This window comes from Thamnophis elegans, chromosome 7, assembly GCF_009769535.1.
Source record: "Thamnophis elegans isolate rThaEle1 chromosome 7, rThaEle1.pri, whole genome shotgun sequence".
Lineage (NCBI taxonomy): Eukaryota > Metazoa > Chordata > Lepidosauria > Squamata > Colubridae > Thamnophis > Thamnophis elegans.
The window spans coordinates 401,133-452,119 of NC_045547.1; the positions used below are offsets into that span (position 1 = coordinate 401,133).

Here is a 50,987-nt window from a genome sequence, read left to right on the forward strand (position 1 = left end):
GAAACGACTAGATAGCCGACGCCCCCTGGGGACCCTCAGCTCCGCTTGACCCTCCCCCCTTCTCTCCCCAGATGCTTCCTGCCGGCGGCGAGACTCGCACCGAGGCCAATGTGGGGGTTCCTGCTGCTGCTGCTGTGCCTGTCCCCGCAGCCGGGATCTGCGATGCCCCCGGCCCCTGCCCAGCATGAGTTCGAGCCGGACCTGCAGAGCCCCGGCCCCTCCCCCGCCCCTTCTGCCACCCCCGCCCTGCCGCCCAGCCACAGCGAAGCCCCCGCCTTGCGCCTGAACCTGGGGCTCAACTTCCAGCTGAAGGTGCGCAGCCAGGGGAAGGAGAAGCCCCACGAAGGGCCCGGGAGAGCCGGCACCAGGCCGCCCCCGCCCCGCAGCCCGCCGGACGCCCCCGCCCACTCCCCAGCCGAAGTCGCGGGAGGTTCTGCGGGCGCCGGGCCAGCTGAAGAGCCGCCGGCTGGTCCCACGGCCGGGCCGAGCAATAGTTCCTCCTGGCCCCGCGCCTCTCCGGCTCCCCGGCCCTCCGCGACGCCCCTCCGGGAGCACAGCAGGGAGCTGGAGTTCCAGGTGGACATCGGCCTGAGCGCCGGACTGGGCCAGGAACGGGGCTCGGTGCTCGGCGGCGGCGGCGGCAGCCTCCTCCCTGCCCTGGCCGACGCCTTGGGGATGGCCGGCCAAGGAGGGGGTCCCGGTGAGTATTGCTGAAGACCTCGAGGAAGTGGGGGGGGGAGATGCGCAAATGCCGGTCCCCAAAAGGCCAGGGAAGAGAGAGTCCGAGGACCAGCGCTTTGGGGTTGCCGGTGAGGGTCCTTGCCGGAATGGCTGAACCTCCACCAGGTCCCGGCCCGTCTGGACTGGAGAGGGAGACGTGCTGTTGAGTCTCTGACCAAGTCCTGGGGGAGGGGGAGAACCCCAGACCCCTTCTGACCGCTTCCCTGCCTTGCTCCTTCAACAGGCCTCTTTGGCTTCACTCTGCCTCCGGAGCTGTGGAAGTCCCCTGAGTGGAATGGGACAGAAAGCCCCGTGGAAGAACCTGAGGACCCCCCCTCCACTGCAGAAGGGACCCTGGAGCCAGGTAAGAGCACAACTGGGGAGGCCAGGCTGCCCTAGCCCCCCTCCCCCCTTGGCTTCTTTTGTGGAGCTCCTCCTGGCTGCCAGTCTTGCTCCCCTCTGAGGAATAGGCTTTGGGTGGGGAGGGGGCTGCCATGCGCTGGTCAAGGAAGTTCTCCAGCAACACAGAAGGACCCCAGATGGGAGCGAGGTTGGTCTCCCCCTTGGAGGTTTCTCTGGATTTGGATGGTGGAGCAGTCAAGGGGCCTCTGGGACACCCCCAGGAGCCTCACCCTCCGGGGGCTCCCTGCAAACCTTCCTTGGTCAGGAAATCAGCCCTTGGGTGACTGGTTGCCTGCCCATCACAGAGATTTCCCAAGTGGTTTTCAGATTTGATGAGGTAGGTGGGTGGGTGGGTGGGTGGGTGGGTGGGTGGGTGGGAGGGAGGGAGGTAGGGAGGGAGGAAGGAAGGAAGGAAGGAAGGAAGGAAAGCAACCACTAAAGAGAGGACTTCTGGTCTTTATAGCAATTACAGACTGCTTAAAGCCACTTCCTTGGTTCTGAATTAATAATGTGTCTCCTTCTCCCCGTATTCAACTTTTATTAATCAGCAATTCCCTGAATGAATTGCCAGTTCATTTTTTAGGAAAGAGTCCATAAAGGGCTTCTGGTCTGTTATAAAAATAAAGAAAGGCGTGAATGTAACCATTTCTGCAAGTTCTTCACCCTCCATTCCTCCATTGCCACCTTCTGACTTTGCACATGGAATATCCTGGCTGCATCCAGTGGCCTCTTCTGACTTGGCTGTCCTAGTAAGAGGAATCCTGCTTGCCAGTTTGTAAAACTCTGGATCATCAAAGCTTTTTCGTAACTACATCACAAAATGTCCCTTCACGCTTTTTACATCTCCAAGAACAATTGTAAGAGGATTTTGCTGGTGAGCGAAGCAAATGCACCTTGATTTCTTACCCCTCAGTGGCTTTGCGCCTCTGTAGTTGGGGGAGGGGGTTGATGGGGGGGGCTGCTCACCATGCAGGAATTTCCCCAGGAAGAAATGTCCAGGCAGCACAGAATCCCTGGGAGGCTTCAGGTGGGAGCAGGATTTGAACGCTTCAGAATGCCAGACCTGAATTCTAGAGCATGGAGGCCCTGGGGGCCCTGGGGGCTCATGCCCCCGGATTGTTGCGGCCCTTCCATGCAACAGCATTGGAGTGGGGTGGGTTGTGCTTGTGTGTGCATGAAAGCAGGGGGTCCAATGCAGGGCAAGAGAAGAGGGGGAGGGGAGGGCCCTGCAGGAACTGCCATCCGCAGCCACTTCGGCATCAGCACCAGCAGCCTGGGCACCAGAAGGCCAGATGGGCAAGGCGTGCTCTTGGGCTTGTGTCCTTCCAGTGCTCGCATCTTCCTTTGCCCCAGTCGCCATCCAGCCTTCCTCCCTGGTTCCCTCATGGCGGGGGAGGGGGAACAATTTAAAAGAACCCCTAATTGAGCTCAGGAAGACGGGTGTTTGTTTATTTAGAATGTAAGTGCGGCTACCCATCTCAAGCGTATCTCATTAAGAACAATACATGTCAAGGCGATGTAAGAACCCACGACCCATGAAAGTAGCCCGGTCCAAGGAAATAGCAAGTGAGGCACCACCTGGCATGCAGCCTCCTGACAGACAGGCGGGCACATGCCCCCTTCTGGGCCTCGCCCACCGAAGGAAGCAGCTGCTGTTCTCCTCAGCTCCACCAGAGCCCTCCTCATCCTGGACGATGGGTGCCAAGGGACATCAACTTCAAAACAGGCAGCCGGTGCCACCTTAGGTGCCCAGAGCTGGCAGAGGAGTGCCACCTGCAACCCTGTCACTGCAGGTAGGAGCTGTCTGGAGAGCAGCCTGATGGAGGATGGCAGCCCCTACGTGGGGAGGGGAGCTTCCATGCAGCTGGGCCTTTGCCGCCTTCTGATCAGGGGCGTCTTGAGTGCCAGGGAGCAAAAGGGACAAATGTGGAAGGACGAGGCAAAGCGGAATATTTGCGGCTGAGCAGGATTGTCCTCGCTCTGGCCTCCTGGGCGACCGCCATCTCCCTCGGGTTCCCTGGGCTCTCTTGGTGGGGGCCACTCCCATGGGTGGGGAGGTTCTCTGAGTCAACTGGACAGAAGGTTCCACAGGCTGCTTCCATCACCAGAAGCGCCTGGCAACCTCGGAACACGAAGTCTGTTTAAGAACCCGCTTTACTGGGCACTCTTCAACCTTCAGAGATGGATGCTACCAGCAAGCCTCACCAGATCCCCCCCGAGATGGGGATCTATGCTGAAAAGCACAATATCTTCCAGATCATGCAGGGCCTGATGGAAGCTCTCCTCGTGTCCCGGCCAGCCAAGCCCATTGACTTCATGATAGAACATCTCAAGAAGAACAATGAAGAGGTGCCAAAGGTCTTCATTGTGGGGCCCCCGGCTTCTGGGAAGACCACCATCGCCCGCTGGATTTGTAAGCACCTCAGTGCAACATATCTTTACCCCAAGGACCTCGTGTTCAGCAAGATGCTGAAGAGGGCCAGGGAGGCCGCGGCGTGCCAAGCACGTGGGGAGAAGATCCCCGATGAGCTGTGGGCTTATCTCCTGCAGGAACGCATGAGCGACGTGGACTGCGAGGCCTTGGGGTGGGTGGTGGACGGCTTCCCCCAGACCAGGAAGCAGGCCCTGGAGCTCCAGACCCTGGGTGTCCTCCCCCGGCACGTCGTGGTCCTTTATGCCCCGGACTCCGTGCTGATCGAGAGGAACCTGGGCAAGCGTGTGGACCCCTTCACACAGGAGGTCTACCACACCACCTTTGATTGGCCGGTTGACTTCAACCTGCAGAAGCGCTTGGTGAAGCCAGAAGACACCTCGGAGCAAGCCACCGCTCGGGGGCTTCTGGAAAGCCACCGCAACATGCCCGGCGTTATCCAGACCTACCAGGATTGCCACAAGGCTATCAACGCAGACCAGCCCTGCGTTGACGTCTTTGCCCAAGCGCTCAATTTTGTGCAGAGCCGTTCACGCTCTAACGCCCCCTTCACTCCTCGCATCTTGCTCCTGGGGCCTCCGGGCAGCGGCAAAAGCCTGCAGGCAGCTCTGCTCTCCCAGAAATACGGGGTGGTCAACATCTCCTTCGGGGACCTCCTACGGGAGAAAGTGGCTGGGAACACGGGTGTGGGGGAATTCATCAAGCCCTTTTTCGAAAAGGGGTACCCCGTGAACGACAACATCGCCTTGCACGTCCTCCAGGAGCGGCTGGAGCAAGCCGACTGCCGCACCTACGGCTGGGTGCTCCATGGCTTCCCTCGGGATGTGGACCAGGCGCTGCTCTTCCGGCAGATCGGCATCGAGCCCAACCGAGTCTTCTTCCTCAACCTGCCCACCGAGGTGGGGCTGCAGCGCCTCTGCCAGCGTGCCACCGACCCCGTCAGCGGGGAAAGGTACCACACCATCTACAAGCCGCCTGTGGAAGAGGAGGTCCACCAGCGCCTGCGCCGGCACCCCAAGGACGACCCCCTCCAGGTGGAGCGCAAGACGGATATCTACAGCAACCAGCTTCCTGACCTGGAGGAGCACTACGAGGACTCCATCTGCCTCAACGCTGACCAGGACCCCTACACCGTCTTTGAGTACATCGAGAGCTGCCTGGTCAAGCCCCTGCCCATCTGTACGCTGTAAGGCCCGAGAGGTGCCCCCCCCCCACATCCCGTGGCTTTGCCAGCATCACCCGGGCACAAGCTAATGTGCTAATGAGAGAATAAAAATATTTTGTTTTCATGTGGAAGCCATCTCTAGTTCTTGCTTAAGAAATGCCTCGCCCTGGGTCAGCCACGATTCCCGACTCCTGCAAGGCGCTGCTCTTGGTGCGCATCTCTGTCAACTGGCAGGAGGCTGGAGGACAGGAGAGAGACTCATTCTGCCTACCTTCCTTAGGACTCTTAACTCTACCCGTGTTTTGGACACCTGCCCTAGCAATTAGTCACATCTTTCCCCCTGAAACCTCAAAGGGTGGGCCCAGGAAACGGGCACCTGACCCTGTCAGCAGAGGCCGGTCCAGCTGGGGCGGTTTCTGTCCAGTTGGCAGGGAAGGAATGGGGCTGAATCACAGCAGGGAGCATCGGGCTCTCCTTGCCATCCTCTCTGCCCCCCCCCAGCCCCCTTTCCTTCGTTTGTAGAGGGAGGGGCAGATAACCACAGAAAAGCTGGAGTCGTTTTCCAAATTTGCCATCTCCCCCCAGCTGGGCTCTGCTGATGCGGACACGGCACTCTGAGGGCTCCTGGCTGCTACCGAGATCAGCGTGGACTTGCCCTTGTGGGGGGAAGGGGGCAGCTGAGCTCCCCCCCATTTGGCCGGCTAGCGTGGAATTCTCAGGCCAACCTTCTTCTGCCCGTCCACTCCAGGGCATCTCTTCCAATAATGGAGGGTTTGCTCTACCCTCAAATCGGGGGGGGGGGAGGGGGGCTGTGGATGGTGCTTTTGAGAGCTTCTGCAAAGGCCCTGGGTGGACAGGCAGGAGAGGCCCCTTGCTCTGCTCCCCCCCATCTCCCAATAGACCGAACAAGACACCTTGAAGGGACCTTGGAGGTCTTCTGGTAGCCCAGCCCCCTGTTCAAACGGGAGACCCTGCACCTCTCTGGCCAAATGGCCGTCCAGTCTCTTCTTAGAAGCCTCCCGGCTCACCTTCCCCCTGAACGCAGCTGGGAAGATTCCTTGGCTTCAGCTCCTCCATCTTTCCGCGGCTTCCGTGCCAGAGGTTCTACTCGCCTGGATGGTCCCTGCTGGATCCCATCTCCCAACCGGCCGCTACCCAGGACGAGCGTCTTCTGAGAGCAGGAACCAGGCTGAGCCCTGGAAGGCCAGGCCGGCCCTCGGGAGATCTGAGCGTCCCAGCTGCCTTTCTCCTGAAACAGGGAAGGATGCTGCCCATGCGCTATTGCGACATTGGGACGAAGTGGAAGACGCGGCACCCGGGAGGGCAGAGAGGGGGCAGCCCTGGTGGCTCTCCTTCCCACCCCCCTGTTCACCTCCCTCTTCCAAAAGCCCCAAGGGGGGGGTCAGCTTTCTTGGGGTAGCAGCCTTGAGAAGAGGCCGTCCCTTCGTCAGGTTGACTCCCCTGTCCGTCCCCTGCAGTGACGGTAGAGCAGGTGGTTTCTGCCCAGAGATTGTAGATTCCCAGGACGGGAAGGAACCCAGAGGTCCTCTGGCCCACCCCTGTCACAGGCAGGAGGCCGCAAAGGAGACCGGCCCCACCAGGCCAATCAGACAGAGAAAGAGGCTCCAGGGGAGAGAAGCCTGCTAGTCCTTGACTTACGACATTTTAATGACCTTTCGACAAGAGTGTTGGGCAAAGAACTTCACACTTAACGACCGTTGCAGCATCCCCCTGGTCACATGATCAAATTCAGATGCTCGGCCCCTGACGGTTGCATTGTCCTGGGGTCTCGTGATCCCCGTTTGTGACCTTCTGACAAACAAATTCAATGGGGAAGCCGGACTCACTTAACAACACTGTTACTGACTTAAGCACTGCAGTGACTCACTTAACATCTCTGGGAAGAAAGGTCATAAAACGGAGCAAAACTCATTTACCTTAACAAAGGAAATTTGGGGCTCAATGTGGTCGTAGTCAAGGACTGCCTACATTTACGATTCAAGTTTGAAGTTGCAAAGGCCTGTCTCCCCCTCCCCCCCCCTGGGATCACCTGGCCACATTTGGGGCACGGGGCACCCGGTGGGTGTTTGTGGTGACCCAGAGTCACGTGACCACAATTTAAGCTGCTTTTCCCGGAAACCGCCATTCGCTTCCGGTCTCCGCCAGAGAAGGTCCCCGTAGGGCTGGCTTCACTCGGCCGCCTCGGCTCTCCGGCTCTGGCATCCCCTTAACCACCATTGCAAAAGGAAGTGGTAAAACTCAGCACGGTCGTATGATGACCTGCTTAACGACTGTCATGGCTTGCGACTGTAATTGCGGGCTCAATTATGATCGTACTTCAAGGACTGCCTGCAGGAACATCGTCTTGCAAGGGGGATCCGGCTTCTCCTCCTCCCTCCTTGATATTCATGTAGATTATTGGGGGGAGGGATGTCTAAGACATTTTTTAGTGTGTGTGGTGTGTGTGTGCGTGTGTGTGTGTGTGTGTGAAGCCTCCTTTTTCTGACCATGAAATGGGCCCCATTTTCCTCGGGAAGGTCCTCCATCCCCCCTGCCCTGCAACCGGGCCCTCGATGCCCAAAAGCCACGGTGTGTGAAGGCTGTGGCTGATGGGATTTGGGCAGCAGAATTCTTTCTGGGGAAAGGAAAAGGGAAATGAGGGGGGGGGGCTGCCTCTCCTCCTCCGCTTTTTTCTTACAATCTCTTAAATTGCAGGAGAAAAACACCAAGTGGGTTTTGTGGCATTCGCACAATACACTTAACTGAAGCCAGCCTTGCTCTGTCCAGGAGTTCAGTTCTGAGCAGCTCAAGGTTGACTCAGCCTTCTGTCCTTCCAAGGTCTGTAAAATGAGGACTTGGATTGTTGAGAGCAAGAGGCTGACTCTGTAAACTGCTTAGGGAGGGCTGGAAAGCACTGTGAAGCGGTATATAAGTCTTAAGTGCTATTGCTATCCTCTTATTTATTCTCTCCCCCCCCGTCTCTTTCTCTTTATCTATCTATCATCTATCTATCTATCTATCTATCTATCTATCTATCTATCTATCTATCTATCTATCTATCTATCTATCATCTATCTATCAATGACCTATCATCTATCTATCTATCTATCTATCTATCTATCTATCTATCTATCTATCTATCTATCTATCTATCTATCTATCTATCTATCTATCTATCATCCATTTATCTATCATCATTATTTATCATCATCCTCATCCAATTAATACAGCCCTGCATGGCAGGAAAAGGGACTCCTATCCCGCGGTGCCTTTTGCCTGCTCCTCTATGATTTACCTGCCCCACAGGCTATTTCTGGGTTACCAGCGGTGCAGCCTCCAAAGTGGATCTTACTCGGGGTGTTTCCTTCCTGCTCACCCTCCTCCCTCCCAGGTGCTTGTCAGCCCAGCTGATGGATCACAGCCCAGGAGGAGGGAGGGAGCAGGAGGAGAGCCCCCTCCCCAATCCTCCTCACTGGCGGTCTGTCAGTCTGGCTGCTTCTGGTCCTGGGGCTGGAGCGCTAGGGCACGACTGGGTTGGAGCCCCTCCCTGGGGGCTGCCTGTTCCTTGGGCAGCCCAAGCAGATTGTCCCAGCCTTGGGTCCCCCTCCCCACACTTCAGGAGAAGAAGGGTGGCTGCTGAGTGGCAGCCAGGCTAGGAGGCCCCAGAGGTCTGGGGGGGGTGGGGGGCGCGGAAGGGTGGCAACGGGCGCGTGGGGGTGTTGTGGGTGCAAAGAGCCAGGGCACTGGCATTGAAAGGTGCTGAGAATCAGGAAACCGTTTCCAATTAATTAATGTCTGAGTGAGGAGGGAAGAGAAGTCCCCTGCCAGCCTTGCCCATACCATGCAGTGGGTGCACAATCTCTGGCTGTGCCCCCAGAGGGCAGGCAGAGCTAGGAAGACAGCTGGAAGGTTTCTTCTCCGAGCGGCCTCCCCCTTCCTGGATTAACCCTCCCTCCCGTCTTCTCTCCCCAGGACCGGTGGAGTCCAGCGGCAGCCCCACCGCCCCGCCGGGCAGCGAGGAGGCCTTCGTGGCGCTGCCCGCTTGTCTGCCCGACCGGCCCGACGCCTGCGGCTCCCCCCGGCCGGAGCCAGGCACACCCCAGCTGATGCCGAGCGGGCCCCTCTTCGTGCAGCTACACTCGGAGTGGACGGCGGCGCTGGCCACCTGGGGCCCGGCTTGGGAAGGCCACCTCTACGGCGCCGGCGCCCTCTTCGCCCTGCTGGCAGCGTTGGCCCTTCTGGCCCTTCTGGCGCTGCCCTGCCGCCTCCGCCGCCTGGCCGCCCCCGAGGGCCGCCTGCTGGCCCTGCTGCTCCTCCTGCTGCTGGGGGCCGGCAGCGCCCGGGCCGGGCTGCTCTTCGGCCAGGCCGACGGGCGGCGGCGGGAGCGGCTCCCCGCGCTGGCCGTGCGGCTGCTGCGCGACCTGCCGCTGCCCTGCCTGACCTCGGCTCTGGCCGCCGCCCTGCTGCTGCTCTCGCGGCGCCCGCGGGCCAAGCTCTCGGCGCGCCCCGGCCTCCGCGCGCCCTGCCTTCTGGCCCTGCTGCTGCTGGGCCACTTCTCGGCCGCCGCCGGCGCCGTCCTGGCCGCCGAGCGGCTGCCGGTGCTGCTGCTGGCCTCGCGGGGGCTCTTCGCCCTGCTGGCCGCGCTGCTCTCGGCCGCCCTGCTGGGCTGCTCCTGCTTGGCACGGGGGGAGGCGGCCCAGATCTACGACCTGCGCCCCGCCCCGCCGCCCCCGGCCTGCCAGGGATCCTTCGCCAGCGGCCGCCGGTGGAGCCGCGCCGCCCGCGCCGCCTCGACCGCCGCCGCCTTCGGGCTGCTGAGCGCCGGCCTGCACGGCTACTCGGTGCTGCACGTGCTGGGCTACGGGCTGAGCCCGGCGCTCTTCGGGCCCTGGCCCTGGTGGGCGCTGCAGCTCTCGTGCCGGCTGTGCGAGGCGGGCGTGGGGCTGCCGCTGGCCGCCTTCGGCCTCTCCCTCACCTGCGGCTGCTCTGCCGCCGCCTGCTGCCGCCGCCTGGCCTCCCGCCCGGGCAGCTCCGCCGCCAAAGCCCCGGTGCTGCCCAGCAGCCTCCACTGGGCGCTGTCCCAGCACGAGAAACTGGTCGGGTGCGGCGACTCGGTGGTCCGTAGCCAGTCCGACTACCTCCCGCTGTGCGCTGGGCCTCTCGACGCCCCCCGCGCCGCGCCCGCCTGGTCGGTGCTCAGCCTGACCGCGGAGGCGGCGGATCCCACGGCCGACTTCCAGCCGCCCTCGCCCATCGACCTGCGCCGCAGCATCGACGAGGCGCTGTCGAGCGAGGGGCTCCTCGGGGGCAGCGGCGCCTTCTCCGCCTGCAGCATCCTCTCGCTGGCCTCGGCCCCCGAGCGCCCCCTGCCCCGCGCCGCTTCCTGCCTGGAACTGGCCCCGCTCCGGCCGCAGGACGACGGGGCGGCCGCTCTGCAGCCCCGCGGGTCCGCCACCCGGCCCTCCTCCACCGCCAGCCCCAGCAGGAGCGCCGCGGGGCCTTCCCCGAGCCGCGCAGGCTCGCTCCCGTCTTCTCCGGTTGCCGGAAACCCAGGCGGGAGCCCGCTCGAGCGCTCCAGGGAGTCCCTGGCCTCGCCGGGGCAGGCCGGAGGGGACGCGGCCCTCACTGGGGAGGAGCCGATGGCCGATGCTGTCAGTGTTGGCAGCGACACCATAGATTTATAACCCCCTGGATGGACCCCCGCCCCGAACCTCGGCTCTGCGGCTGCGGCGGGAGGATGCGCAGCCTGGTGACCCCTCCCGCCCAGGCGGCCGTGCAGGGGCAGAGGGCTCTGGCCTTCGGGAGCCGCGCTCTACCTCCCCCCCCCCCAGGGCGTTTGCCTCCGCGCCAAGCGCCAGATCAGCAAAGGACCCGGTTCCTAAAACCCGCCAGGCTCCCCGCAACTCACCCAGCTCCTCCCTGTGCAAACACGGCTGCTGGGTCTTCAGCGGACCCGATTAAACGTCTTGCGGGAAGAGAAGCGAGGAGTCGGCGTTCTGCCGTTGCACAGCCGCCCCCTCCCCTCCTGCTAGCTATTTGCCCCTCCCCCTCCCCTCCTTGCTGGGGACCCGGCCAAGGTGGCCCTGAAACGGCCCCCCCTTCAAAGCCAGCAAAAAGAGCGGCGACTGGTTTTTTTTTTTTTGGCTGGGGGGGAGAATCCAAATCCCCCACTGGATCCTCCCGAAGCTCTGGAATTTTAATAAAAGATTTTATGGAGAGGCTGCCTGTCTTTGTGCTTGGAGGGGGAGGGGCTCCTCTGCTTGTCCTGCCCCTTTTGGAGCTCAGAGCCTCCCCCACCCCAGGAATACCCACCTTTGGGGCCCTTCAAAGGAAGAGCTGCCCACCCTCCATTTCCCTCAGAGCCTCTGGGTCCTGAACACCCTTTGTCATGCCCCCCCCCCCCCAGTAATTTCTGGACAAGGCAGGCTAAAGTGAAGGTCGTGAGGTTGGTAGAAGCCATCTTTGCTTCCCCCCCAAAACGCCAATGGCTCCGGGATGGCTTCCCAAAATTCAGATTTAGTCCCAGCCACAACCAGGCCGAATACCCACAATCCTGAGTGCCAGCCAACACATCCGATTGAGGCAGAAGGAAAAAGCCCTGGGACAGAACTGGAGGGTGCTGGGCCCGGTTGGGGCAGCCCACCTGGGGGGCTGGCTGAGGACCAGGCCAGCGGCTGCCCCATCTCTGCTGCTCTCTGGCTTCCCTAGAAATGGGTGTTTGTGTGTGTGTGTGTGTGTGTGTGTGTGTATCTGCTTCCCTTGGCCAAAGGAAACCAAAGGACAGTGAGGCCGGACACACCAAAGCTGACCAGAGCACAGAACAACTCAAAGAGGCAGTAAAAGATGGGGAGAGGCAGAGACCCGGCCCACAGAACCCCCAAGAGTCGGACATGATGGAAGGGAGACCATCCCCCTCATCACCTTGCTAGCTTGGCCAGGGGGCGGGGGGGGGGCACAAGGGCTGTGCAGGCCGAGGATGCTGGATGCTGCAGTCCTGAAGGTGGAAAGTTGGGGGGTCTTACTGCCCTTCCATCTGGGAAGGAATCTGGGGAGGGGGCTGTCAGGTTCTGCAAGCAATCAGAGGGCTTCTCCTCCAAAGAGCCTCCCTGTGTCCTGACTGGGGGGGGGGAGTCCCAAGGTGTGGGAGGGTCATTATGATGTGGACTTACATTTCTCGAACCATCCAAATGGATTGAGGAGATTCTGAAAAGCCACCCCCTCCCTCAAATGCTGGGCCAGGGGAATGTCGGATGGGGGGGCTCGAGGGGACTCTCTAGCCTGACTCCTGGTCCCCCACCCCATTTCTTCTCCCCTCCCCACCCCAATTCCAGCGCAAGAACCAGCAGAGCCTCTGAAATGACACTCCGCTGCTTTTATTTACGAATAATACAGGAGGTGACTGTGGGGCCTGGCATGCATGAACATTACAGCATTGGGAGGGAATCCCGGGTTGGGGTGGGGGGAGGGCTGCCCCCCTTCACAGCCCAGATCCTCTTCCCCAGAGAAGCACGGAGGCGGCTGCAGTGGGGGCCGGAGAGCCAGCACTAGAGGGCCAGGGGCTGGGCAGAAGGGCTTGGACTGAGGCTGCCCCCACCCACACCGTTGCAGCTGGATTTGGTCCCTTGCAGCTCTGTCCACCTGGGCCCACCCCCTCCCTCCCCAGGCCAGCAGGAGGGCAGCAACTCCCCCTCAGCTGCCATCCAAGGGCCCCCCCTGAGGCCCTGGAGGCTGGCTCCAGCTGCACCTGCCGGGAGAGGCGCTGTGCCCAGGAGGGGGAGACCGGCCAAGGGCCCACCTGCAGGCTGGAGGCCAGGCGCTGGGGGAAAGCCCAAGAGGGGCATTCATCCCACCCACCCCCAATTCTGCCCACCAAGTGGAGTCAGGCACAGCACCGGGCGAGAGGCCTGATGTGCCGCCAGCAGGGCAGCCCGAAGGACAAGTCTTGGGCCGCAGCCAATCCAGGGGCGAGAGAAGAGGTGGGCACGCTGGTGGGCTTCAGCAGCGGCCCCTGGCAAGGGGGCCCGAGCGGTCACTGGCCACTGCTCTGGAAGTTGTCCTCAGTACAGCCGCTTCTCGTAACTGCAGGGGGGGCAGAAGGGAGAGGAGGAGGAGGAGGATCAGCCCCCATCCGGCAGCTGTAGGGGGAGACCTTTTCCCCTGAAATCAGTCTCCCAAAGGGGGGGGGAGAAGCAGGGAGGGGGGGGAGGAAAGCCCCAGGGTGCCATGCAATCCCCCAGCTCTCCTCCCGAAGGGCTTGCTGGGACTCCCAACCCTCACCAGGGAAGTTGGGGGGGAGGGGGAGACAGCAAACCAGGCGGGGAGCCAAAGGAGGGTGGGGGGCAGCAGAGACAGCTCACAAGGTCAGTATGAGAAGCTAGGGAAAAGGGCTCCTGTGGGTCTCGGACCCTCAGCCCATAAGAGAAAGGTCCCTTGGAAAGGAGCCACGAGCCCTCCCAAAAGAATTCGGGAGCCCCTCCCAACACCCCCCCCCCCATGACCACAAGGGACGAGGGGCACCAGGCATCACAAGGAGCAGAGCTTGGGCTGAGCCCCTGCCAAGGGAGCCCACCCCCGGCCAGGCAGGCTGGGGATAGAGGAGGCATCAGGTCTGGGCAAGGCAGCACCCACTTCGCTCCTTCTTCTCCCTCAATCTCCTGCCCCCTCCTCTTCCCCCCCCCCCAGGCAAAGCCACCCTGGCACTCCTGAAATCACCAGCCCCCACTGCAGATGGCACTCCCCCAGCTCCCCCAGCCACAGGAGGGGCTCCTGGCAGAGACCAGGGCTGTGGGGAAGGAGGGCAACTGGCCAAGCAGGGCAGGGGACGGGCTGTGCAAGGGGCCCAATCCACCATCCTGTGGTGATGGGCGGAGGGCAGCACTGACCCCCATCCAGAGTGGCTCGGAGTCAGTTACTTACATGGCAGAAACGTAAAGCTACAGGAAGGCAGTGGGGGGGGGGGGCGGGGGGAAGAGAGAGAGAAAGGGACAAGGTCAACGTGTTCTCCTCCTTCGAGGCCACCGTCACCACACCAGCCACCGGCCTGCTTGCTAGCTGCCTACAGCATGCCCAGGGGCCCCAGCGCTGCCCCACTAGCAGAAGCCCCTCGGCTTGGCCTTCAGCCCCCCCCCTCATCCTTCCTGCAGCCCTACGCCAGAACTCACAGCCACCAGCACATAGCAAGGAAGAGCCTGTGCCAGGCCAGCTCGGGTTGCCATGAAGGGCGGGTGAGGCCCCTGGGGCTCCCCTGCAGGGCTCTGGCGTGCCTCCAGAGGGTCCCTCAAGCCCCCCCCCCCCTGGAAGGACAGCCCCGAAGCTGCTCACCTTCAGTGGGCACTGAAACAGGGGCAGCTACTGGATGACCAGTCAGGGTTGGGAGAGCCAGGTTTGAGTTTAGGGGGGGGGGAGACTTTGGTCAGGGTCTTTCTCTCTCTCTCAAACCTCCCTCCTTTTACCCAACTGCCACACCCCTCAAAAAGGATCAATGAAAAAGACCCCCCCCCCCCGGTTTCCTGCTCCTTTGCACAAGGCACCCACAAGACAGGCTGCTTCACGGCTCTTCCTAGGCCCCCAAATCCTAGATCTAGGGACTTGGGGGGGGTGTCAGCCAAATAGAGGGAAGCTGGGGCACCAGGAGGAATAATTAAAGGGCTCCCCCCAAGGACGCAAAGGTTTTGGGGTTCTCGAGGTCTCTTCCTACAGGAAGCAGAAAAAGGAGGGGCAGAAAGACACCCCCAAAGAGCTTCCTTTTATAAATGGCAACCGTCCTCTGCCCCCCCTCCCCCAATTCCACTTGGGGAGGAGGAAAGTGGGACCAGGGCCAGCAAAGCCCTCCCTGCAAACCCCAATTTCTCTGCCCTGCCAGGACCTGCCGGCCCTCCTCGGCTCTCCGGGTGGCTTCTAGCAATCCCCCCTCCAAACGCCACAGCCCCGATCTTGAGCCTGGGGGCCAAAATGAGGCTGTCCGAGGAGGAGCCCGGAGCCCCCGGGGGGAGCCAAGCGGAAGGCGCAGGGCAGACCTCCTGCAACGGGAGCTCCCCCACCCCCAGCAGAAGCTCCTTGTGGGGCCTGATGGGCTTTGGGGTCCATGTGCTTCATGGTATGGGATATGTAGTGCCCATATGGAGAAAAGGCCTCGGGACAAAGTTCCCTAGATTTTTACTCTGCCCTTGGGGGGAAAAAACGTCACCAAAAGCCCCCCAGGTTCTCCAGGAAGGAAGGACAAAAGAGGAGGGGATGCAGTAACTGGCCCTGAAGACTTCCTTCTATCCACAGGGCTCTCCAGCCCCCACCCCCCAAGCAGTTTACAGAGTCAGCCTCTTGGCCCCCAGCAATCCGGCTCCTCATTGACTGAGCTCAGTCAACCTGGAGCCGGTCAGGATCGAACTCCTGGCAGTGGGCAAAGTCATCCTGCAATCCTGCCCTCTAACCACTGCGCCACCACAGCTCAGAACTCTCACGCTTTGATACCCTGTGCCGTTTTTTAAATTCTTCCCTTTCAGCCTAACCCCACACCGACCTCTGCCCCCTTCTGAGCACGGCTGGAGAAGAGACCGGGGGGTGGGTGGGGGTGCCACTCTAGCCGCCCCCTCTTCCTCCCTTTGGTGGGGTGAGGGGAGCCCACCCTCAGGGGGTCTCCCTCCCTGGAAGCTCTGCATGCAGGGGAAACGCCAGGGCCTCCTGGGGCCTTGCAGGGAATCGCCCTGGGGGTTCCTGAGCCCCAAAAGACGCTGCCTGAAGGGCCCCCTAAGGACGCCTGCTCAGCCAGATGCCCCTGCCCTGAATCGGGGAGCCCCGGGGGGGGGCAGGGGGGAGTGCCAGCTGTCTTCGAAAAGGACTGGCTGACGGGCAGCCGAAGGGAGGCTGAACTGATCTCTTCGGACACAGGAGGGGGGAAGACCGGAGACCCTAAACGGCTGGTATAGGGACAGGTGAAGTGCCTGGAGGAGGAAGGGGGGGGGGGAGGGCAGGTGTGCAGGTGCCCCCCCCACCTGCCCTTCCATCTTCTGAAAGAGACCCCCCCCTCTCCCCCTGGGCCTTTTCCTCTGGCCAGACTGAATCAGGCCCAAGGGGGACGGGAGGGGGCGCCTCTCTCTCCTTGGACCTCAGGCGCCCCGCAAGCGATGCTGCTCCAGCAGACCCACAATCCCTCTGCAGCTGGAGGGTGTGCCTTCCACACAACAAGCGCAAAGCAGCAGAGAGCCACCGGGGCCACTAGGCCCCCCCCCCTGGCCAGGGAAGGGAAAGGAGGGCGCCCCCTGCAGGCCCTTGTTCCAAGCGACACGGGAAGGCAGCAACTCTGAGCATCGGCCAAGGCAAAGCCCAGCGGGCACCTTTGCCTTCAGCCCCCCCCCCTTCTGGTGGTCAAGCAGCAGCCCCCCCCCGGCTATGTCCCAAAGTGGGGATCTGGGCGAGAGGCAAGGAGGCCCCGCCCACTCCCCTTCAAGCACCCAAGGGGGGGGGACAAGGGTTGTTTCTGGGGGAGGGGGCTATTCCCCCCCCCCGAGGCTGGCAAAGGCCTGGGCACCCTCCAAAAGCCAAAGGGAGCTTTTCCCCCTGGTCCTCCACTCACGAGCCCCCGGCCTGGAGGGGGGGCAGAGGAGGGCTGTGCACAATGGGGCCCATGCAGTGGGGGAAATCTAGTGCAGGCGCCCAGAGGCACCATCTGGGAACAGGTATTCTGGGTGGGGGACAGGACAGCCTTGGCAGCTACTGGGGGGGGGAGGGAGGGAGGGGGAGAACGAGGGGGGGGAGCAGAAGGGCACGGCGACCCATTGCAATGGACTGGTTTGGGCATGGGGGGGAGAAGGGGCAGGGGGGGGGACAGCTCCTTGGAAGCAGGGGAGGGGGGAAGGGGGTTCAGGGCAGCAAACCAGCAGAGAGACTTACGAGTGGAGGCCATGGACCCCCCCCTCAATCTGGGCTGACATCGTCCTCTTCTCAAACTTCAGTTCCCCTGAATACATCATGGAGCTGGGAAGAGAAAGGGGAGAGGGGCTTAGCGGGGCTTCCTTCTCCCCGAAGCCCACCAGGAGCTCTGGGCTTTGTGCAGAGGGGGCACGGGGGATACTTGAGGGGTCTGAGCTATAGCAGGCTCAAACTTCCCAGCCACCTTGGAGACACAGAGAGAGTGAAAGAGACAGACAGATAGAATGGGGGGGGGGAAATCAATGGACCCCTGTCTAAGGGGGAGCCCCCAGCCAAGGGCCCCAAGCCTTGGGGGGGGGGGCAGTGAGCTTTGGCAACATACGTATGGATGGAGGGGGCAACACAGGGTGCAAAGAAAGCTGACCCGTTTCATGCTGGGGAGGGGGGCAAGAAGGGGAGAGACAGCCTGGGAAGAAGAAGTGGGACTGCTCCCCGCAGGGGCCTTTGTGCCCCCCCTCCTTCCCAGGCCAGGCTCCTGCAGAGAGGCTCTGCCTGGGGCCTGAGAGAGGCTGCCTGGATTTCAGGCCACCCCGTTCTCCTTGCATTTCCATTGGGGACACTTCTACGCTGGGGCCCCTGCCACAAAGGGCCCCTCCCAGGACCTCCTGCTGCGGGAGGCTCCCCCTCCGCCTCCCTGGGTGCCCTGCCGTCCCCGACGCCTCCCTTCGTCTCCTCCCATCTGCGGCCGAAGGCGGCCGCCCCAGCCCCGGGGGTCCCAGAGGGGAGACCCCACCCCATGGACTCACCGCAGAACGGAGAGGCTTCTGGCGCCAATGTCCTGGCAGCCGTGCTGGATACCAGCAATCAGGTATGGCACAAACTTGTGGATGGAGCCCTTGTCCTGGATGGAGCCGGAAACCCCCTGTGCCACCTTCACCTTGTCCCCCTCGCTGCAAGGCAAGGCAGGGGGGGCGCTGGAGGGCAGTCTGGCCAGCCCCTCCCCTCCCCCCCCAGATGCGGTGGGGCTGATGGGCCAGCCATCCCAGGGCAGCAGCTCAGCTGTGGCACTGCTGGCAAGCTAGGAACCCTCCCTCCTGAGCTGGAGCCCCCAGGCCCTGGCAGAAGAGCCCCCCCCTTTCGCAGGGGCTCTCTTGGGGCAGCCCCTCCCTTTCCTCCTGCTGCTGTTGCCATGGGGGCCCTTCCCCCCTCCCCTCCCCCCCCACCTGAAGTAGCGTTTCTGGCTGCTGCGGTTCTTCTCCATGGCGTCCAGGGAGCCCATCCCCCGATACTTCTTCAGCCGCACTCCGTCGGAGAAGAAATACTCCCCGGGGGCCTCTGTGGTGGCCGCCAACAAGGAGCCCATCATGACTGGGGGGAGAGGAGAGGGCTGGAGGTAGGGCTGGGGGCCACAGCCAGGGGGCCCTGCCACTAGGGGGTGGGGGTGGGTGGGAGCCCCCTCAGGCCAAGCCTCCCTCCGGCCGGGGTCCTGGGGGCGCTCGGGGGCCAGGCCCAGCCACCCTCTCCCACGTCAGCCTCCAGGGACACGGAGGAAGAGGTGGGGAGAAGCCCCCCTGAGCTGCGCTGAGAATTGGGGGGGGGGCTTCAGGGCCCAGAGCGAGGCATCACGAGCTCAAGGGGAAAAAGCTCTTCCCATCCAGAGGTCATTTTCAAAGGACGGACATTCAAGGCCTTCACTCAAAGGAGGCCCGCCCTCTGCTGGCGGCCTGTATGCACGCAATGCCCGTTGGCAGAACAGGAGAGAGCATGCGAGCGCACGCATGTATTGTGGCAGCACTGATCCCCCTGTCCCGGAGCACCATGGCTCAGGCCTTTCTCCCCCTCCCCCTCCCAGGGGAATCCCCCTCACCTGTGGAGGCCCCCAACGAGAGGGCCTTGACCACGTGGCCCACCGTCTGGATCCCGCCATCCGCAATCACAGGCACCCCAAACCGGCGGGCATATTCTGCCACTTTGTAGACTGCGGTGCCCTGAGGCCGGCCGCACGCCATCACTGAGGGAGGGAGAGTCATAGGCAGGAAGGGCCCACCGAGGGTCCGGCCCAGCCCTCGGGCCCCCCGGCAGCTCCAGAGAGCCACCGGCTGCAGCCAGGGAAGCCCAGGCGGCTCTGAGCGGAGACCCAAGGAGGAAAAGAGGGTGATTGCGTTGCAGTCTCCGGGCACGGGAGCGCCAACCTTCCCAGCTCCTGGAACGCTGCAGCCGGTGCCCCTCCAGGCTCCGCCCTCAGGGCCCACTGCCAATGGCAAGAACGGCCTTCTGAGCATTTCACTCGGCCTCGCCCAGCCCTGCTGACCGGCAGACCAGTCGGGAGGTAAAGGCCAAGAAAGGGGCTCTCTGGCCTTTGCTGGCGGGCAGGGGATTTGGGGCAGCCTCTCTTTCGCCTGCTGGCTGGGCAAAGGCCGGCCCCAGAGGGTCACCAGGGCTGCCTGGGGGCTGCACGGAAGGCTGAGCCCAGGGGGGGCCGCCTCCAGGATCCCGGGGAGCACCTGAGGAATTCGGAAGCTGCTTCCTCCGAGGCACAGGGAGTGTCCACCCCAGACTCACCTTCCTGTGTGATGCAGATGGAGCCGCAGCCCATGCCCACACGCAGGGCGTCCACGCCAGCGTCGATCAGGTTCTTGGCCTGGGCAGCTGTCACCACTGTGCATCCCGTAGGACAGAAAGCAGAAGGGCCCGTAAGACCCCCCGAGCAACAAAGGGCCTCCCCCCCCCCTCAAGGGCCCCCGGAGGCCACTCTAAGGCTCCCTTCTGGTACAGAGGACAGACACCCCCCCACACACACACACTCTGCAGCCTCCCTGCCCCCCTTTGGGCACAATAAAGCCAGAAAATGTCAATGCAGGAATTTCTGCGAAGTCACTGAGTGCAGAGAGCCAAGAAGCTCTCAGGAGGCACTTCCAGAAACAGCTGTGCACAAAAGCCCCCCCCCCTTCTCTCTAGGCGGAACCCAACACTTTCTGCGCGTCCTTCTTGCACCAAAGGGACACAACGGCCAAAGGAGGCCACTCCGGTCCCTATCTAACCTGTCCGTCCATGCGTTCATCCATCCATCCTTCCGTCCATCCATCCATCCGTCCATCGGTCCATCCATCCATCCATCCATCCATCCAATCCATCCATCCATCCAATCCATCCATCCATCCAATCCATCCATCCAATCCATCCATCCAATCCATCCATCCATCCATCCATCCATCCATCCAATCCATCCATCCAATCCATCCATCCATCCATCCATCCATCCATCCATCCATCCATCCATCCATCCATCCATCCATCCATCCATCCATCCATCCATCCATCCATCCATCCATCCAATCCATCCATCCAATCCATCCATCCATCCATCCATCCATCCATCCAATCCATCCATCCATCCATCCATCCATCCATCCATCCATCCATCCATCCATCCAATCCATCCATCCAATCCATCCATCCAATCCATCCATCCATCCATCCATCCATCCAATCCATCCATCCATCCATCCAATCCATCCAATCCATCCATCCATCCATCCAATCCATCCATCCATCCATCCAATCCATCCATCCAATCCATCCATCCAATCCATCCATCCATCCATCCATCCATCCAATCCATCCATCCATCCATCCAATCCATCCAATCCATCCATCCATCCATCCAATCCATCCATCCAATCCATCCATCCATCCATCCAATCCATCCATCCATCCATCCATCCAATCCATCCATCCAATCCATCCATCCATCCATCCAATCCATCCATCCATCCATCCATCCATCCAATCCATCCATCCATCCATCCAATCCATCCATCCATCCATCCATCCAATCCATCCATCCAATCCATCCAATCCATCCATCCATCCATCCATCCATCCAATCCATCCATCCATCCATCCATCCAATCCATCCATCCATCCAATCCATCCATCCATCCATCCATCCATCCATCCATCCAATCCATCCATCCAATCCATCCATCCATCCAATCCATCCATCCATCCATCCATCCATCCATCCATCCATCCATCCAATCCATCCATCCATCCATCCAATCCATCCATCCATCCATCCATCCATCCAATCCATCCATCCATCCATCCATCCATCGGTCCATCCATCCATCCATCCATAGTTGCAGACGGAAAAAAGCCTGATGCCGAGAGTTTTTCCTCTGACCGTGAGAATTCCCACGGGGGATTTTCTAAACCAAGGGAGGTTCTGGGAGGAAACCCGGACTCTGCCAGGGGATCCAATGATACCTCCGCATATACTGGCACTTGTTTATAAGCCCATCGGGGGATCAGGTGACCCTTGAAGTTTCAGCCAAAACACGCTGTGAAAAACGTGGGCCCCCCCACGGACAAAGGCCACCCACATTTTTCATGGTACTTTGGTTAAAAATCCGAGGGTCGTTTCATCTGCCGAGAGGGCGATAGGTAAGCGGAGCTACTCCTGGACTTACAACAGTTTCTTTAGGGACTCTTCAAAGTTACAACACTGAAAAATATGACACGCGTTTTTACGACCGGCAGCCCCAGGGTGACGTGGTCACAGTTCAGACGCTCGGCGGCCGCTTCTTAGTTATGGGCCCCCTCAGCTGGGGAAGCAGCCTGGAAGCAAGGGGGGACCCCAAAGGCCATGTCCCCCCCAGGCGCTCACCATTGCCCCCCACGACCTGCAGCTCCGGGGCTTTGTGCTTGATGTAGTGAACCATGTCGATCTGGTAGACGGAGTTTCCCTGAGAGGAGTCCTGGGGGGGGGGGGAGGAAAAGAAAGGACCACTGGGCACCCCACAGAAGCACAAGGCAAGCGGGGCTGCCTGGCCGCACCTACCCACCAAGGGCAGAGAGCAGCAGCCCTTCTTCGGGTGCCAGGCCAGGGTGCCAGCAGACCATGCCAACGTAGCCTTGAGAGGGCCAGGACGGGAATCCCTCCCCCGGAACAGACCAGGCTCCTGGCTGCAGAGTTCTGCCTGCCTTAAATCCAGACAACCCAAGAAGCGGCTGGCGGGGGGGGGGATGCAGGAGGGGCTTCCAGGCCCTAGACTCGTCCACCTGAGCAGCGGAAGGGGACCTCCGTGAGCCTCACAGGCGGGAGCAGAGCTCAGCCTACATTCCGGGGGCTCCTGAGGGGACTCAGGGCAAGCTTTCAGCTGGGGGGGGGGGAGGCTTAGGCCTTCCAAAGGCTGCTTTTTGGGGAGATCTTCTGCTGCCAGGGATGCCAGATTCGCTTTTAAATGGCCTTTTGGCTTCCCTTGTTTTGGGGGTCCTGAGCAAAGGAGACGAGTCGCCCGGGGGGGGGGAGTTTCGAACCCACCAGCACCACCACGTCCACCCCGGCCTGCACCAGCAGGTCCAGCCGGTACTTGTCGTCCTCCCGGGTGCCGATGGCTGCCCCGCACAACAGCTGCTTGCGGGAGTCCTTGGAGGCCAGAGGGTAGTCGCGGTTCTTCTTCAGGTCCGTGCGGGCGATGATGGCCACCAGCTCATCCACCTCGTTGACGATGGGCAGCTTGCCTGCAGGGCAGGAGGGCCAGGCGCTCGGTCAGGCCACGCCCGGGAAGGGGGGCGGCCTCCCCTCCCCACATCTTCCAGGAGAGGGCGGGGCAGCCTCCGAGCCCCCCATACCTTTCTTGCTCCGCTGCAGGATCTCGTTGGCCTCCTTCAGGGTGACGCCTGCTGGGGCCACCACCAGCTCACTGCGCCTGGTCATGACCTGCGGAAGGGGAAGGGGGGCGGGGCTGCAGCCGGCCTACTCCGCCCCTGGATGGCAGGATGCCGGCGGCTGATTTAGGCAAGGGGAGGACCAGGCCAATCAGGCTGCTTTGCGATTGGGGGGCAGAGAGTGATGAGGACAGCGCCTCCTGAACTGGGCTCAGCAGGGGCACCAATCCAGCCGGGCAGCTGCCCCAGAGGAGGAGCTGGCTCTTGCTAGTCCCCCCGTCCCCCTACGCCAGAGGGCTTCTGACCCCTGGGAACCCTGGGGGGGGGGAGGGTCGCTGCCTGACCTCACTGAGAGGGGTGTTGTAGTCCTTCTCGGACAGGAAGTCGATGTCCCTGGAGGTCACCATCCCCACCAGCTGGCTCTCCATCTTGCCCGTCTCCGTGATGGGGATGCCCGAGAAGCCGTGCCGGATCTTGGCCTCGAAGACGTCCCCCACAGTGTGGTTGGGGCTCAGGACCACCGGGTCGGTGATGAAGCCTTGCTCAAACTTCTGTGGCCCGAGGAGGAAGAGGGGAGGCCTTTTCTGCAGAGCTGGCCCTCCCCCACTTGCCCTCTCGGCTCCCCTCCCCGCCCTTCCCACACGGGGCAGCCTGGCAGGCGGGTCTGGGGAGGGGGCTCCCGACGCAAGGCCAGCCCTCTGCCGCCAGCGTCCCTGGGCTTCTCCTGCAGCCCCAGCCCATCCCCCAGGCCGGACCCCACAGCGCCAAGGGCCCCCCTCACCTTGACTTTGCGGACTTCGTTGGCCTGGAACTCCGGGGTGCAGTTGTGGTGGATGATCCCAATGCCCCCCATCAGCTGCAGGGGGAGAGAGGTGGGAGCCCTGAAGCCCCAAGGCCAGCCCTGCCCTCTGGCCCCACATCCCCATGTGGGGGACGTCTTCGAGGCCAAGATCCGGCACGGATCCGGCCCCGGGAGGAGCCGACCCCTGGGCAGACCCACAGCAGGCGCCCCACCAGCCCCGCGAGAGGCTCACCGCCATGGCAGTGGCCATATCTGACTCGGTGACGGTGTCCATGGGGGAGGAGATGAGGGGGGTCTTCAGGGTGATCTTCCGGGTCAGGGCGGAGGTCAGGTCCTGCAAGCAAAGAGGGTCAGCCCAGCCTTCTGCCAGCCGGGGGCGTCCCGTTCCCCCCGGTCCTCTCCCAGGCCGAGCTGGGAGGCTCCCCCGGAGAGAGATGGACACAGATGGGTGAGCAAAGCCCGTTCCCACCCTGGGAGCCGTGCTGGAGCTCTCAAGGCAAGGGAGCCGAAGAGGACAGCCGGGGCCCCCTTGGACGGGCTCCCCAGAGGCCCCGCGGGAAGCCACCTCTGCCAGACTCACCACTTCGTCTGCCGTGAAGTCGATGAAGCCGGGAAGGATGAGAAAGTCACTGTGGGGAGAGACGGAGGGCTCACCCGGGGCCACAGGCAGCCCAAAGGGGAAGCGGGAGGGACACCAGAACAAGCAGCCGTGGTGCAGTTTACAAGGCCGTAAAGGGCTGGGGGCCGTTTCAGCTCATCTCCCCCCCCCCCAGCCTGTGCTTTGAACCAGGCCACAGCCGGCAGCTGCCCTGTGATTTCCCTGCTTCCCACGGCGTTTAACACACCCCCATGTTTTCTATCTACTGGGTGGTGTTCAAGGCGGCGTCCCCTCTGGACTGGGGATCCTCCAAAGGGCTTTGAACTTTTATTTAGCTTTCCAACAGAATTGTGCAACAGAGTCCATACACAGGAGAGGATGCCAGCAAGCCAGAACAGAGTGTAAATCCTCAGCTAGATCAAAACTGCGGAGGTTTCCGTTAGAAAACAAAGTGGATCCAAGCCAGGCTTTCAAACCCCGGAGGAAGCTTTCCCAAAGCCCCCCACCCCCCAATTCCAAGAACTCTGCATCGCCCCCTTCTCAATTTGACCACATGCTCAGCTTTAAGGCAGAAAAGCAGCCCACCTTCTCCCTGGGCAGCCCCGGCCCTCGCTGATGATGGGCAGACTTCCTTGGTGCAGGGACCAGGGGGCTGCTCCCCCATCCCTGCAGGCACACACACACACACACACACACACACACACACGCGCGTTTGATCAGCCTGGCTCAGCCCCCCCACAACCTCCGGAAGAGCCTTTGCCACAGCAGCTGACCCATGGGCACGCCCAGCACAAGCGAAGGCCTTTGGGGCAACACAGCCTGACCCAGATCAGGCCCTCCTTCCCACACACACACACCAGGATGACTGACGGACCCCCCAGGCTGGTGTGAGTGGGCAATTAAAAGCTCACCCGTCCCCCTCAACCCTCCAAGAAGCGGCTCTGGGGATGCCACCTGCCAAAAACTCCGTGCCCCGGAGGATGCCAGGCGGTGCTCAGTCATTAAGCATTAACCGAAGGCTGAGAAGAAGCCGGGGGGGGGGCAGCTCAGCAGGTTAAACAGCAGGTTGTTTAAACCTGCAATTAGGGAGGGGCTTAATGGGGAGGACTGAGCCAAGCAAGAAGAGGCTCTCAGAGAAATTGGGACTCTTTTCCTGAAGCAATTTAGGAGACTTAACCATGAAATAGGAGCCAAAATGTGGCTCCGCAGAGCAGGGAGGGGCTATGCAGCCCCCCCCCTCCTGGGTTCAGGATTTCAAGAGAGCAGGGGCCCAACTCTGCAGGGGGCGTGTCTGGGGAAGGGCCCCCCCCACTTCTCTGGTCCCTGCACCCAACCGCTCTTGCGGCTCAGAGGAAGCGAATTTTAACATTGGTTTGTCAGAAGCAAAACAAATTTCCGTTCCATTATGAACCTTGCTTGGCGGAGCAGAGAGCACCGAACTGAAAGTGAAAACAGAGGAGGAAGCCGCCACATAGTCGGCCTTCGGAGGGGCCCCCAAGCAGACGGAGGGCGAAGGCCAACCGGGGAAACAGATGTGAAAGGAGCCGCAAAATCAGCAACACAAGTTAGAAAACTCCGGTTGCTGGAAGATCCACCCCGCACTCCTGTGTGCCCCCCCCCCCGCATCTCATTCCCACCCTTGGGGAAACCCTTCCAGCTCCTCCACGCCTTCTCTGTCCCCAAAACCAGGGCCAAGGAAGGGAGGCCCCCCGTCAAAAGTTTGCACAATTCCCTGCAAAGCTAAGAGGACCCCCAGCCTGCCTCTCCTCCCCCCAACTGCTGTGGTTCTGTGGCTGACCCTGCAGGAGACCCGCCTTCCAAGATGCCGCAGACGTTCCAGCCAGACCCCCTTTGTGCCACTGCATCCTCCTGCAGGAAAGCAGCCCCTCGGGAGGAGGGCGGGGTCCCTCCTGCACCGCCAAGCAGGCTCAGGGCGCACCCCGACTCCCTCCACACACGAACCCTTAAGCAGACTAAGCGGGCGCTCAGGGCACCAGGCCCAAAGGGGGCACCACAAAGTTGAGAAAGAAAAGGAAAACCAGTGAAAATCTGTATAGGCTCTACAGGTGGGGGGGGGGGGCACCAAGATCTGTCAGTGCTTAGGACACCAGTGAGCCTTAACTCACATGGATGGGATGCCACAGAGGCAGGAGGACCTGGGTGCCTTTGCCAGCCTCTCCTGCCCACGCTTTGCAGGGCACCTACGGCTCACAACCCTTCCTGCACAGGCCCAGCATCTCAGGAAAAGGGGCCGGGTCAGCAGAGGACCCCCCCCCCCCCGCTGCCTGCCTGGATGGGGTCAGCCCAGAAACAGGAGACGGCCAGGGCTTAGCTAGAGGTCTGGGAGGGTTGGAGGGGTGAGATGTACCATCAGCTGAGCAAAGGGGGGGGGAGCTTCGGCCCACTCCAGCCAAGCGGTCCTTTCCAGGGGGAGAGCTGGGCTGCCCAGGCGGGTGGGCGACCGGTGGCTGCAGCGTCCCTTCCGCGCCCGGCCTCGTTCGCCCGCAGGCCCTTGCCCGGGCTCGCAAAGGAAGGCCAGCGCCCCCTCCCCCCCCAGCCCCGGGCCGGCCGGAGCGTCCGCGGAGCTTCCCTGGCTCCGCAGAGCCACGTGCGGCGCCATTTCCTCCCGGGCGGCCGCCGCTCCTGCGACCCCCGCCCGCCCCCCCCCCCGCTTACTTGTAGGTGAGCCCGTCGGCCACGGCGAAGAGCTGCTGCGCCGTCAGCCCATCCTCGGGGACGTAGCCGGTGCCGCCGCTGATCAGGTAATCGGCCATGCTGCGCAGGGAGGAGGGAGGGAGGGAGGGACTGTCAGTCTGCGCCCCCCCCCCAAGACACGCCGCCTCCCCGGGACTCCCCCCCCCCTCCCCGGGCGGCTCCCCGGGTGCTCCGACGCGCAGGAGGCGATGCTGGCTCCGCGGCTGCTGGGCGGGGCGGCTCCACCCGGCCGCCCCCGGAGGAGGACCCGGCGCTGCCTGGCTGGGAGCCCCCCCTGCCCCCCCCCCCGCGCCCCCTCACCCACCCGGCCGCCTGGGCTGCGCTCGGAAGGCGGGCGGTGGGAAGGCTGCCCCGCTGGCCCCGCCGCCCGCTCGCATCGCTGGGCTGAGTTCCTGCTGGCGCGTCAGTCCCGGCGTCCCTTGCAGCGCCCGCCCCCCCCCAGCGCCCCCCCCCACGCCGTACCTGAGCCTGGGCGCCCCCCGCCTCCGGGGAAGGAGGGGGCCGCTCCGGCCGGGAGGCGGTGGGGGCTCCGGGCAAGGCCGGCGGGGAAGCGACGCTAGTGCCCGGGTTTCCCTCTGCTCCCGCCGAGCTTCCTGGCCGGAACTGGGGCTCAGTCAGCGGACTCCGAATCAGCTGGGCGAAGGCGGCTCCCCCTTGCCTGGGCTGCCCCTCCCGGCCCTCCCCCGCTCTGCCCAGGCCTCTGCTGGGGCTCCCCGGGCTGCGGGAGGGGCTCTGCCCAGGGCAGGGGGGCTGGAGCTGCTCCCCTTCCTTTGGGGGGGGGGGGCTGCTCTTGCCGACCCTTCCCCAGGGGCCTTTCCCCACCACGCGGCTGCGGTGGGCCCATGCTTCCCAGGGAAAGGTGGGGGGGGGGAGGCAAGCCCTTCTGCCAGCCCTTTCCTGGCCAAATTCAGTTTTTGTGACTTTTGCCTTGATCAGGTTGTGGCGGCTGCTTTTCTCTCCTTCTGGGTCAACCCAAAAGAGAAATCCAGGAAGCCCCTTCCTCATTCCATCCTCCAGTGGCAAGGCCTGGGGGTTTTGCTTTGCCAGTACAGCCCAGCCCATCCACCGTCCGGCTGAGGGGGGCAGGGGAGGGGGGCAGGGCCTGGCATCTTCCCCTCTGTGTCCCAGCATGGCACTTGGTGCCAACCAGCTCCACCTCGGGGTTCATGATTCCCAGCTGACCTCCCCCCCTTCCTGATGGGCAATGGCCACCCACGAGCTCATCCGGACCTCCTGACCAGGGCATGAGAGAGAGCCAGGCTCAATTAAACGCCTGCCTTCCTGCCTCACCAGCCCCGTGACTCCCATCGGCTGAGAGTCCCTCCGGGAGGAACGCAAAGACTGGCACTGAGGCACCAGGACCACATGCCTGGGAGGGCTGAGCTGCCACAGGTTGGGGGGGGGGCTCCAGGAGGCAGGGGGGGGGGGTAGGAAGAAGCCTTGCTTCCCCAAAGGGCGACAGCTTTGATCTGGGTGCCAAGGCCCAGCGCACAGGGGAGCCAGGAGCGGCTGGGCTGGGGCCAGGGGCCGCTCTTCAGGGGGGCAGAAGGCTGCAAGCACTCCCCAGGGGGCACAGGCCTAGTCGGTGGCACAGAGCAGCAGCAAAGGGCCTTTTCCAAATCCTGGGCCAGGCAGGCCATTGCTGCCCTGTTGAATCCTGGGAACTGTAGTTCCAGGCAGAGTTGCTTGAAAGAACCCACCGCATTTCCCATCATGCTCTTGGGTGGCAAAACAGGAGACCACGCCATGCCACTCCCTCGGCCAAAGGAGCCGCTTTGGCATGAGACGCAAGGCCGGCTGGAGGGACATCCCAGCAGAGAAGCTTCAGCCCAGCCCTGATCTGCCTGGAACTGGGCTCCCCCTGAATGGGCCAGGAAGATGAGCCAGAGGTTTTCCATTCAATTCGGAACAGCTGGAGGGGACCTTGGAGGTCTTCTAGTCTCGGCTCTTTAGGGTGCCTTAAAATCCTCAGCAAGAAAAGGCAAGGCACTCTGGCGATGCTCAGAGACCCCTGTCCCTCTGCTGGCCTGGAGCCTAGTCCTACCGCTGGCAGCAATTTGGAGATCCAAGAACTGACAAGTGAGGAGCTGTGCCCCCCCCCCACGGAAGACACCAGGAGTTTGCCACCACGCAGTCCCCCTTGGTTGGCTGAAGCGAAGCCCCCGGGGTGGGCAGGTGGCAGCTGCTCTACTGTGGAGAGTGCGGAGCAAGTGGTCCAAGGGAGCCCTTGTTGCCCACAAACGCTGATGAGCTGCTGTGCCCAGGCAGAGCCTGTCCTGGTGCCCACCCCCAGCCGCTCCTCCCTCATTGAGTCCTGGCAGAAGAGGCAGCCCGGTGCCCAGGACCCCGGGATAATGGCCTCCCTGCAGCCTGAAGGACCTGGGGGTCATTGCGGATCTTCAAAATGAGGGGGGGGGAGGAATAGCTTCAGGACTGTTCAAAAGGTGCCCCACCCAGAAGGATCCCCCCATTTGTGCCCCAAGGCTGGAATTTACTGGGGCCTCCCCTCCCCCCCCCACGTGGTGTGTTGGGGCTGCTGCTCCATCTTGTGATTTGGCCTCCTGAAAAAGTAAATTGGGCTGAAAAATCCCGGTCAGCTGATGAGGTTTGGGACGTTTGGCTTCTCGCATGGGGAAAAATTAAGTGCGCCTCTTGATTCGGCCTTGAATTCGGCTCTTTGGTGGATGCCGAAGATTTAATCAGCTGATGGGATGGGAAGTAGCCCTTCGTGGTAGCCGGAACACGATTCGTCCCTGCCCTGCGCAGGTAGGCAGCGATGTGTGTGTAAGTGTGTCCATGTGTAGATAGAGGCTGGGCGGGTGTGTGTGTGTGTGGGGGGGGGGGAATCGGAGCTCCGCTCTTAAGCAGCCCGGACCTTCCAAGTGGCCCAACCGCTGAGCCTACTTCCTGCAGCAGATGGAAGCTGCTATGTCTGAAAAGATGGGGCTTCACCTGATTCGGGGCTACCCTACACCAGAGGACTCCAAACCTGTCAACCTGACTTGTGGACTTCAACTCCCAGCATTCCCCAGCCTTTCCTCTGCCATACATTCATCTGCTCAGGACTCTTAGCAGGGCTCTGGGCGCCTGCTGCCCCCTACTGGCCTAACCGAAAACCTGACTCCAACTCTCCCAGGACGCCTCTGAGCAGAGGCCAACTGGAGAAGAGTCCGTTTTGGGGGTAGGGGGCCTGGAGGGTCTTAGCTGGCCGTGGCTGGTCAAAAGGATCACAGATCTTGACCCTGTGTTCGGTGCAAGTCTACGCTCAGGATCACCTTTGGAAGAGGAGCAGGGAGGGGAGGGGGTGTCTCAGGCATTTCCCCCTCCCTTGGAAGAGGGCTCTAAGCCCCCTCCGCCCTCGGGGAAAGACATCCAGGGGAGTCCCTCTCTTCAGGCAACCTTAAACAGTTGGAGCCCTTGAGGTTTAACATGCCCTGTTTTCCATTGAGGGAGGGGCCGAAGCTGTTGCTGCCCTCAGCACTCCCTTGGGTGCAGCCCTGGACATCAGTTGAGAGGCTGCTGAAAACCGAAGGACCCCTGCAGGCCCTTCCTCTCCCCCAGCAGCCAGGAAAGCCCCGGGGAGCTTTGGGGCTCCTCCCTCCCCCCATCCAAAGGATCTACTTGATCTCCAGGCCACTCCCCTCCCTCCTGAACCTCTCCCACCAAAGCTTTTTGCCGGATTGACCTGCAGGGGATGGGGAGGCCCCGGCTGAAAGCCTGCAGATGGCAGCAGTTCATGTCCACAAACACACACACACAACCTGTTGCCTTGAACAACCTGCCTAGGTAATTACACCCCCAGGGACTCCCCAGAGCCAGCAAAACAGCCTTGGGGCCCAGCAACCACAGTGGCTGCTGTTTGCGTAGCTCCCTTGGAGGGGAGGGAGGTACCGGTGGCTGTGTAGCTCTCCAAGGCCTCCCTTCTCGGTTGGGGTGGAGGGCTGAGTTCGGGGAGGCATCCTGGGTCCTTCTAGCATCTCCTGGTCCAGCCCAGCCCAGCTCAGCCCTGGCTCCAGCTTTGGAGCCAAGCAGATGGGCTGTGGGGGGAGGGGGGTAATGGGGCAGGCTTCTGCCTCCCTCCCCGACTGCCCACGGGTGGCATCGGGCAGCTTAGGAAGAGAAATAAATAAGTGAAACTCTCTGGGAAGCTGGCAAAGCCCAGGAGGAGGAATTTTGGGTGGTTGAGACAACAGAGGCTTGTAAAATTTGGATGGCAAAAACCTCAAAGTCTGCTACATTTCAGCTAACGGGTGGGACCCCCACCGGCCTCCCCAGGGCAGCTGCAGACCCCCGGCAGGCAGAAGAGTGGGGCAGGGTGCCCCTCCCACTGCTGAGCCGCCGATTTCTGCCCTGGGCTTTTCTGCGGCTGAGCCGGTCCCTTCAGGCTTTAGGGATTAGCAGCCGCACGTCACTCCCTGTCCTGAGGCAGAAATAGCCCCAGGAGGAAGCCGCTTTGCAGGGGCAGGGCAGGGCCACCGGCCGCTCAGAGCCGATGCCCGTGGGAGGGTGCCCGGGGTGAGGCCAGGGCAGGCCTCGTGTGCCAGGGGCAGCGGGCACTCTGACCGGCAGGGGTGGGGATCTGCAATTGGGGGGCATTGTCAGGTCAGGGCATCTGCAACACCCCTCAGCCGCAAATTGTGCTGCTTTTGCTTCTGGGTGAATCACAAGGAATCACAGCAGCTTCAAATGCCTCCTGAGGTCGTGGACCAAGGCTGGGTTGAAGACTTGCGCCATGATGCCACCCACCCACCCACCCCACCAGTGGGTTGTGATCCGCTTCTCTTGGGGCCCTGCCATTGACAGAGATCACCAGATCTCAAGACCGGATTGACCTTGTGAAAAGGCTCACAGGATCTTCCAGGCCGCCTGTCCTGTTCTCCGGCCCCCTCCCGCACAGAGTGGTGACCCAGCCTGGGCCACCCCCCGCAAAGGATCAGAGGAAGCTGCACCCTCCCTCACCAGTTTGGCCAGATCAGTCTGGGGATGATGGTTGCTGATGGGATGTTCTTTTGACTGGGAGCAGGGACCATCCATCACGGGGGGTGGGGTGGGGTGTCTGGAGAAGAGAGGAGAGGCCTGGCCCTTCTCAGAAGCCCCCCATCCCTTTCCACCAGAGAGATGGGCCTCCTTGTGGCCTGGTCCAGGGCAGGGTTCAGCAGCTCTGCCCTCTGGGCTCGGACCCCCCCCCCCCCCGTCAGTGTTGGATGTGCAGTTTGTCTGACTCTGGACTAGGTGAGCCATTATTGTGTCCCCCACCCCACCCCCAGCCTCCTGCCTGGATCTAAGGAGCCCCACTCCAGGGATTTCAAAGGCTCTGGCATTGCTGCCCTCTGACCGGCCTCGCCAGGCGAGCCCAGCCACCCCCTTTCGTTCGCTCCCTGCCAGGCTCTGTTGCATCAGGGCAGGGTCTCCGTGCAGCCCCCTCTCCAGTCAGCTGGGCATCTCAGGGCCAAGGGGCCGGCAGCTGCACCCCCGTCCACAGTTGGGTGCTGTGGCCCAAACAACAGCCCCCCCCCCAGGTCAGCCAGGCAGGCCACGCCCTTTGGGCCTTGACTTGACGAGGCTTGAGGATGGGCGTCTTTGGTGAAAAGCAGCGTCCAATGCCTGCCCTCCCCTTGCAGAACGGACACATTCACACATGCAAAAGCACAGGGGGGGCTACAACCAGGGTCCTTTGTCCTGGGGGGGGGATCCACCTTGCAGGGGTTGGCAGAGCTATGCTTGGTGTGTGAGAAGCTGGCAGTGTGTGGGGTGGGGGTGGAACAGAGCCCCCCCCTTCTGATATTTCTATAGGCCAGAGGAACTAAACTTGTTTCTAACAAGTCGCCAAACTTGCCTTTTTTAATTGCAACCGGTTGCAGGGGAAACCTCCCCCCCCCAGCTGAAAATGTGGGAATTCCAAGATAGCAAATAAATCTTTTTTAAAAAAAACGTTCATCGAACCAGCTCTTTGAAACCAAAGTCTTTGACATTTAAGGATTGCTGCCTGCCTGTCTAGGGCAGGGGGTCTCCAAACTCGGCATAGCTGGGAATTCTGGGAGTTGAAGTCCACAGGCCTTAAAGGAGACCCCTGTCCTAGGATTAACTCCCAAGGTCCCCCCCCCCCCCCCCCGGCCTGAGAGTGGAATCCTGCTGACTTGCTCTTGGGCTGATTCTCAAGGGGAGCAAAGTTTCAGACCTTATTCAAATGCTCTTCGTTTAATAATGGCGATTTCTCTGTTTTCCATTCAGCCCCAATTCAGCCTCCACAGGGCGGCAGAGAAAGGGGGCATCTCCCCAATGGGTTCCTGCAGGCCTGCTGACCCAGACGGGCCCGTGGCTGCTGCTGCTGCTGCTGCTGCTGCCGCCCACTCGGCTGGACTCTCGGCAGCTTACAAAAACAACAACACGACGCCTGGAGTTTGTGCCGAGGGGTTTGTTTGCCTGGCGCTCCGTCCAGCCGGGAAGGACACGGGAGCCCAGCGGCTGGCACAAACAACCCCAGCCAAGGTTTACTGATGGCCGGGAGTTTGACCCTGCCCGTCCAAAGGGTTCACGGCAGGCCACGCTCCTTGGCACAACAAGCAGGGGGACAGTCCACGGTGTGGTTTGGGTGCTAGTGGGCTGCTCCTGGTCCACGGAGCTGCAAGGAGGGGGCTCCCAAGTGGGCTGCCTTGAAGGGAAGACCCTGCCTGTGGGTGGCCCCGAGTTCCAAGCCCACTTGCCCCCACTGTGGCTGGGCTCACACAACGTAGTTAATCCTACCACCAGCTGACGAAGGGTAACCTGCCAAGCCAAACCTATCTTGACGTAAACTACCAGTCCTATTTCTGCCTGGACTCGCATCTCGTCTGAACCCACCTTGATTCCCCCCCAATCCCTGGTTTTTGCACCCCAAACCTTCCTGCAGCTGAGCCACCGTGCAGGTTGAGGAGAGGCTTGGTGCGGAGATTCCCAAAGGGTGGGTGGGCTTGAGGTGGGAGATTCCTTTGGCCTCTGTGATTCCTCTGACTCCCTTTGTGGTTCCCCAGCCAGGTGCTTCCCTCCAAGGAGACCAGGGGCAGTCCATGCGTGAGTTAGCCTAACCCTACCCCCCCCCCCACGAGCGCCCCAGGCAGAAAGGAGGACTAAGGGCCTTGTCTCTCCCCTCCTCGTCCTGTCCTTTTACACACACACACACACACACTGCTCTGCCTCTTCCTCACTAGTCTGCCCGATTTCTGGGCCACCCATTAGGGGCCAGGCTAGCAGCCCCACATCAGGATCAGCTGTGCCAAGGACACCTGCCTGCAGCAGGGAGCTGGGTGAGGAGCTGCCGCTCAGGAGAGCCAAATCTGCACTCAACAATGACAGAAGAGAGCGGAATTTAAGGTGGGGGGGGGAGGGTGCCTCCCCTCTTACCTGAAGCTCCTGAAATGCAGAGAGAGGCACCCAGAGAACAGCTAGTCTCTCCTGGATCCATGTACCTAACAAAGCCCTCTCCGTAAATCTCAGGTGAAGCACAGCATCACACACTGTTGGGCCGGATGGTCAAACAGGGTTCCTGCCTGCGTGTGCCCCCCCCCTTGCTTGGACTCAGTGCTGAGCCTTTGGGGAGGGGGACGAATTCTGACCCCCTTCACAACAAGAGCTGCAAAGGTGGGGGGGGTCTCCTCTGCTCCCCAAGAAGGGATTCCCTCAGAAAAGGCTGGAGGGGGGAGGGGAGGCAGCAGCCACTCACTCCGGGTTTCCCAGCAGCTGGCATTGAGAGACGGGCTGCTCTCCAAGCGGCAGGATCCATCCATCCAAGGAAAATACGGGGAAGATTATAATATGCTTTCTAAATCCTCGGCCCAGCGGATGCCCAAGAGATCCGCTCCGGCAAAGGCAATCCATTTTCCCAGGGCTCACCGGGCATCGATGCCAGGGCTGCCAGGGAGAGCCGGCGGGTTCGAGCCTGCAGCCTTCCCTGTAGGGCTGGCTGAGAGGCTCCCGTTGCTTCCAGCGCCTTTCTTGCCCTCCCTGCTTGGAAGCCTCGCGCGGCGCAGAACCCCCGCGAGGCCCGACGCGCACCCATCGCCCCGCGCCCCTCGCTCCGGAAGCCACGGGCCTTGGAGGGGCCCAGGAGGGCCGCCCGCTATCGCTCGGTTGCGCTCACCTCTCGGGTTCCAGACCGGCCTGACAGAGCCGGGCGTTGTAGCGCTGCGCCGCGGTCCGGTGCCCGGTGTGGAGCGGCGCACAGCCGGCGGAGTCGAGGCTCGGCGTCCTGGGGCTGGCTGGTTCTTGCAGGGGCCCCACGATCAGGCTGTAGTCGTAGGACGCCATCGCCGCCTGCCCGTCCATGGCCACGGCCCCCTCGACGGCTCCGGGCAGCCCAGGCGGCGGCGGCGGCGGCGGCGGGAGACGCGCTCCGACAGGCATGGCGTTGGGCGGTAGCGTCCCGGAGGGTTTCCACGCCACCCGGCCCCACCCCGCCCCGCCCCACGGTCCACCTCCCGGGCCGGCAACGGAGGGAGAGGGGCTGCCGGGCTCAGTTCTGTCCGGCTAGAGGCAGCTGGCCACCCGCCAGACCGGCTCTCGAGCCCCGGGTGGGGCGAACAACAGGCAGCCCTCTGAGCATGGACAAAGTGCGAAGCCTCTCTGCCCTGAGCTCGGGCGCTCCTTTCCCACCGGAGGCCCTTCCTGCCTTGCCTGGGAACCCCCAGGGCTCTCGGGTCACTTAGGGAGGGCAGCCCCTCCCCCTCCGCCCGATTTTGAAGCCGGGAGAAGGGTTGCTATAGGACCGGTGATTATGTTGATTAGTATCCTCGTCCCGCGGAGGCTTTATTCCTTCCACGCCGCCCAGAGTCCCACGGCCGCGCCCTTAGCGCCTCCTCGATGCCCCAGCCAGCCTCCACCCGGCAGGTGCCCGGCTGCTGTCTAAGGCGCGCCAACCTCGCCTCCAGCCCGGGGATTTCGCCCCCGCGCGCCCTTTCGCTTTCCCTTGCCACGTTTCGCGGCAGGGCACCAAGGTCGCCCGTCGCCTTTCCGGCCCTGCCTCCCGGGCAGGCAGCAGGAGGCCGGCAGAGTCGCCCGGCTCCTCGTTTCGCCCCCCAAGTACCCGGGCCGTTTGTGGGGCCTCCTGGGTCCCCCGCGCTTGTAGGGCTGCCCGGGGAAGAAGGGGCTGAACTGTTTCTCCGCTTCCTTCGCTTGCGCTCCGCAACGAAAGTCTCCAGGACGAATCTCTGACCCGTTGCTTGAAATAACGTTGCCCCCCCCGAAAACCCCGGGTAACCCCTAAGCTCAACTCCGAGGCCGGCCGGTGGCCGCCTGCCCCAAAGCGCCTCGCCGGCGGAGAGCGGGAAGCGCCGGTTCCTCTGTCGGCCCGGACACCCCCTCCGCCCCTCCTGCCCGCCCCCCAGCAAATATTTCGATCCCGCTGCCTGTTTGCGGGCGCCGTCCGGTTGGGAGGCAGCCTCTAGTATTAGCCCGGCGGAGTCCGGGGCTCCGAGCATTCCTGCCGGCGGCAAGGCCGTGGGGGCGGGAGGAGGGGAGCCCGGGCGCCCCACTCAGCGCTCTCGCGACACCCCTGCCTGGCTCGGTCAGCCTCCAGCGCGGGGCTCTGGCGCCTGGAGCCCAGATGGGGCGGCCGGGGCATCGGAGCAGGCTTCTCTTCGGGCTTTCTGGGGGAGCTGCGCTTTGGGGGCGAGGAAGGGCCAGAAAGCTGCTCTGGAGCCTTTCGGGGCTTTCCTTGCGCCCACATTTCTTTTTAATGCCCGGACTGTGAGACTGTGAGACCAGCAGCCTCCGGTCTGCCTCAGGATCAGAAACCCCCTGGGGTCTGCTCCTGCACCCTCCTCCCGCCTTTGGCCTTCTACAGGAGCCCCCCCCCCCCCGCGTTCCTTTTCATCCTTTTCATCAGCCTCGGGAACCCCACAAAAAGCTGGCAGGTGGGTTGCAGGTGGTCAAGTGACCCTTCTCTCAAAATTGGGGCATGGGGGGGGGGTTCATATTTCTTTGGCTGTTTTTAGATTGCTATTTAAATTGATAATTGTGGCCATGTTTGTATGCTGAGTGTGATGTGCTAACATTTCTGTTAAACAAAGAAACAAACAGCTGGGGGAGGGGGGTGTTCCCCAACTTTCTCTCTTGCCAGGAGGGGCCTTTTGGCAGCCTCAGGGTGGAGGCATCCCTGGGTGGCAGCGGATGCTGAAGTCCCCGAGAAGAGGGCCAAGGATGCCCCCTGCTTCTCCTTCTCCCGCTGAAGGCCTTGGGGACTCTGTCCCCTGCCTTGCCCAGTCCAGAGGGGTCCCCGTAAAAGGGCCACTAGGCCCCCGCTGCCCCTGTGATGATTGGGGGGGGGGTTGCAGGCAAAGGGCAGCCTTCCTTCTGCAGGCCCAGAGTCCTGGGGGAGGGGGGGTAGCCACCCTTGGGGAGACTTTCCCCAGCAGCCCTGGAGAAGGAGCAGCTCCCCCACCTGGCATCTGATCTGCCCCTAATGGTTTCCCCTCCTCTTGGGGTGTCTGTGAGAGCGAGAGGACAGAGAGAGGGAGAGAAAGCAGAAGGAGAAGGGGAGAGGGAGGGAGGGAGGAGGGGAGAGGCGGGGGGGGGGATAGAAGAGTCTGGCACTTTTGTCCTCCCCAGGACCCACAATCCAATAAAAAGGCTCAGAGCCAAAAGACCGGCTGCTTCCTGAAGTCCCCTCCCCCTGCCAAAGGCAAGCACGGACGAGAGGCCGCCCATAATCGAACTGCCCCCTTCAGGACCTGGGGGCCCCGTAGATCTGCTTGGCCAAAGGAGGGGGGAAGCCAGGGACCCACTCCTGAGCTCCCCCCCACAAAAAAAACTCTTGGTCTTCCTGCGGTCACAGCACAGAACCTCCCACCTGCGATGGCAGCTGATCTACAGCAGGTGGCAGGCTTGAGCAGGCTTCTCAAAACAGTCAAGCAGGACTTGACTCTGGATGGAGCAGAACGTGGCTTGTGGAGCAGCAAACTCTCGTGTGGGCCACACAATTGGCGGCTGGCATTTTCTTTTTGGCAAATTCGTGGAGAAACACTGCCATGGGATGAACACCCCTGCAGATATCTCAGCAAGCCTCCCTTTCGCTTGGATTCCAACCCAGGAGGGAGCCCCCCGCGCCCCCAAACGGTTGGTGGTTCCATGTTCTCAGGAGGCGGCCAGAGAGAAGTCATTTCGGGTGGCATCAGCAGGTCTTCTGATCCCAATTTGTGAAGGTTAAGAACTGGTGCCAAGGGGAAGTGCGGAAACTATGGATAATTCTAAACGCCCCGAGGAAAAATAGTCAACTAACCATTTAATTGAATTCAACCCTTATCGGATTCCAGCTTCCGCAGGAGGGGAGCAGCCAAAAGAGCCCCTGGATAAGCATGAATGGCCGCCTGGGTTCCGATTTGCCTTCAGGAGGTTGAGGCCAGGCAGGAAGGACCAGAAACCTTGGAGGGGGCCCAGAGAACCCCCCACCCCCATTGTTAGAGGAGGGAGTCTTTGTTCAGGGGGGCTGTGCTGCTGGGGCAGCCACCGTCTCCTTTTGGCCAGGGAGCAGCTGATTTGGGGTCTCCAGACCTTTCCCTTATTTCCCCTCCCCCTCCCTCAGGGTCCGGGCCGCCTGCCTTGGTGGCCAGCAATGCTCCTCTTCGGTGGGGAGATGATTTGGGGTGCAGGCATTCCTTGACATATGGCCACAATTGAGCCCAACATTTCTTTTGCTAAGCGAGACAGTCGTTGTGATTTTTGCCCCATTTGATTGCCACAGCTAGTAAATGAATCACTGCAGTTAAGTTAGTAATACGGTTGTTGAGTAAATCTGGCTTCTCCATGGACTTTTCTATCAGTGCCTGTATTTAGGGGGCAGGAATAGTGTGGGGATCGAAGGGAATGGAGGAGGCTGGCAGGAACTAGGAGCCAGGCCTCCTCTTAAGCTCGGCCCCAGCCCTGTTTGCCTCTCTGAGGCTCTTAAACCCTGGCCTCAGCAGCGGTCAAGGGCCCCGTGCCTTGGTTTCGTTTTCGTTTTTCACGATTGTGTTTAAAATATTTTTAAAAACCCAACATTTTGGAACCATTGATTGAGGTGGGAGGCTAAATAAATTGAATAAATAAAATTAAAAGGCTCGTCCGCAGAGCAGCTGGAAGGGGGGCCGCCCCACCCAGAAGAGGGGAGGGTCTCATTGGTGGGCTGCTCCGGCTGGTGACACAGGACTTTAACCCTTCTGCCCTGGAAGATGGGGGGGGGGGCTTGGGTCGTCTGAGCCTGGGCCCGGAGGGACCAATCCTGCCTGCCCCTTTAGTGTAGGATACTCTTTCTTGTCATTCTACAAAATAAATACAACGAAATTTGCTGCTGATCTGACAGGAGAGGAGCCGCGATTTGAGTGTGTGTGAACTGAGCTGAGGACCAGCCATACAGAGAAAGAGATGCTTTCTCTCTTTAGTTTCCCCCGTGTCTTCTTCTAAGGCCCCCGTCTTGTCTGTGGAGCCCGTGAGTGGGCCATGACAGGGAGACTGGATATGCAGCCTGGCCCTGGGGTCAAGCCATGAGGAAACCCATGGGAGTGGGGTCTATGGAGATCCTCCGTCACTCAGCTGTGGCTTTTTCCCAAAAGTTAAGGCCTGTTTTTTCCATCTAGGAAGGCGAGTGAGGAATGTTGGGGGACACATAGCTTTTAAGCTTTTTTTTTTAAATCTATGATGGTGCTGTTGAGATTGTTGTTATTTGGAGGTCTGGATTTGTAGGGTATTTTAGCTGAGAGCCCCCCAGAGCCCCTGAGAAGGGGGGGGTCATAGAAACATACAGTCAATAACTGAGTCCTTTCCCCCTCCCCCTCCCCAGAGGAAGACCAGAGGTAAGAATCATAGGTGATTGTCCAAATCTACCGAGAAACTCCTCATAGGCAAGGCCTACACCAGAGGGGAGGGGTCTCCCTGCAGAGGCCATGGGTTCGCCCTCTTGGCCAGAAGAACCTGAAGAAAGGGTCTCTCGAAGTCGGTCTAGATCACGGGTCTCCAGCCTTGGCGCGTTGAGGACTTGTGGACTTCAACTCCCAGAATTCCCCATCTCCCTATCTGAGCCATCTCCCGTCTTTCTGACCCAAGGGGAGGGAGAGGGAGGGAGGGGAGGGTGTCACGGTTCCACCACAAAAGCGCGGTAGACAAAAGCGCGTATGTGATGTCATCACAGCGCGACGAAAAAGATCGAAAAATGTAAAAATAAAGCGAAAACCTTACCCTAACCCCCCCCAAACCTAACCCTAACCCTAAACCTAAACCTAACGCTAACCCTTAACCTAACGCTAAACGTAACGCTAACGCTCTAAACCTAACCCTAACCCTAAACCTAACCCTTACCTTTATGTGAATCGGCTTGCTGTAATTTAATTTTTATTTCAATTTTTCGATCTTTTTCGTCACGCTGTGATGACGTCACATACGCGCTTTCATCGACCGCGCTTTTGTGGAACGCGGTTTTGACGGGTCACAGGTGTCACGGGTGTGCACTCACTTCCCTGGGCCTCCCCTGGTCCAGATCCTCGTGTTCCCTTCCATCCTGGGCACAAAGTCCTGGCCCTGATCGCCTTCTTAGCACAGAAGTTATCTTTTATGGACCCGAGTTGAGGGTTAACCTGTTGTGTAAACGCAGCCTTTACAAACTGCCAGGATGTCTGTTAATGGGGAGGGGGGAATGGTGAGCCATCGGACCTCCCTGCCACTTGGGGAATTCTAAGGGCAACCCAATCCATGCCAGGCTGGCAGTCCCCAGTGCTCCAGGCTGGGCTCTGGGCTCTGCTGCCATCTCGATGGAGCCAGCCCTTCCACTGCCAGTGTGACATCACAGCTTCTTCCAGGTGGCACCCCAATGCCACTGTGATGCACACAGCTCTGCTCTGACCTGTTCCACGCACTGCTGAGCCAGCTGCCCCCCCCTCGCTGAGTCAGTGCTGGCTGCTGCTGCCTGGCCAGCTAAGGGAGGGCCTGGGCATGCCTGGCTCCTTGAGCCCAGCTGCCCTACGTCTCATGGCTAGTGGGCTCTTCACTGGCAGCAACCCAGACGCTGGCAGGGCACTCGGCTTGGAGGGGGGGCTGCTCTGCCAGCTGATCCGTTCCCCAGATTACAATCTCTTCCCCAACTCAGCAGTCTTTGAGAGCAACTTCATTCAGGTTTGTGGGCTGGGTGGGTTAGCGGAGGGAGCCCCTTTCCCTGGTCCTGCCTGAACAGGCCTAGGAGGCCGGCTGGGCTGGGTGTGGAGCCCAAGGTGCCCACTTAGCCTTCTGCCTTCAGGGCAGAGAGGGTGGCGCAGCTGGTCGCCCCTCCTGCTGAGCACACCTCTGGGAAGGCCGAGCGGGGAGGGTACCCGCACTCGCTGCGCCACCTGGTGGGATCAAGGGGCCGGCTGGATTTGGTGCCAATGGATTGACTGGATTACTCAGGAGGGGTCTGGCCCTTCAATTAACCCAGGGGTCTCGGGCGGGCGGGGAACGGTTCCCACAGGTCACAAAGAAGGGGAAATGGATAGGCATCACCCACACACCCACCATTGTGACTCTGGCAGTGACCTCCTCGGATCCCTGCCTCCCTCTGCCCAACGTGCTCCTGATGGCGAACCAACGGGCCCCACCTCAGAGGGTCCACGCGGGCAGTCCCCAGCTGTCGCAAATGGACCTGACCAGGTGACGTGGGCCCAGGATCAGGAGGGGGGCATTGGGCCGGGCCTGTCCCTGCCTGGGCTGGGTCAGGATGGCAGAGGCCTTATGGCAGAGGCCTAGGGGGCCTTCCCAGCACCCCGTATTCCTTGGGACCTCCTGAATGGGTCATGCGGCAGCACCATTCGCACAACCTTTGAGGGGACGCTGGGAGCCCCCAATACCCCAAGCCGGAAACGGCCACCCGCTAGTTTGGCCTAAGAGGAGGGCGATCATGTGAACAGACCCCCCCCTCAATGTTGTGCAAGTCCTCCCCTCCAGCTGCTCCTCTAGAGAAGGAGGAAGGGGCCCAGTGCAATCCCTGCCCCTCAAGGGCTGGGAGGGGGTGGACATCACCCAGAGCCCTGTTTTGGGCCACCCCAAGTCCTCCGTGGCTGCAGAGGCATTCTGGGGCTGATGCCCGACATCCGCTCTGTTTGCGTGACATGCTTGCTCAGGGTTACCTGGGTCAGGGTTTATTCCTTTCCTGGGAAAGGAACTGGCTGCAGGGAGCAGATTTTTGAGACTTGGGGAGGGGGGGGTTTCAGGGGGGGCCTGCTTGAAAGAGGGCAGCCAAAGCCTCCGTCCCCAGCCAAGCCTTCTCCAGAGTCCCCCAGACCCACCCCAGGGGCCCTTGCCCACCTCCCAGCCCCGCCCGCCCCCCTCTCCTGGAGCTGACTGCCTCCCTTGCTTTGCCCAGGCTGCTCCCCCTCCGCTACGTCCGGCTCTCTGTCCACAACGCCAGCCAGCGCATTTTGCGTCTCCAGACGGTGACCAAGACGGTGTATTACCTGCAGCTGCACCACGACCACCCAGAGGCCGTCTTTGGGCTCTGGAGCCGCCTGTCCAACATCCTGCAGAACGGCCTCTCCACCACCACCAAGGACCCGGCCATCCCCATCCACCACTGCCTGGTCTCCAGCCGCAGCAGCAGCGTCTCTAGCATCGGGCCCTCGGTGGAGGTAGGCGGCCCCTCAACCCCAGGAGGGACCTTGGAGGTCTTCTAGTCCAACCCCCTGCTCATGTCAGTCCAATGGCTGTCCGGTCTCTTCTTCAAAAGCTCCAGGGACGGAGACCTCCCCCCCAACGCCTGTTCCACTTGGTTAGTTCCCTTCCATTGCTTTTCGTCCTGCCCTCTGGTGCTTTGGAGAAGAGACTGAGCCCCTCTTCTTTGGGGCAGCCCCTCAAATACTGGAATGCTGCTGTTACGTTCCCCCTTCGTCCTTCTTTTCTCTAGGCTGGCCAACCCCAAAGGCTGCAGCCGTTCTCCGTATGCTTTGGCCTCCAGGCCTTCCATCATCTTAGTTGCTCTTCTTCCCACTTTTTCCAAAATCTCAACATCTTTTTTGCAATGTGGTGACCCAAAACTGGATGCGGAATTCCAGTCCTGGCCTCACCGAGGCTTTAGAAAGCGGCACTAATACTCTGCTGAAGGGCTGCTTGGTCCTGGGGAGGCGGGGCAGCCGGGTTCAGTGGCTGCCGTGAGAAGCCGCTCTGGGAACATCCCTGCAGGCTGTGGGTGGCTTTCAAGGAACCAGTGGCAGGAGAAGGACGGCCTCAAGGCCAGTCAGATGCCCTTCTGCCCCTGGCTTCATGCGGGCTTTGGGTTTCAGAGATCATCAGAAGGGATCGTCTCTCTTGGCCAGCATAGCAGCAATCCGTTATGTGTGTGTGTCTGTGTGTTTGCATGTGTCTCCTTGGTGCTCTCTGAGCTTGGTGTGGTTTTTGCAGACTTTTCATAACCCATGTACGTAACATCATCAGTGCTAAAAAAGGGAGTGGGGATTGCTTTATATACCACTTATATCCTGTGGGTGTTGTTGGAAGTGTTCTTGGTTGTTCCCTTATTAGGCAGTTTCTTACCATTTGATTTTCTGAGTTGGCAGTTTCTTGATTCCTCCAAGCACTGATGACGTTCCTTTGTTGGGTCATGAAATGTCTGCAAGAAAACCACCAAGCTCAGAGAGGCCCCCACAGTCCCCCCCCCACTCTTCTCCAGAAACCTTCCTCCCTTCTAGCACTGATGACGTTACCTAGTTGGGTCATGAAATGCCTGCAAGAAAACCACCCAGCTCAGAGGGCACCAGGGACTTCCACAGTTCAAACCCGGGCTACAGATCTATTCCTTGGACAGCACCACTCCCTCAGCTGGTCCCCCATCTCTTTCACGGGGCGGCCTGCTGAGCCAAGACCAAACCACCCACCCACTGTAGCTGAAGCTAGTTATGGTGCAAAGAAGCCTGGGCCGCACTGCTCCCTTTCCTCCCATCTCCCAGGGATGGAGCTGAAGCAGGGCGGGGGGGGGGCGGCAGCCTTTGGGGGAGCAGGACGTCGGTTGCTCCTCTCTGGGCTCATGGAATTTGGGGGTCTCCATCTAATGCCAGCCTCTCCCCCACCCACAGCGCTCGGATACGGTGGTGAGGAGCACAGGGGTGACCAAGAGAGTGAGCAGGAAGGTGTCGGGTAGCCCCACCCACTTCCCCCCAAGTCCCAAGCAAATCCAGGAAAAGCCTCGGAGGTAAGTGGGCAGATCAGCCACCACCACCCTGCTCCCCTCCCCCCCCCGCTCCCCTTCCCCCTCTCCCCTCCCTCTCACCCGTCTGTTTGGGTCAAACCTGTGAATTGCATCCGCTTCTCTCCTACTTTGGGGCTGAAGCCTGCTTGTCATCTCCTCCTCTGCCACCTGGGTGAACCATTTGGGGACCTGAGACAGGCTCTGCAAGGCAGGTTCACTCAGGCTGAGGGTGGCTTGACAGGGCAGCCACGGACAGCACATCCCTTCATTCACCGGAGGCTTTTATTTATCCTTATTCCCAAGTTTGCTTTCATCTGAATTTACATGCTTGGGGTGGGGGGGAACGGCAGGGTCGCTTGCTAGGAGAGGAGCCACCGTCTGAGAAGGGCCGGCCATGGGCGTGGGCCATCCTGGGAAGGAGGCATGGGGGGGCTGGGTGAGAGTCAGGAACCCCCCCCCCCCCAGGACGTGCTTTGGCGAAGGAAGCGCCAGCGCAGGCTCCCTTTCCCCCATGAAAGCTCCCGGGGCAATCCGCCACAACCTGGGCCGGGTGGAGGTGCGGGGGGGGGACTTGCGGAGGGTCCCTTCCTGACCGGCCTCTCCTTCTGCGCCAGAGTCTCCTTCCAAACGCAGCAGCAGACCCTGGAGGACACGTCGGGCGTCTCCAGCGACATTAAAGGTGAGCACCGCGCGACAGGCATCCAGGCGGGCGGCGGAGCAGGGAGATTTTTGCCCCGAATGCCGGAGCGAGAAGGGCGGGGGCGGCCCTGCAATGGCACAAGGCGGCCACCCGGGGGCGCCCCGACCCACCGCCCTCCCTTCTGCCCGGCAGTCCTGTACTACGACCTGCCTCCGCCGCTGGTGTGCGCCCGCTGCAAGGGCCGGCTGCCCAGGAGCGAGCCGCGAAAGTGCCGCCTGGACGCCCGGCCTGCCGATTCGGACGTGGAGCTGGCGCCCTGGATGGACCGGAGGACCCACGGGCTCTGGCAGCAGGAGACGCCCACCTGGCTGCAGCCCCTCTGCCGCCTCAGCAGCCTCGCCGCCGCCGGCTGGAAATAGGCCGGGCCGGGCCGGGGCGGGACCCCGGCTGGGGCGCACGGCCGCCCGGACACGCCGCCGCCGCCCAAGCAGGACGAGAAGCGACTGGCGGGGCCAAAGCGCGAAAGGGATAAATAAAGCTGCCGGCTGGACCCGACCCAGGAGTGGAGCCCGCTTGCAGAGGAGGCGGGGAGGGCCGACGCCGAAAAGCCCCCCCCCCCCGGTGCCTGGGTCCAGGGGCGCCCTGGAGCAGAAACCCCCCCCCCCCAGAGGGGAGGGAAATGCACCCGAGGGCAGCTGACTGCTATATGAGCACAGCCAAGAGGCGGAGGGGGGCTCTAATAGCCCCCTACTCTTACCAGCCTCTCCCCGTCACCTGGATATGGTACATCAACTGTTGAGGGGAGCCCTCTGAGTGGACCGGGGTCCCACACCCAGCACCCCAGCCTCAGGGGCCCCTCACTTGCCCAGAGTAGGTGTCAGGTGCCCACCAAGGTGGCATCCCACCCTCCATGGTCTGCTTTTGGGTGGGGGTGGGGGACGTTGGTGGCGAGGCTTCGTCCTGAGCATCCCCAGAAGATGAGGGAGAAAGGAAGAATTTGGGGGCCAGGAGGGGGCTTGGCCGGGGCCTGGCTTTGGAGGCAGGGGCTGAGCGAGGCACCCCCACAGATGAAGGGGTCCAAATTTGGGGAAGGGTGGCTGGAAGGGCAAGATGCTGCTTTCCCCATGACTGTAAAAGTCCCCACGGCCGTAAGGTTAGGGTGTCCCCCCCCTCCCTTTCACCCCCCCCCCAGTCATCCGAAGGAAGGTCCAGCCAATTGGGGGGCAGAGTGGGAACCAGGGCCTGCGTGAGCCTGCGGAGCCTTGAGGGCAGCTAGAAAGGAGCTAAGGAAGCTTAGTGCCATCCGAGACATCGCTGCCCATCCCGAGGTCAGGGGGCCTGGGAGACGGAACCGACGCTCGGGACCCTCCAGCGCAGGGAGAGCTGCCAGAGCGCCTCCTTTGAAAGGGCCCTGGACAAGGGGGAGACGGCCGGGGTGGGGGGGGCGGGTGGGACAGGAAAGGGAGAGTTAACTGGGAAGGTTTTGTGTGTGCAAAACCTCAGTTCTGGCTTCCATCTCCTGTAACCACTTGGCTTTTAAAAGAAAGAGAGAAATAAAAAGAATAAAAGTGCTGTAAACGGAGTCCAGAGCCTTCCTTCCCTAGGAAGCCCGGCTGGGGCAGGACGGCCGCAGGGCTCTTCGGGGGGAGTGACCGCAGGCAGCCCAAGGAGGCCCCTGGAGGAAGGGGACAGGCCCCTCTGCAGACCCCCAGGGGAATTCTCTGGCGCTGCAAAGCTCTCCAGCTTTTGCAGCTGAGCTGGGTGGTCCTGCCTGGCCGGGAGCCTCCCCGCTCTGCCCTCCCCCAGCCAGACCCCTCCCCTGCCGGCTGTGTTGGCTCTCAGGCTCCCTGCTGGCTTGCAGTTCTGGGAGGGGGCACCAGGTGCTGCCAGGCCCCTCTTCGTGATGGGGCAGACCCTCCCCCTGGGCCAGGAAGGCCAGGCACCACCTGTCTGAAAGCTGAGCCTGCGGCTTCTCTCCCAAGCAGAGCCTTCCACTGGCAACTTCCCTCCGTTCAGGCATCTGGAGGGCCCTTCTGCTGGTCTCCTGCCCTTCCCACAAGCTGCTCCAGGCGTCTCTTTCTGGCCTTCCTCCCCGTCCCCAGGATGGAATCTCCAGACGTGGCAGGCTGGGTCAGGCGGGGCCGTCCCTCCTCCTGGGTGGAGGAGGAGGAGGAGGAGGAGGAGGAGGAAGAGGAGGAGGGGCGCCTCTTCAGCAGCCGATCCTGCAGCCTCAGGAATAAATCCCCCCAATTCCCCATCTCTCTATGTCTAAGGCAGGTTGTGCAGTCCGGCATTTTCCTCCCACCTTCTCTGGTCTCAGGCTGAGCCGCCTGCCTTCCCTTGAAAACCTCCAGGCCTTTGGCACGAAACCAACTCAGAATAGAGCTGGATGGGACCTTGGAGATCTTCTAGTCCAGCCCCCCGCTTGAGCAAGAGACTCTACCATAACAGACAAGTGGCTGTCCAGTCTTTTCTTAAAAGCCTCCAGTGATGGAGCACCCACAACTTCTAGTGGCAAGCTGTTCCACTGGTTAATTGCTCAAACTGTCATCCTTGGTTCGCTCCTTGATTAATTCCCATTCACTGTTCCTTGTCCTGCCTTCAGGTGCTTCAGGAGAAGAGGTTGTCCCCTCCTTCTCTGGGGCATCCCCTCAAATACGGGAAGGCTGCTATCCTGTCCCCCCCCCCCCCGTCCTTCTTTTCTTTGGACTGGCCCAGTTCCTGCACCCGGTCTCCATGGGTTTTAGTCTCCAGTCCCCTAATCGCCCTTTAATCAGCTCCTCCTGCCTCTCTCTGCTACTGGAGATGCATCTGGGGGATGGGGATGGGGATGGGGGGGCAGGAACCCTTCCAACAAGGGCAGGACCCACCCACCCTGTTCCCGTCTCCTCACCTTTCACCTGGGGTTAATGTTGGGCTGTTTCCCCCCCTGGTGCCCCTGGGCTGGCTGGTGTGCAGTTCCTAGAATCCCGAAGCAGCACATCTGGAGCACATCAGCTTGGGGGAAGCTGCCCCTCCTCTTTGAGGGAGAGCATTTTATCTCCCGCGCTTTGGCACAAACAGGCTGCGGAGCATCCGAACTCTTGTGCTGCACTCAGGGGTGGAGGGGTGAGCCTCACCCCCAGGGACCTCCAGCCACTTGGCTTCCAAGCCCATTTCTGTTCTTGCTTCCCCCAAAGAAGCTTTTCCAGGAGGCAACTGGGCGTTTTTGGTTTCTTTCCTTCTTCGGACGCTTCTTCAGCTCTTCCTGGATGAGAAGCAAAAGGTTTTCAAGGAAAAAACTGAGACGGTCCAGTTGCCTTCTGGAAGGTCATCCGTGGGGCCACCTGGACCCCAGAGATGGAGGCTCCCCTTGGAGGCTCCTCTCCTCCTGCCTCCCTCCACTTCAAGGAGCCCTGAGGGGGGGGGGGCTTTCCACTTGTCCTCCCTATGTGGCTGCTGGGGGGGGGGAGAATTGGGGGAGGGGGAATGTTTCCTCTTGCTCCTGGGTTTCCTGACTGTCTGGGATCTGTCCTCAACTTACAACGGTTCATTTAATGACCTTTCAAAGTTACAACAGCACTGCAAAAAGCGACTGAGGGCCATTTTTCACCCCGGGGGCTGTGGCACCATCCCTGTGGTCAGGTGATCCAAATCCAGACCCTGGGCAACTGACTCGTATTTATGACGGGGGCCGTGTCCTGGTGTCACGGGAGCCCCTTTTGTGACCTCCTGACCAGCAAAATCAGTGGGGACATTGAAGAACCAGGTCACTAATGTCACCATCGCGGTGGGTCATGTAACAACTGTGGCACGAAGATGGAGCAAAGCTCACTGAAGAAACGCCTTGCTCAGCAGTGGGGAAGTTGCCCTTAATTGTGATTGTAAGTGGAGGCCCAGGAGGGGTCCCGGCGGAGAGTCCTGGCCCCACAGAGGCCTCGTGAAGCTTTGCTGATACCCAAACAAGGGGATCCCCCCCCCCAACCTGCAGCTAGTGAGCCAGGCTGGGCTGGGACTCCCTCAGGAGGTGCTATGCCCACCCTCAGCAGTAGCTGGACAGAACAGAGCAAGGCCTGGATACGGACAGGGGGGCTAAGCGGGCGGTTCCGAGCACCCACATCCACTTACCCACCCCACCCCACCTCAGCCCACTGCGTCCTGCCCTCCCCCCAGGCAGAGCGGGAGGGAGTTGGCTTCTCAGCAGGAAGGAGGGAAGAGCAGGGGAAATCCATCAGTCGCTGTAGCTGAACCTTCCCACATTAAAACCACGAAGACAATCCAGCTGTTCCAAAGCCAAATCAAGCAGCATATCTTGAAGCCAGACCCTTCAGCGTGCCTAGAATCCAGCTCTCGCAGGATCACACGGCACGTATTCCTCAGCCAAGGTGGCTGGACTTCAACTCCCAGAATTCCCCAGCCAGCGTTTTAAGTCCGCCCACTGAAACTGGCCAAGGGTGGGAAGCGTTGCCTAGGAAGAAGGGCCTCTGGCTGGATGAAACCTGGTCTGTTTGTGCTGTGCATTCTGGGTTGGAGCTTACATAAGGCCCGGAGTTGTGTTTTGAGCAGAAGTTTGGGGAGTTGGCAACTCCGAGCGCAGCATTCCTGCTCCTCTCCCGCCATGTGGAGTTGGAAGGATTTTACCCTCAGCAGCCAGGCCGCCCTGCAGCTGGGAAGAGCTGAGCTCCCTCGGGTGGAGAATTGGACCTCCTTCCTTCCCCCTTTCTGGGGTGGGGGCAGCGGGGGAGGAGGGCAAGACCCCTCCGAGGGAGGCAGGGTGCAAATACATCAGTAGAAAAATAATAAAGTAAATCCAAGCACTGGGTCTTGGGACGGAACGCTTGCAATTGTGTGTTTGGGCATTTTATTAGTTTATGAAAATATGAAATGCAGAGGGACAAATGAAAACAAGGGGAAGAGAAAAAGGAAAGGGAAATGGGAGTTCCCTGCAATTGTGATGCACAGCAGAGCATGGCTGACGTGGCTCCCAAAGGCTCCCACCTGGCCCCCTTCTCTCCCCCTCCTCTTCTCTTGCCAGGGATCCAAGCGCAGGCCTTTCATGCGATGGGAGCGCTGGCAGCTGAAGGCCTGGGTGGTTGCGTCTCCTGCCAGCAGGCCCCGGTGCCAAAGACGGTGTGTGTGTGTGTGTGTGTGTGTGTGCATCTCCCTCCCCCTTTTCTTGCACACAGAGCCCCCTCCCTCCCTGCTGGCCAAGTCAGGAAGAGCCAGGAAGGCAGAGATTTTGGCTCCCCTCCAGCTGCCTCCCCCCACACTGGAGAGGGGCTCTGGGGCGCTTTGCATGAAGAGGAGGGGTCCTCTGAAGAGAGCTTGTGGGGTGTGGGAGTGAGCCCCGAAGCCCTGGGGAGATCAAGGGTCCCGGAGCGTCTCCAGGGTTCATCCAGAGAAGCCATTCGAAAGGCAGCCGCCTTTCCTTCCCTCAAGAGGGCCGAGCCTCATGTAGGGATCCCAAGGAGGGGTTGCCGCCCTGAGAAGGCCCCTCCTTTTATCCTGCGTACAGGCTGTCCTTGACTTACTTTGTGGGGTGGCAGCTGTGTGCTTTTGACCCTGGGGGCAATGCCCTCGCTTGGGAGGCTGAGTGAGGGTCTCCAGGGAAATGGCCCCAGGGGCCCCAGGGTGATGTTGCAGAAAGAAACTTGCCAGGTTTTGCTGCCTTGGCTTGCTCTAGGGCTGCCCCCTTGCTTAGGCTTCCTTGGAAGTCAACCCCATGAAACTCCCTGGGACTTTGGGGGCTATTTGTCCAAAAGAGCTTCCCCATTGTCCATTGTCCAGAGCACGTAGGAGGCCCTTCGCCTATTGCAGCTCTTTGGAAGGGGAGAAGACGCCACAAGAGCAGCTTTCACTGCTTAAAGGTCTGAATACTTGACATAGAATTGCTCCCACAAGGACCATCTGGGCTGCCTCCGCCAGAGACAATGGAGACGGACTGAGGACCCTGGGGCCAGAGAAGCTTCCGGGCTACATGTTGTTTGCAGTGGCAGATGCTCCTGGCCTCCCCGTGCCGGTCGAGGGAGAATGGGAGGCGCGGGGGGGGCACTTCATCTGGCACCAGGTTGGCCAGGGTGGGAAGAAAGGACTGGTCTGGACTGGGCACTGAAGGCCAGGAGCCCTTTGCTGCCAGCTGCAAGAAACCATCTGGGCTTCCTAAGCAGAATGTTCTGAGTGATCCGGAGGCTTTGGGCTCTCCGGATTCGTCCTGGGTTAAAACAAGGCGGCAACATCTGGTATTTTGGAGAGCTGAGAGTGTCCTATTGGTGCCTTATCTTCTCACAACTGGGAAGGGAGATAACTCGTCATCCTGATGTTTGGAAGGAAGCTACAGCTAACTGGGGGGGAGGGGAGATGGGGAACAATGATGGTGCTGGTGGCATTTTCAGGCCCGTCGCCATTCCTTCATCTTTCAGGCTTCTCTTGTAACCACCAAGCCTTTGGTGGCAGACTTGAGGGCAGCCACAGCGGGAAAGCCCGAGAGAGACTCCACTGCAGAGACCTTCCCTCTCTCTTCCTCTGAAGCACAGAGACGAAAAACCTGAGCTCAGTTAAGATCACGCTGACAGGCGAGATAAGCAACATTAGCCCATCAATTCCTCTCTAAGGCGCCTGGTGAAAGTGGAGATCGGGATGTTGTAGGACTTCAAAAATCCTCGGAGAGGCAAATGGGGGGTTTCCCACGGAGACCTCAGCAGCCACAGGGCTAAATGTCTATGGAGATTCTTGGTCATCCGGGTCACGGTTTGAAAAGGCAACTGGACCTTCTTGAAGATGTTTCTTCAGTTCAGAACTGAAGAAGCTTCTAGGATGAGAAGTGACAGGCCTTCAAGGAACAACCAAGT

The 50,987-nt window shown here is 61.1% G+C and overlaps 3 protein-coding genes across 11 annotated transcripts; 2 read left to right on the forward strand and 1 right to left on the reverse strand.

The window, feature by feature from the left end:
• The first annotated feature begins 3,303 nt into the window (after positions 1-3,303).
• On the forward strand, positions 3,304-4,743 carry LOC116511168 (adenylate kinase 8-like). The gene has a single exon (XM_032221024.1). The coding sequence runs from the start codon at positions 3,304-3,306 to the stop codon at positions 4,741-4,743; it is 1,440 nt and encodes a 479-aa protein (XP_032076915.1).
• Positions 4,744-12,070: 7,327 nt separating this feature from the next.
• IMPDH1 (inosine monophosphate dehydrogenase 1) lies at positions 12,071-35,251 on the reverse strand. 9 transcript variants are annotated; one of them, XM_032220803.1, is made up of 15 exons: positions 34,488-35,249; positions 26,333-26,431; positions 23,639-23,687; positions 23,291-23,392; positions 23,038-23,112; positions 22,601-22,807; positions 22,221-22,308; positions 21,910-22,109; positions 21,253-21,343; positions 19,146-19,250; positions 18,451-18,720; positions 17,807-17,951; positions 17,390-17,533; positions 16,605-16,688; positions 12,071-12,797 (listed from the first exon to the last, which is right to left on the reverse strand). In XM_032220803.1, the coding sequence occupies exons 1-15, from the start codon at positions 34,748-34,750 to the stop codon at positions 12,776-12,778; spliced, it is 1,944 nt and encodes a 647-aa protein (XP_032076694.1). In that variant the 5' UTR covers positions 34,751-35,249; the 3' UTR covers positions 12,071-12,775. The 9 variants fall into 9 exon arrangements, with proteins under 9 accessions (XP_032076694.1, XP_032076696.1, XP_032076695.1 ...); XM_032220805.1 differs by having other exon boundaries at positions 18,451-18,708; positions 34,488-35,248; XM_032220804.1 differs by having other exon boundaries at positions 19,146-19,241; positions 34,488-35,246.
• Positions 35,252-40,307: 5,056 nt separating this feature from the next.
• Positions 40,308-45,641, forward strand: LOC116511054 (protein FAM71F2-like). The gene is made up of 6 exons (XM_032220813.1): positions 40,308-40,483; positions 40,815-40,993; positions 41,706-41,967; positions 43,408-43,523; positions 44,135-44,199; positions 44,353-45,641. Exons 1-6 carry the CDS (start codon positions 40,340-40,342, stop codon positions 44,577-44,579), a joined length of 993 nt encoding a protein of 330 aa, XP_032076704.1. The 5' UTR covers positions 40,308-40,339; the 3' UTR covers positions 44,580-45,641.
• The last annotated feature ends 5,346 nt before the right edge of the window (positions 45,642-50,987 follow it).

Excerpts from the sequence above, each read along its gene's own strand:
- LOC116511054 (XM_032220813.1), top strand. The coding sequence starts at position 40,340 with ATGGCTAGTGGGCTCTTCACTGGCAGCAACCCAGACGCTGGCAGGGCA. Across the intron at positions 41,968-43,407 it reads GCATCGGGCCCTCGGTGGAG|CGCTCGGATACGGTGGTGAG; the intron begins GTAGGCGGCCCC and ends CCCCACCCACAG. Across the intron at positions 44,200-44,352 it reads CGTCTCCAGCGACATTAAAG|TCCTGTACTACGACCTGCCT; the intron begins GTGAGCACCGCG and ends TCTGCCCGGCAG.
- LOC116511168 (XM_032221024.1), top strand. The coding sequence starts at position 3,304 with ATGGATGCTACCAGCAAGCCTCACCAGATCCCCCCCGAGATGGGGATC.
- IMPDH1 (XM_032220803.1), bottom strand. The coding sequence starts at position 34,750 with ATGCCTGTCGGAGCGCGTCTCCCGCCGCCGCCGCCGCCGCCGCCTGGG. Across the intron at positions 22,309-22,600 it reads ACAACACCCCTCTCAGTGAG|GTCATGACCAGGCGCAGTGA; the intron begins GTCAGGCAGCGA and ends CCCCTTCCGCAG. Across the intron at positions 12,798-16,604 it reads GGGGTCCATGGCCTCCACTC|TTACGAGAAGCGGCTGTACT; the intron begins GTAAGTCTCTCT and ends CCCCCCCTGCAG.